At 46.0% G+C, this 69,844-nt stretch overlaps 3 protein-coding genes across 6 annotated transcripts in view; 1 reads left to right on the forward strand and 2 right to left on the reverse strand.

The window, feature by feature from the left end:
• Positions 1–2,930: 2,930 nt before the first annotated feature.
• Positions 2,931–12,587, forward strand: AQP11 (aquaporin 11). The gene is made up of 4 exons (XM_087722066.1): positions 2,931–3,140; positions 3,651–4,247; positions 10,323–10,439; positions 12,355–12,587. The coding sequence occupies exons 2-4, from the start codon at positions 3,653–3,655 to the stop codon at positions 12,414–12,416; spliced, it is 774 nt and encodes a 257-aa protein (XP_087578192.1). The 5' UTR covers positions 2,931–3,140; positions 3,651–3,652; the 3' UTR covers positions 12,417–12,587.
• Positions 12,588–16,832: 4,245 nt separating this feature from the next.
• On the reverse strand, positions 16,833–34,062 carry CLNS1A (chloride nucleotide-sensitive channel 1A). 3 transcript variants are annotated; one of them, XM_087720994.1, is made up of 7 exons: positions 33,894–34,060; positions 30,575–30,711; positions 28,442–28,546; positions 26,903–27,013; positions 22,583–22,756; positions 19,792–19,865; positions 16,833–17,902 (listed from the first exon to the last, which is right to left on the reverse strand). In XM_087720994.1, exons 1-6 carry the CDS (start codon positions 34,010–34,012, stop codon positions 19,798–19,800), a joined length of 714 nt encoding a protein of 237 aa, XP_087577120.1. In that variant the 5' UTR covers positions 34,013–34,060; the 3' UTR covers positions 16,833–17,902; positions 19,792–19,797. The 3 variants fall into 3 exon arrangements, with proteins under 3 accessions (XP_087577120.1, XP_087577119.1, XP_087577121.1); XM_087720993.1 differs by having other exon boundaries at positions 28,442–28,549; positions 33,894–34,059; XM_087720995.1 differs by lacking the exon at positions 22,583–22,756 and having other exon boundaries at positions 33,894–34,062.
• Positions 34,063–42,657: 8,595 nt separating this feature from the next.
• Positions 42,658–69,844, reverse strand: part of RSF1 (remodeling and spacing factor 1) — a 61,372-nt gene continuing 34,185 nt past the window's right edge. The window contains exons 5-16 of one of the 2 annotated variants that reach the window (XM_087720999.1): positions 66,498–66,643; positions 62,475–64,156; positions 59,108–59,326; positions 57,751–57,855; positions 56,197–56,276; positions 53,489–53,543; positions 52,861–52,970; positions 52,132–52,199; positions 51,439–51,646; positions 50,065–50,288; positions 46,268–46,459; positions 42,658–44,196 (exon numbers count right to left, since the gene is read on the reverse strand). In XM_087720999.1, coding sequence (XP_087577125.1) covers positions 43,619–44,196; positions 46,268–46,459; positions 50,065–50,288; positions 51,439–51,646; positions 52,132–52,199; positions 52,861–52,970; positions 53,489–53,543; positions 56,197–56,276; positions 57,751–57,855; positions 59,108–59,326; positions 62,475–64,156; positions 66,498–66,643 — 3,667 coding nt within the window. In that variant the 3' untranslated portion in view covers positions 42,658–43,618. Of the gene's footprint in view, positions 44,197–46,267; positions 46,460–50,064; positions 50,289–51,438; positions 51,647–52,131; positions 52,200–52,860; positions 52,971–53,488; positions 53,544–56,196; positions 56,277–57,750; positions 57,856–59,107; positions 59,327–62,474; positions 64,160–66,497; positions 66,644–69,844 lie in introns of both variants that reach the window. The other variant, XM_087720998.1, reaches the window with a different exon arrangement.

Consider the following 69,844-nt stretch of genomic DNA (forward strand, 5'->3'; position numbering starts at 1 on the left):
AGAATAACAATTAATAGAATAGAATAACAATTAATAGAATAGAATAATTAATAGAATAAAAATTAACAGAATACAAAAGAATAATTAATGGAATAGGATAGGATAGAACAATAATTAATAGAATAGAATAACAATTAATAGAATAGAATAATTAATAGAATAAAAATTAACAGAATGCAAAAGAATAATTAATAGGATAGGATTGGGTAGAAGAATAATTAATAGAATAACAATAGAATAGAATAACAATTAATAGAATAGAATAATTAATAGAATAAAAATTAACAGAATACCAAAGAATAATTAATGGGATAGGATAGAACAATAATTAATAGAATAGAATAACAATTAATAGAATAGAATAATTAATAGAATAAAAATTAACAGAATGCAAAAGAATAATTAATAGGATAGGATAGAATAATAATATAATAGAAAAATAATTAATAGAATAGAATGAAATCAGAACAGAACTGAATAACTTTATTCTCACTTTGAAGGCCCCCTAATCGGCATACATGAAAGTGAAATTTCGGGGTGTGTGTGTGTGTCCAGCTCTCCAAGGGTCACAACCTCTCATGCACACACCACTACACGAAGACCACAAAAGTCAGCAAAGAAACCAACACCCCCCCCACTCGCCCCCCCCCCCCAGGGAAACAAATCCCATGCCCGGGTCTTTTATTCCGCGTGTCTGCGCGCGTGCAAGAGACTTTTTGCAAGGGCAAAGTCCCCGTCCCCCACGTGTTCCGGACCGTCTCGGAGCCGGCGGGAGCCAAAACAGGTACTACGCCTCCTCCTCCTCCTCCTCCTCCTCCTCTTCCTCCTCGCCACCGCCGCTTGCAAAGGCGACCGGGGCCAGATTGGCAGCTCCAGCCGCCCGGGGGGCGGGTAGGTGCAAGCAAGGGAAGGTTTCCCCAGATCCCCCCCGATCTACAAGATCCCCCAGGATCTGGATCCCGAAGCCAGGCCGGCTTGCTTCTTGCTTGCACCAAACCCCAAACAACCGCAGCCTTGCAACGAGAGCCGGGCTTGCGGGATCGCGCGAGCCGTTCCGCGGGCGGGCAGGAGGTGGGTTGGTGGGTGGTGGATCGAGCGGCCGTTTGAGATCGATCGCTCGATCGAACGAAGCCCGAGCAACGGCCGAGCCCGGAGCGGCCGCCCCGAAGAAGCGGGAGCAGCCTCTCGGTCAGCCGCTGCGGTCCCATCGCCCCGAGAAAGGGGTTTATTTCCCCCTTTTTTCCCCTGCCTCCCCCGCGGCTTCTGCAGAGCTGAGCCTCTCCTTGTGGTCTCCTTTCCTTTGGTGTGGATTGGTGGTGGGGGGGGCAGAGGAAGGAGGAAAGAGAGAGGGGGTGCTGCTTCCCACCCTGGCAGAGCGGGATTTGAACTCGGTCCCCGGAAGGCTGAGCCCGAGCCTGCTGCTTCAGAGGACCCGCCGGGAAGAGGATTGAACCCCCCTGAACCCCCCACCCACCCACCCCCGCACAGCAAGATTTGGTTTCAAGGATAAAGAGAGTCCTCGCTTTATGACCATAATGGAGCTCCACTTTTTGGGGGGCTAAGCGAGACATTTTTATTTTTTTTTAAAAAAGTGACTTTGGCCCGTCTTTCTTGGGACCGTTGTTAAACGAATCGCGGCGTCAGTTAAGGTAACTTGTTAAATGAATCTGGCTTCTGACCTTGGAGGGTCTCAGACGGTCGCAAAAGCAGGTGACTCCGGGACACCGCCACCGTCGTATGTATGAATCGATGGCGAAGGGACTGAATTGTGATCCCGTGACCATAGGGAATACTGCCACGGGTGTGAGAAAGGGTCATAAGTCACCTTTTTTTTTTTAGTAGTGACGTTTTGTCCCATTTTATGACCTTTCTGGCCGCGCGTTGTTCAGCGAATTACTGCAGTGGTTAAGTTAGTTATATGGTTGTTAAGTGAATCCAGCAAGGGGTGCCAATAATGGTCGGTTTTTTGGGACTTCTGATCACAATTGAGCCAAGGTTTTTGTTGCTAAGCAAGACAGTCAAGTGAGTTCTGCCCTGTTTTACGACCTTTTCCCATTCCAGTCACTAAGCGAATCGCTGCGGGTGTTAAGTGAGTCACACGGTTGTTAAGCGAATCTGGCTTCCCCGCGGACTTTGCTTGCCAGACGGTCGCAAAAGGGATATCGCAGGTCTCCCCCAGGGCCGGATTTAGGCTATTCCACTTATGGAATAAGTTTGTAAATTACATGAGAGACAATAAAATACATCATTACTGTGATATATATCAATATATATCAATATATATAGCTGGCCTCCCGACGGAGGGCGGCTCTGCTCTGCGGCAAAGGCAGCGAGGCCAGCCGCCTCCCCTGCTGCGCTCAGCTGCCCGGCTCGGCCCCCTCGCCCCCCCCCGCCTGGCCGCTGGTGGGCTCCGCGTCGACGGGGCGGCTACTACTGGGAGCGGCCGCGCCTCTCACCCGACCGCCGGTGCCGGGAACGTGGACGGGCTCCCCAACTGCCACGGCGCTGGAACGATCTTAACCAATACATTTTTATGTTTGTTTATTAGTTATATGCGTAGAATTTCTCCTTATTTTCGGTTCAGTGTTTTAGTGTTCACTGTTTTTAGAATAGCGTAATTTTAATTTTGCTAACAATTTGACTGTCGGCCCCTCTTGATTTTGAGGCCCTAGGATGAAGCCTAGTTAGCCTATAGGAAAATCCGGCCCTGGTCTCTCCCCGGACACTGCAACTGTCATAACACTAGTCAGTTGCCATTTCTTTTCCATATCAAATTGTCTTTATTTTATCAAAATACAAGATACAGAATCCAAAGTGAAGGAAAAAAAGGGGAAAGAGAAAACGTGGGATGGAAAGAGAAAAAGAATAACAGACAAGGACTTTCCACTCTCTTTGGCAAAGTTAAAGATAATGATAACATCGCAACATCCATTTTTTTAATTAAATCTAAATTTTGTTCACAGGGAGTCTGCAAACGGTCGTAAGTTTGAATCAACGGTTCTAAGTCACCCTTGTCGGTGCTGTTGTCACTAAATGAACGGTCGCTAGGCTGAGGATTCTCCGTACGGGTGAGATCCTCGAGTTGGGACCGCAACCTAGGAGCCTGAAATTTACGTTGCTGAGTGAAAACGTTTCCTTAAGTGAGTTTGCCCCCCCCCTTTTACGACTTCTCTCGCCACGGTTGTTAAGCGAATCATTGCATTTGTTAAGTTAGCCAGACGGTTGTTAAGTGAATCTGGCTCCCCCCTTGACTTTGCTCGTCAGAAGACCGCCAAAAGGGTGGGGCCGTCATAAAAACGAGCCAGTTGCTAAGCGTCGGAATTCGGATCGCACGATCATGGGGATGCTGCAACGGTCGTAAGTGTGGGGGGAAAAAAGGCCCCAAGTCCCTTTTTTCCAGTGCCGGCGTAATTCGGAGCGGTCCCTAAACAGACCGTCGTAAGCCGAGGACTACTTGTAACATGGCTCTTAAGTGAATCCGGCTTCCCTGTTGACTCCGCTTGTCAGAAGGCCGCCAAGGGGGGGGGGATATCGCAGTGACTCCCGGAGACACTGCAACCGTCACTAAACGGAAGGTTGTAACCCGAGGACTTCCCGTATCAGCGCTCCTCTTTTTCCCCCCCCTTCCTTCCTTCTTTTTCCCCCTGCAGCCATGAATACCGACGAAGCCTTGATTTCCCTGCTCGTGATGGCGGGCATCATCCTCCTGGTGGGCATCTTCAGACAGCAGGCCCACCGGGTGATACGGCGGGCTTCCGATTGGTTCACTTTCGCCCAGGAGCTGGCCGCCACTTTCCAGATCTGCGCTGTCACCCACGAACTCTGCCTGCTGGGCGGCCTGCTGCCCCGCCCGGAGATCGCCCTGTGGCTCACCTACATTTTCACCGTCCTCCACGGCTGGACGTTAACGGGCAGCGTGGGCAACCCGGCCAGCAGCATCCAACAGCTTTACAAGGGGCAGCTGAGGTCCCACGGGTGGTGCCTGCAGACGGCGGGGCAGTTCACAGCGGCCGTCTTGGCTCACCTGGGCATGAAATCCCTCTGGATGCTGGGCCTGACCTCCGGCCACCAGAGAGCCCAGCCGGACGTCTGCAGCAACCCCATTCAAACCACCATCCCCAATGCCTTCGGCCTGGAGTTCCTCTTCTCCTTCCTGCTACACCTGACCTTACTCCAGTTTGAGTCCACGAGCCCCACCATGAAAGTCCACCTGATCGCTCTGTTGATCACCTCCTTTGTCTACACAGGTTGGTGGGTTTATCCCTCGTTTGCTCCCACGGCTTAAAACTCGGATCGGGTAGTAGTAGTAGTTGTTGTTCTTCTTCTTCTTCTCCTCGTCCTCCTCCTCCTCCTCATTCTTTTATCTTCTTCTCCTTCTTCTATATCTTCTCCTCCTCCTCCTCCTCCTTCTATCTTCTTCTCTCCTCCTCCTCCTCCTATATCTTCTTTTCCTCCTCCTCCTTCTCCTCCTCCTCCTTCTACCTTCTTCTCCTCCTATCTTCTTCTCCTCCTCCTCCTTCTATCTCTTTCTTCTATATCTTCTCTCTATATCTTCTCCTCCTCCTTCTATCTTCTTCTCTTCTCCTCCTACTTCTATATCTTCTTTTCCTCCTCCTCCTACTTCTATCTTCTTCTCTTCTCCTCTTCCTCCTCCTATATCTTCTTTTCCTCCTCCTCCTCCTTCTACCTTCTTCTCCTATATCTCCTCCTCCTCCTCCTCCTCCTCCTCCTCCTCCTCCTCCTCCTCCTCCTCCTATCTTCTTCTCCTCCTCCTTCTATCTCTTTCTTCTATATCTTCTCTCTATATCTTCTCCTCCTCCTTCTATCTTCTTCTCCTCCTACTTCTATATCTTCTTTTCCTCCTCCTTCTTCGTCTCCTCCTCCTTCTACCTTCTTCTCCTTCTATATCTCCTCCTCCTCCTCCTCCTATCTTCTCCTTCTATATCTTCTCCTCCTCCTCCTCCTCCTCCTTCTCCTTCTTTCCTCTATATCTTCTCTCTATAGCTTCTTCTCCTTCTATCTTCTTCTCTTCTTCACCTCCTTCTATATCTTCTTTTACTCCTCCTCCTCCTCCTTCTACCTTCTCCTTCTATATCTCCTCCTTTTCCTTCTATCTTCTTCTCCTTCTATATCTTCTCCTCCTTCTATATCTTCTCCTCCTTCTATATCTTCTTCTTCTTCTCCTTCTCCTTCTATCTTCTTCTACCATCTTCTCCTTCTTCTATCTCCTCCTCCTCCTCCTATATCTTCTATCGTGTGTGTCTGTGTGTGTGTGTGTTCCAGCATAACTCTGGAATGCCTCGAGCAATTTCAACCAAACTTGGTACACAGATGACTTAGTCTCTGGAAACAAATACTGTGGGGGGTAAGACACTCCTAAAACCCCTCGTAATGTGTGTTCTGTTAAGATACAGCCTATCGTGCCTTAAAATGGCTTCTACTGTACTCCCGTAAAATGGCTTCTACTGTACAGCACAGTGGAGTTACTGTGGTAACGGTTTCACAGTCCTCCACAAGGGTGGGGGGGCTCCCTCTGGTAAGAGAAATAATCCAACATTAGAAATTACGCTTGGTCCAGACATTTCCCCCCCCTATAAATAAAAACCCTATAAATAAATACCTGGGCAACGTCGAGTTATCAGCTAGTTTGGAATACAGACAGTCCTCGACATACGACCACAATTAAGCCCAACATTTCTGTGGCTAAGCAGGGCAACTGTGAATGTCGCTTAGACCCATGATGGCGCTAGTAGTTAGAATGCAGTCTTGGGGGGGGAAAGCATCCGCTAGCAAGTTACGAAAACAGAAAGGGAAATTCGCAGTAAGGCTTAACTTGGAAAGGTAGTCCTCGCTTAGTGACTGCCGTGTTTATTGAGCCTTTGCGGTCACCCCAGGGATGAAAAAGTGTAGAGTATAGAACAACAGAGTTGGAAGGGGCCTGGGAGGTCTTCTAGTCCAACCCCCTGCTCGGGCAGGAAACCCTACCCTGCTTCCCGCTACACAATTGGTTGCCCAATTCTCTTCTTAAAAACATCCAGTGCTGGAGCATTTACAATTTCTGGAGGCAACGTTGTTCCTTCGCTCCTTGTAAGTTGACGCCTCGACGTTGGCGACCTCGGCGGGTCTTGCAAAGGGAAGGAAAGCTGGAGTAAGATTGTGAGCGCAGTCACGGTTTCACGTGACGATCTTGTGGCTGAAGAGCCTCCCGAAAGAGCCTCTCGTAAGAAGAAGAAGGCATTGTCTTCTGCAAATCCTCCCATCTGCCAACCGCGTTGCCTCTTCCATTAAGAGTCTTTCGGCCAGCCGCTCCTGCCGAATCACAATTGCGGTTTTTACTGCTCGGTTCCAGCATTCGCTGGGCTGACTCAAAAGCCTTGGGAACAATATCCCGTGCTGTGTGTAATCGACGGAAAGAAAGAAAGAAAGAAAGAAAGAAAGAAGGAAAGAAAAAGAAGGAAAGAAAGAAAAGAAAGAAGGAAAGAAGGAAAGAAAGAAAGAAGAAAAGAAAGGAAAGAAGGAAAGAAAGAAAAGAAAGAAAGAAGGAAAGAAAAAAGAAAGAAAGAAAGAAAAGGAAAGAAAGAAAGAAGAAAAGAGAGAAAAGAAAGAAGGAAAGAAAGAAAAGAAAGAAAGAAAGAAGGAAAGAAAGAAAGAAGAAAAGAAAGAAAAGAAAGAAGGAAAGAAAGAAAAGAAAGAAGGAAAGAAAAGAAAGAAGGAAAGAAAGAAAGAAAGAAAGAAAGAAAGAAGAAAAGAAAGAAGGAAAGAAAGAAAAGAAAGAAAGAAAGAAGGAAAGAAAAAGAAGGAAAGAAAGAAAAGAAAGAAGGAAAGAAGGAAAGAAAGAAAGAAGAAAAGAAAGGAAAGAAGGAAAGAAAGAAAAGAAAGAAAGAAGGAAAGAAAAAAGAAAGAAAGAAAGAAGGAAAGAAAGAAAGAAGAAAAGAGAGAAAAGAAAGAAGGAAAGAAAGAAAAGAAAGAAAGAAAGAAGGAAAGAAAGAAGAAAAGAAAGAAAAGAAAGAAGGAAAGAAAGAAAAGAAAGGAAAGAAAAGAAAGAAGGAAAGAAAGAAAGAAAGAAGAAAAGAAGGAAAGAAAGAAAAGAAAGAAAGAAAGAAAGAAAGAAGAAAAGAAGGAAAGAAAGAAGGAAAGAAAAGAAAGAAAGAAGGAAAGAAAAGAAAGAAAGAGAAAGAAAGAAAGCCGCTTCCAATTCTAATGTAAAGCGAAAGTTAGAAGTTGTTGAGGCCTTTCATGTGCTTGGACTGTGATATTCTTACCGTATTAAGGGTTTCCACAAAGGAGAATATTTGTTAGTCAGGGTTGAAATGAGAGGGTTTCTAGATCTCTCTTGAGCTTGGATGTTTTCTTGCAGACGTTTCATTACCCAACTAGGTAATGTCATCAGTGTTAGAAGGGAGTGGGGTGTGAGGAGGAGGAGGAGAACTGTGGAGGAGGAGGAGAACTGTGACATTTCATTACCCAACTAGATAATGTCTTCAGTCCTAGAAGGGAGTGGATTTGAGGAGGAGGAGGAGGAGGAGGAGGAGGAGGAGGAGGAGGAGGAGGAGGAGGAAGGAGGAGGAGGAAAACTGTGGGGTCCTTGGTGCTCTCTGAGCTTGGATGTTTTCTTGCAGACGTTTTATTACCCAACTAGGTAATGTCATCAGTGTTAGAAGGGAGTGGGGTTTGAGGAGGAGGAGGAGAACTATGGAGGAGGAGGAGGAGAACTGTGACATTTCATTACCCAACTAGATAATGTCATCAGTGTTTAAAGGGACTGGGTTTGAGGAGGAGGAGGAGGAGGAGAAGGAGGAGGATTGTGGGGTCCTTGGTGTTCTCTGAGCTTGGTAGTTTTCTTACAGACGTTTCATTACCCAATTAGGTAACATCATCAGTGTTAGAAGGGAGTGGGGTTTGCAGAGTGGAAGAGGAGGAACAGGAAGAGGAAAAGGGCTGTTGGGTCCTTGCAGCTCTCTGAGCTTGGTGGTTTTCTGGTGGACGTTTCATTACCAAACTAGATAACATCATCAGTGCTAGGAGGGAGAGGGGTTGTGGAGGAGGAGGAAGGGAGGAGGAGGAGGAGGAGGGCTGTGGGGTCCTTGGTGCTCTCTGAGGTTGGTGATTTCCTTGCAGACATTTCATTAGAAAACCACCAAGCTCAGAGAGCACCAAGGACCCCACAGTCTTCCTCCTTACCGCAACCCCCACTCTACTAATGCGCTAGCCAGCAAAAGAAACCCCTGAGACATTTCCCCCCCTCCTCCAGGGTATGAAGATAGTCCTCAACTTGCAACACTTCATTTAGTGACCGCTCAAAGTTGCAACCACATCTCGAAAAGTGACTCATGACTGCTTTTCGGAGTTAAAACCCTTTGCCGCTTCCCCTTGATCACATGATCACGTGATTCCCTTTGGCGACCTTCTGACCAACAAAATCAATGGGGAAGCCGGATTCCCTTAACCACCATGTCCCTGCCTTAACAGCTGGAGTGTTTCACTTCACAGTGGTCGTAAAATGGGACCCAAACTCACTTAGCGAAGGTCTCGCTTATCAGCAGAAATTTTGAGCTCAACTGTGGTCGTACGTCAAGGACTAACTGAGCTAAAAAGTTATGTAGGTACAGAAGCGGAAAAGCCCGCTCTAGCATTTCGCGCGCAAAAAGCATACGATAAATTCCCCCGCTTTTCCCCTCTCCCTGTCCTCCTATGGTCCTTCGTTTCCTCCTGGGTTGTTTTGAGAAGAATCTGTTTGCCTCAGACATTCTCAGAGTTGGTGACCTTGGAACCAGAGTTTCCCCCTCCCAAACCACCCTCACATCTCAAGGCCTTCTCTCCACCCTCCCGATAGTTGTCTGTTGGCGAGCAGGCTGGTTAGCGTGTCACCCACGACGCCTTCCCTCGCCAGACTATCCTAAGGATTCCTGAAAAGATCTGAAGAACCTATACCGCCTACCACCTACGCCGACCATCATCGATCATTAACCTTCCTCTGAAGAGTTCGGCAAACCCCCAAATGCAAACATCAACAATCCCTGAACTTTGGAATCTGTTCGATTTGGGACTCGCTCCAAAATCTCCAGATCAGCACCTACTGGAATTGGCGGTTAAATCCAAGCGCCGCGTCCATTAGTGAAAAAGCGCCTTCTTGCAGGATTTCAAGATGGGGCTTTTGTGTCGCCATGCCTGGTCCAATATTCCCTCCTTCTCCTCCTCCTCATGTCTATTTGAGATGCAGAAATTGAGAGCAAGAGATGGTTTGGGTGGTCCGTGGAATAGACACGTTCCATGGTCTAGTGTAGGAGTGTCAAACTGAACTTCTTTGAGGGGGCGGATTAGCATTGTAGTTCTTCTCTGTGGGCCGGGGGGGGGGGGGAGAGAAGGAGAGAGACAAGATGGATGCCTCCTCCAGCACCCTTCCAGCCAAAACTGGGTCTAGTATTTGGTAGAACTCTAGAGATATCACTCTCTGATAGGAATGTACTAGCTGGATACCCGTGCTTCGCGATGAAACTATGTGATCAGGCAATGCAGGAGAAATCCGGTTCACTACGGTTCAATCTATTGGCTTAGTGGTGGTTGGTGATTGAAACACCTGAGGGAATATCGCTCCCGCCGCCTTGAGTCCGGAATCAGTTCCGTAGGTGGAGAGCGTAGACATTTTTGTGAGGTACCAACGTTTAGTACTGTAGGGAGTCTCAGGCTGCTCCTGGGTGAAGGAGTGGACCGTCTGCCAGTTTGAACTGAGGTAACGGAATGTGAGGCAAGTGGCAGTTGGAACAGAGTTATTTTCAGGTGGGGAGGGGGAGTAGAACTCCGTAGCATCAGAGCGTGTTAATTACTGTATAATACTAATGATCTGATGACCATTTCGAAAAATCCTTTCTTAGCGAGCACCTAGAAGCCAAGAGGAAAATCCGTGTCAAATTTCAAGTTTGTAGGCTTTACGGTTCTGGAGATTTTGTGACGAGTGAATGGTACTTGGGTTTTATATATATATATATATATATATATATATATATATATATATATATATATATATATATATATATATATATATATATATAAACCCAAGTACCATTCACTCGTCACAAATATATATATATATATATATATATATATATATATATATATATATATATATATATATATATATATATATATATATATATATATATATATGATCAATGGTCAATCAAAGATCAATATACATATATATATATATATATAGAAGATCAATGGTTCTGAACTACCTGATTCTTATGCCAGCGAGCTAATTTGATTGCCTCTTAAAAGTTGCATGAGGTCTTAAAAGAGAAATGTTTTCTGTTCTCTCCTAGGAGGACACCTCACTGGTGCGATATTTAACCCAGCCCTGGCATTTTCTCTGCATGGAAACTGCTTCATAGACCAGTTCTGGAATTACCTGGCGGTGTATTGCATCGCACCATGCGCCGGTGAGCAGTTTTGTATTTTTATTTCTTGGGCAGACAAGGATCCCTAAATTGTAGGAAGCAAGGGGTCTAAAACAGTGGTGATAAAATCTTTTTGGCACTCAGTGCCCGAACGAAAACCCAAAAGACCAGCTGGCTTCCCCCTTTCACTTTTGCTTGTCAGAAGATTGCAAAAGGTCATCCCTTCACCCTGGGATGCTGCAACCGGCATAAGTACATGCCAGTTGCCAAGTGTTTGAATTTTGATCACGTGTATTATGCTGCAATAGTCACATGAAAAACAGTCTAGAATAGAAAATATAGAAAATAGAACAGAGAAAATAGAAAATAGAATAAGAATATGAATAGAATAAGAATAGAATAGAAAATATAGAAAATAGAACATAGAAAATAGAATAAGAATATGAATAGAGTAAGAATAGAATAGAAAATAGAATGGAACAGAATAAGAATAGAAAGTATAGAAAATAGAATGGAATAGAATAAGAATTGAATAGAAAATAGAATAGAATAGAAAAATAATAGAATAAGAATAGAATAGAAAGTATAGAAAATAGAATAGAGAAAATAGAAAATTAGAATAAGAATAGAATAGAAAATAAAATGGAATAGAATAAGAATAGAATAGAAAATATAGAAAATATAAAAAGAATTTGAATAGAATAAGAATAGAATAGAAAATAGAATGGAATAGAATAAGAATAGAAAGTATAGAAAATAGAATGGAATAGAATAAGAATTGAATAGAAAATAGAATAGAATAGAAAAAGAATAGAATAGAATAAGAATAGAATAGAAAATAGAGAAAATAGAATAGAGAAAATAGAAAATAGAAAAAGAATATGAATAGAATAAGAATAGAACATAAAATTTAGAAAATAGAATGGAATAGAATAAGAATAGAATAGAAAATAGAATAGAATAAGAATAGAATAGAAAATAGAATAGAATAAGAATAGAATAGAAAATAGAATACAATAGAATAAGAATAGAATAGAAAATATAGAAAGTAGAATAGAGAAAATAGAAAATAGACTTAGAATATGAATAGAATAAGTAGAGAATAGAAAATAGAATGGAATAGAATAAGAATTGAATAGAAAATAGAATAGAATAAGAATAGAATAAGGATTGAATAGAAAATAGAATAGAGAAAATAGAATAGAATAATAGAATAGAAAATAGAATATAATAGAAAAAATAGGAGGAAGAGAATGGAAAAGAGTTTAAACGGACCTTGGAGGTCTTCTAGTCCAGCCCCCTTGCTCAGCAGGAAACCAATACCATTTCAGACGTCTCCAAAATCTGAATTCAGAAATCAAATTTTTTTCACTGCCTTGTAACTTTGGTCACCAAATGGATGTTTGTAAGTCAAGAATCACTTTTACAGATAGTTCACACTCTTTGAAAGGTTCCCCCACAAAACCGCGGACGACAAAATCACGATCGACGAAAGAGTGCATTTGACGTCATCACAGCGCGACGAAAACATCGCGCTGTTATCGAAAAATGTAAAAATAAAGCGAAAACCTTATCCTAACCCCCCCAAACCTAACCCTAAATCTAACCCTAAACCTAACCCTTAACCTAACGCTAAACCTAACGCTAACCCTTAACCTAACGCTAAACGTAACCCTAACGCTCTAACCCTAACCCTTAACCTAACCCTAACCCTAACCCTTACCTTTATGTGAATCGGCTTGCTTTAATTTTAATTTTATTTCAATTTTTAATTTTTTTCGTCGCGCTGTGATGACGCCAAATGCGCGCTTTAGTCGATCGCGCTTTTGTGGACCGCGGTTTTGACGGGTCACGCTTTGAAAATCGTTCAACCCAAGGGGCATCCACTGCTATTTTAATCTGGTTTTTTTTTCTTCCCTTTTCAAATAGCTCAAAAAATCTTATTGGTCTCTTTCAGGATCCTTGTTTGTCTCTGTTATATGGGATGACGTTCTCCCTGGGATGCACAGACATGCTTAAGGCCCGAGACGACAAGAGGTTCAAGCATCCCATTACAAAAACAGATGCAATTTTCCTCCCCTTTTCCTGGAGACCGACGTCAAAAGTATTCTTAACATCTTCCAGAGGTTGATTTTGAGCACGTCTCGTGCTTTAAAAATTTCCTGCGCTAAGACACGGGGGGGAAAAAATCACCGGGGTGTGTTTTTCAGATCCTTGAAAACTTGAAAAGCCAAACACCTGTACACCTTTTTTACAAGGGAAGTTATTTCCCTTTTATGCCCATTTCATCCCTTTTTCAGGAAACAAGTTACCGTTTTAAGCGAAAACAAACAATTCATTTTTAAAAAAATGTAACCACAAAAAAAAGCGTCGTAGAAAAAAAAAGACTTTTTCATTAAAAAAAAGTGTAGCTGGGCAATAGGACGGCAGCTAAAATGGTCCCAATGAAAAGATTATTGGGACCGTTTTGCTGGATGTTTAGATCAGTGTTTCTCAACCTTAGCAACTTGAAGATGTCCGGACTTCAACTCCCAGAATTCCCCAGCCAGCATTCGCTGGCTGGGGAATTCTAGGAGTTGAAGTCCGGACATCTTCAAGTTGCCAAGGTTGAGAAACACTGGTTTAGATCACCGTTTTTTTTTTAAAAAAAAAACCTCAACCATTTTGCATGCGTGGACTTCAACTCCCAGAATTCCTCAGCCCAGCCTTGACTGGGGGATTCTGGGACTTGTAGTTCCATCCATTCTTAAAACAGCTAAGTTTGAGAAACACTGGGCTTGAAAACCATTCAGTAAGCTACATCCTAAACTAGGTCTTAATTCTGAAACTCTGAGATTCTTTGGTGGGTTATCCAAATCATTTCAATTTCTGCAGAATATTGTTTCTACCAGCTCCTATAAGGCGAGGCAGCCTCAAACCCCTTTAAAAACATGTATACTATTTGATACTATTTTTTTAAAAAAAGTGTGAGCCACCTTTGTAATAAATGATAGTTTATAAAGCACGGTTTCATGCATATAACTTTATGCATATAAAAAGCACAAAACCCAGCAGGTATATCGTTAACTAAGGGCTGAAACATTTACCTTTTTAAAAGCAGCTCTTTATTGCTAAAGCGGCCCAAAAAAGAGAAACAATAGAATAGTTATGACAATCGCATGGTTTCACATATGCTTCAAGATTTTAGGCATCCATACAAGAGTTCCCTCAATTATTTGCACAATCTGGAAATTCAGCAGCTTACGAAATAAAACAAGTGTGTGTGCCATAATTTTTCTGAGAGCATCTTTGCGAACGTGGTCCTTCTAGAATTTCTATTTTGTTCTGTTAATACGAAACGGTTTCTATTTTGTTCTGTTAAGCTCATTCTCCCTCCCCGAATCTTAAGAAAGAAAGCGAAGGTTTTGTTTCAGGAAAGCGTGAAATTTCCCACCCGTTTAAATGTTGGAAGCACTTTTAAAGGAGTCTTTTGGACTTTTAAAAATGCCTTAATGCGAACTAGAGTTGACAGGATGGAGCCTGGAAGTACCTCCAATTTTTTTTTTTTAAAAAAAAGAACATATCTTTAATATTTTGGGTGGATGAAAGAGTTAGTTGCGGTTTGTTTTTTGCACGGTTTATATTTAAAGAACCCTGAAGCGATCACCAATGGCCATCAGCTGTCCTTGAATTCCAGCTAAAGGATTTCTGTTAATGTTAAGGGTTGTCTCCTTCGCAACAACAGTGAAGTTCGCGCTGTAATCGTTTATATTCCACGCCTTTGATATGTTGTCATTGTGGCGCTGCTGCAGAAAAGGAGGCATCGAAATATTCCTGCAGCAAAGCACGGGGGGGGATATGGAGTTCTCATCTTGGCGCTAATTGAATTAGAAAAATCGTCTCCAATTTCCCTTCCCCTGTGAAACTTGAACGTGGCACGTCCAGTCATGGAAAATGAAGCGAGCGCCTGCACAAAATACCCACAACTTTGCATAAGGGGTTAAATATTGTCTTAAAAGAGTAGATTATTTTCTTAATAAAGAAGAGTTTACTTTTACAACTCTGTGATGGTTTTTTTTTCCTCCCCAAAACTTTGCTGTTGTTATTTAGTTGCGTAGTTGTGTTCTGACCCATTGCAACCCCATGGACAACGTTCCTCCAGGCCTTCCTGTCCTCTACCATCCTCTGGAGTCCATTGAAGCTCACACCTGCTGTTTCAGTGACTCCATCCAGCCACCTCCTTCTCTGCCGTCCCCTTCTTCTTCTTTTGCCCTCCGTCATTCCCAGCATGAGGCTCTTCTCCAGGGAGTCCTTCTTCCTTCTCATTAGGTGGCCAAAGCATTTGAGTTTCCTCTTCAGGATCTGGCCTTCGAAAGAGCAGCCAGGGTTGATCTCCTCTAGGACTGACCGGTTGGATGGCCTTGCAGTCCAAGGGACTCAATGCAGGAGTCTCCCCCAGCACCAGAGTTCAAAGGTCTCCATTCTTTGGTGCTCAGCCTTCCTTATGGCCCAATATCAGGGAATGTCGGCCACTGGCCCCTCCAGCAGCTGAATCAGAGAAGGAGGAGGTGTGGGAATCAGGGCCAGCATCAAGGTAATCTGAGAGCTCCAAGGGAGAAGAGGGAATGGAGCTGGCAGAGTGAGAGAGACAGAGAGACAGAGCCTGGGCTGTCCATCAGCCCTCAGATGGAGAGTCAACACCCCCAGGTCTGGAGGTGGCTGATAAGGAAGAGGAGGAACAGTTAAGTCCAGTGCCTGCCGCATGAATGCCCAGAAGGCAGAGGAGAGGAGAACAATGGAAATCTATGGGCCGGTCCTTGGGACGGAAGAACCACCGCTGCTAGCAAAACCCCACTCTAGCTCTGGGGATAAAAGGCAGGGGGCGTAGATGAATAGATGTGGCAGAGGAGAGGAGAGCAGTGGAAATCTATGGGCCGGTTCTCGGGACAGAAGAGCCACTGCTGCTAGTGAAGTCCAACCCTAGCTCTGGGGATCAAAGGCAGGGGGCGGAGATGAATAGATGTGGCAGAGGAGAGGAGAGCAGTGGAAATCTATGGGCCGGTCCTCGGGACAGAAGAGCCACTGCTGCTAGCGAAGCCCCACCCTAGCTCTGGGGATAAAAGGCGGGGGGCGGAGATGAATAGAGGTGGCAGACAACTACTCATCTGCCCTCTGGCCGGATTTGTCAGCCTGGGAAACTTTTTGCCGGCGCTCCTAAGAAAGGAATCTTTTGAGTTCACGTCAGAGGGTTGGTTGTGTTCGGGGATCTGGGTCAGAACAGGGAGACTTGCTACATTTCTCATGATCAGATGGCAGTAGAGATAGTCCTCGGCTTACAACCGTTCGTTCGGCGACCGTTCAGAGTCACTCAATGAAGTTTACCAAGACAGAACAACAGCAGTTTTAAAAAAAGGGACTTACGGCCGTTTCCCACACTTACGAACCTTTGCAGCAGCCACGTGGTCACGAGATCAAAATTCAGGCACCTGGCAACTGACTCGTATTTATGGCGGCCGCAGTCTCCCGGGGTCATGTGATTCCCCTTTTGTGACCTTCTGATAAGCCAAGTCAATGGGGAAGCCAAATTCACTTAACAACGGTGTTGCTAACTACATACTGAGCTGAGCTGCACATACAGTTAAGATCACAGCTTACAACTGGTTGCTGAAATGACCAAAGTTACAACAGATCATACAACCCCCGAGACCCCCCCCCAAGGTACTTATGCTCCGTTTCTGAAGGCCTCACAACCACATTCCAGATGGCATTTATTGCTCTTTGCAGCCTCCTGCAATCATCTAACCACAATTGATAACATTTCTGCTGAAAACCAGTGTTTATTTCTGAGTTTGGCCAAAATCGCCCCATCGTGAAGGTGGGGCTCGCTTAATGACCGAGTTTGCTTGATTAGGGACGCGATGGCTCAGCGGCTAAGACGCGGAGCCTGTTGATCAGAAAGCTTCGTGGTTCGAATCCATAATGCTGCTTAACGGAGGGAGCTCCCGTGACTCGTCCCAGCTTCTGCCAAGCGAAGAGTTCGAAAAATGCAAGTAGAAAAATAGGGACCACCTTTGGTGGGAAGGGAACAGCGTTCCGTGCGCCTTCAGCGTTGAGTCATGCCGGCCACATGACCACAGAGATGTCTTCGGACAGCGATGGCTCTTCGGCTTTGAAACGGAGATGAGCAGCGTCCCCTAGAGTCGGGAACGACTAGCGCATATGTGCGAGGGGAACCTTCCCCTTTGCTTTATGAAAACAAGGCCATAAAAACAGATCTAATTACCTGTTGACCCACCTTATGACCATCATGACTTATGACCGTAAGCCGAGGACTTCCTGTACCGTGGTTACTATAGGTGTCCCACTTTGAATACCGAGGTAAACACCAGTCGCTTTTAGCCCGAGCAGAAAGGTGAAAATATTAAGTTTCCCGGCAATAAGCAAGCTAATAAGCTGTAAGATACAAAAATCATCTTTATTGAACCACTTCATTGTCATTTTATAGCGGAAATAACAAAAAAAGATTTATCTGGAGCTCAGAACCATTTGCCTGGGTGCCAAAAGGGGCCCCTGGAAACATCAGACAAGATTCTCGGAGAGACGGAGTCAAATTCTTTGCAGGGTATCCACAATTTCCTTAACTTTGTATCTCTGTCGTAAACTCTAGTCACCTTAGATAATAGCATAATAATCCCTGTTGTGCGAACCTGGCTGTAGACAAACAAGCATTAAAACCTACGGGAAAGATCCTGGAAACATCTAAAATCCTAAGTTACAATTTTATTCCTTACTCTCTAATACAGTGTTTCTCAACCTTGGCAACTTGAAGATGTCCGGATTTCAACTCCCAGAATCCCCCAGCCAGCGAATGCTGGCTGGGGGATTCTGGGAGTTGAAGTCCGGACATCTTCAAGTTGAAAAAGGTTGAGAAACACTGCTCTAATACAAGGGTGTGTCCAATCTTGGCAACCTTTTAAGATTTGCGGACTTTTTAACTCCCAGAACTTAAGATTTTGGGACTTTCAACTCAGCATGGCTGGCTGGGGAATTCTGGGAGTTGAAGTCCGGACATCTTCAAGTTGAAAAAGGTTGAGAAACACTGCTCTAATACAAGGGTGTGTCCAATCTTGGCAACCTTTTAAGATTTGCGGACTTTTAACTCCCAGAACTTAAGATTTTGGGACTTTCAACTCAGCATGGCTGGCTGGGGAATTCTGGGAGTTGAAGTTCACTAGTCTTAAAAACTTGTGGAAGTTGGATTTCCATGCTCTAGTATTTCATGTAAAGGCTCTCCTAATTGCAAGCCATAATTAAGTCTCCGATCAGAGCCAAGATATAACTTCCCCTCTGTGTGTTTGTTGCATTCTATGTGTATGAAAAAAGGTCAAATCGTGTTTTATAAGCGCAGCTACAAAACCATTTGCAGAGTCTCCATGTTTGGGTCTAATTAGAGGTTGTTGAACTGTGTTTATTCTTGTAACCTTCTCAATCTTGGGGAAATCCTGCTTTGAAGACGTCAATAGAATCTGAAAGACACAAGAAGTTGCATTTCAGAAAAAAGAAAGAAAGAGGGAGGGAGGGAAGGGACAGAGGGAGGAAGAAAAGAGAAAATGAAATAATGAAAGGAAAAAAGAAAAGAAAGAGAAAAAGAAGAAAGAAAAAGGGAGGGAGGGAAGGAAGGAAAGAAAGAAGAAAGGGGAAAGAAAGGAAGGAAGAAAAATAAAGAGAATAAATGAATGAAAGAGAAAAAGAAAGGAAGGGAAAAAGTAAGAAAGAAAAAAGAAAAAGGGAGGGAAGGAAGGAATGAAAGAAAAGAAAGGAAGGGAAAGAGGAAGGGAGGGAGGATGAAAGAAAGAGAAAAAATACATGAATGAAAGAAAAAGAAAGGAGAAAGAAAGAAAAAAGGAGGGAGGGAAAGAAAGAAAAAGAAAGGAGAAAGAAAAAAAGGAGGGAGGGAAAGAAAGAAAAAGAAAGAACGAAAAGGAAGGGAAAGAGGAAGGGAGGGAGGATGAAAGAAAGAAAGAGAAAAAATACATGAATGAAAGAAAAAGAAAGGAGAAAGAAAGAAAAAGGGAGGGAGGGAGGGAAAGAAAGAAAAAGAAAGAACGAAAATAAAGGAAGGGAAAGAGGAAGGGAGAGGATGAAAGAAAAAGAGAAAAAATACATGAATGAAAGAAAAAGAAAGGGGAAAAGTAAAAAAGAAAGAAAGAAAAAGAAAAAAGGAGGGAGGGAAAGAAACAATAAGAAAAGAAAGGAAAGGAAAGAGGAAGGGAGGGAGGATGAAAGAAAGAAAAAATAAATGAATGAAAGAAAAAGAAAGGAGAAAGAAAGAAAAAGGGAGGGAGGATGAAAGAAAGAAAAAAAATAAATGAATGAAAGAAAAAGAAAGGGGAAAAGTAAAAAAGAAAGAAAGAAAAAGGGAGGGAGGGAAAGAAAGAATAAGAAAAGAAAGGAAGGAAAGAGGAAGGGAGGAAGAAAGAGAAAAAGAAAGAGAAAGAAGGACAGAAAGAAAGAAAGAATCTCCTGACAGAGTTTCACATTAGTTTTCTTTTCAAGTAAGCTTTGAAAAGCTCACAGTTTAAACCTACCAGTTTAGAAAAGCTGTAAATGTGAGTAGATGAATAGGTACCACCCGTGGGAAGGCAACAGGTTTTCCATGGGCCTTTGGCATACAGGTATTCCTCAACTTACAACAGTTCATTTAGTGATCGTTTGAAGTTACAACGGCATCGAAAAAAGGGACATGACTCATTTTCACACTTACGACCACTGCAGTATCCCTTGTGGTCATGTGATCAAATTTCGGACGCTTGGCAACTGACTCATATTTAGGACGACTGCAGGGTCCCATGATCCCCTTTTGTGACCTTCTGACAAGCAAAGTCAACAGGGAAGCCAGAGTCACTTTACAACCGTGTTGTTAAATTATCGACTGTGGCGATTCACTTAACAACGGGGGCCACAAAAGTTGTAAAAGGGGGCAAAACTCCCTTAACAAATGTCTCATTCAACATCATCATGTGGACATAAGTTGAGGGCTTGTCATTTGCTTATTGACCGTTCCAGGTTGCAACGGCGCTGAAAAAAAATGGCTTACAAAAGTGACTGATACTTATGACCGTCACGGATCCTTCACAATGAGGCGAACAAATTTCGGGCACTTGGTTCGTAGGACGGAGCAGTGTCCCGGAGCGAATGGGATTACCATTTTGCAAACTTCTGACGAACAAAATCAATGGAGGGGAAGCTGGATTCACTTAACAACCAAAGGATTCACTTAACAAACCGCAGAGCAGAGGGTTCGGGTTTTTAACAAACTGGATTATTGGTCTGAGCTAAAGCAAGGAAAGGAAGCCATAGGGTCAACGCATTGAAGAGAGATAATTAGGAGGGCCAACCTGGCCATCGTTCCTACCTTCCTTTAATGCTCAACATCGGCATCTTCAAATTGTCCCGTAACCACTGGGGCCGCATCGACTTCCATTCCATCTGAAAGCAAAAACAGCCACGGAATGAAGATGGCAACAGCACTTAAGACTTATATACCGCTTCACAGGGCTTTCACAGCCTTCTCAAAGCGGTTTACGGAGTCAGCCTCTTGCCCCCAACAATGTGGGCTCCTCATTTGACCCACCTCAGAAGGAACGGAAGGCTGAGTCAACCTGGAGCCTGGTGAGATTCGAACTGCCAAATGGCAGGCAGGCAGCAGGCAGCAGAAGCAGCCTGCAGTACTGCACTCTAACCACTGCGCCACCATGGCTCATATGATAGATGATAGATGATGGATGGTTGGATGAAGATAGATAGATAGATAGATAGATAGATAGATAGATAGATAGATAGATAGATAGATAGATAGATAGACAGACAGACAGACAGACAGACAGACAAATACTAGCAATAGCTCTTAGACTTATATACCGCTTCGCAGCCTTCTCAAAGCGGTTTACTCTTGCCCCCAACAATGTTGCTCCTTGTTTGAGTCACCTCGGAAGGATGGAAGGCTGGAGCTTGGTGAGATTCTAATTCCTGGCTGTGGGCAGAGTTTGCAATACCGTGTTTCCCCCCGAAAATAAGACAGGTTGTTATTTTCTTTCGACTCCCGAAATAAGCGCTTGGCCTTATTTTCGGGGAGGTCTTGTTATTTTTGAGGGGTAGGAGGCGGAGAGCGTGGTCACCTCAGGGCTGCTGCAGCGAAGGGCATCGCTTGGCCTGCCGCTCTTTTTGCGGCGGCCGTTGGCGTGACAGAAGAGGCACGATGGTGAGGGTTGTGGGGAGTGGCTGTTGGTAAGGGCGTGTGGGATGCATAGGCCATGTCCCCCTTCCCCCCCTTTGCCTCCTCACCTCAAGTTGTTTGCGTGGCAAGTAACCAGAGGAAATCGCGGGGACTGGCTGCACATGCGCTTAAATATTCTCGGGGAGGGCTTATTTTCGGGGGAGGGCTCATTTTAGTGCATGCTCTCAAAAGCTCAATTGGGCTTATTATCCAGGGAGGTCTTATTTCCGGGGAAACAGGATGCTGCATTCGAAACACTGCAATATTATGGCTTGCTCCTTCCTTCCTTCCTCCTCCTTCCTTTCTTCCCTTCCTTCCCTCCCTCCTTCCTCCTCCTTCCTTCCCTCCTTCCTCCTCCTCCTCCTTCCTTCCCTCCCTCCTTCCTCCTCCTTCCTTCCCTCTCTCCTTCCTCCTCCTTCCTTCCTTCCTTCCTCCCTTCCCTCCCTCCTTCCTCTTCACAGTGCTTTCCAGCCCTCTCCAAGTGGTTTTACAGAACCAGCCTCTCACCCCCAACTGGGTCCTCATTTTACCGACCTCAGAAGGACGGAAGGCTGAGTCAACCTTGAGCTGGTCAGGATCAAACTGCCGAACTGCTGGCAGTCAGCAAATGTAGCCTGCAGTACTGCATTCTAACCACTGCGCCGCCACGGCTACTGCAGGTGGTCCTCAACTTACGACCATTCATTTAAATGACCGCTCGAAGGGACACCGGCACCGAAAAAAAGTGAATTATGACCGTTTTTCACACCTACAAAAATGTCGCAACATCCCCATGGTCACGGGATCAAAATTCAGACGCTTGGCAGCTGGTTCACATTTACGACGGTCACAGTGTTCGAGTGTGTGTGTCTGTGTGACTTGATCCCTTTATGACCTTCTGACAAGCCGAAATCCATGGGGAAATCAGATTCACTTAACAACCGTGTTATAAACTGCAGTGATTCACTTAACGACTGCGGCATCCAAATCTCTTTGTCATTAGATGGAAGGAAAGTTTGTTGAAAATGATTGGGTGGGTTTCAGCCGGTACAGCCATACCGGTAGTAATCAGGAGCAGCAGCCACCGTACCAGTACAGTGGCTCAATTTGGCCCACCTGCCCTCGTTCCTTACCTGTTTTTAAGGTAACCGGGGCAATTGTGCATGCCCGCATGGCGCCTGTGCGGCCTCCGACAAGCAGCTGGGTATCGCAGGATCGGTAAAGTGTGCATGTGTGGGCAGCGCATATCAGCAGAGCACACGTCCTGCGTGTGCACGAATGGGCCCCGAGCAGCGTCCTGGTACCGAAGATAAGAGCAACCCACCACTGGCGGATTTCTCTACTCTTCGACACAGGAAGAGAGCTGCGTCGAGCAACAAAACTCTTTTGCAGAGCTTGGAGGTGCCTGCCTTAAATCCTAACCAGAGACCGTGACCCGTCAAAACCGCGCTCGACTAAACCGCGCCCGATTAAACCGCGTCGCTGACGTCATCAACAGGGCGACAACAGCCAGCGCGGAGAAAGAAGGGCGCTTTAAATAGCGCTTTGAAAGCAAGCCGATTCAACTTAAGGTAAGGGTTAGGTTTAGGGTTAGGTTAAGGGTTAGGGTTAGGTTTCGGGTTAGGTTAAGGGTTAGGGTTAGGTTTCGGGTTAGGATTAGGTTTCGGGTTAGGTTAAGGGTTAGGTTAAGGGTTAGGTTTAGGGTTAGGTTTAGGTTAAGGGTTAGGTTTAGGGTTAGGTTTAGGATTAGGTTTAGGGGGGTTAGGTTTAGGTTTAGGGGTTAAATTTAGGTTTAGGGTTTACAGCGTGCTTCTGTCTCCGCGTTGTTGTCGCCCTGTTGATGACGTCAGCGACGCGGTTTAGTCGGGCGCGGTTTTGTGGGTGAACCACCAGAGACGGCCCCTCAAACATTCCAAGGTGTCTCAAGAAAAGCTGCCCGCCGAATCCGTACCTTCAAAATCCCTCAGAGTCTCTTCCGTTCTCACCCCGGCCATGTGGTACTGAGTGCTTACGGACTGGGCCAGCATGCCCTCCAGCCTCTCCAAGGTCGCCTGACCCTCGGCTGTTAAACGCGACAAGCCTTCCTCGTACGTGTAGAAGGACGGGATATCGCCTTGACCGATTTCTGTGCCAAGAACAAAACCCAAAACGCAGGTTAGCCTTTAAAGCAGGGGTCCCAAATGTCTGGGGGGGCGCGGCTTAATTACCGCTGAGCCACAGGAGTGGCCGGCCAGAGTGCGCGCGTCCATGCGGCCTCACTTGTGCGAGCTGTTGTAGCCTGTTGGCCACTGGGCAGAAGAATCAGAGAAGGAGAGGGAAGAGTGGGAGTCAGGGCAATATGAGAGCTCCAAGGGGGAAGAGGGAATGGAGCTGGCAGAGAGAGAGAGACAGAGGCAGAGCCTGGGCCACCGTCAGCCCTCAGATGGAGCGTCAACAGCCCCCAGGTCTGGAGGTGGCCTATGAGGAAGAGGAGAACAGCTGGGTCCAGTGCCTGATGCGCGGATGCACAGAATGCAGAGGAGAGGAGAGCAGTGGAAATCTATGGGCCGGTCCCTGGGACAGAAGAGCCACCGCTGCTAGCGAAGCCCCACCCTAACTCTGGGGATAAAAGGCAGGGAGCGGAGATGAATAGATGTGGCAGAGGAGAGGAGAGCAGTGGAAATCTATGGGCCGGTCCCTGGGACAGAAGAGCCACCGCTGCTAGCGAAGCCCCACCTTAGCTCTGGGTATAAAAGGCAGGGGGCGTAGATGAATGGATGTGGCAGAGGAGAGGAGAGCAGTGGAAATCTATGGGCCGGTCCCTGGGACGGAAGAGCCACCGCTGCTAGCGAAGCCCCACCCTAGTTCTGGGGATAAAAGGCAGGGGGTAGAGATGAATAGATGTGGCAGAGGAGAGGAGAGCATTGGAAATCTATGGGCCGGTCCTTGGGACAGAAGAGCCAAAGCTGCTAGAAAAGCCCCACCTTAGTTCTGGGGATAGAAGGCAGGGGACGGTGATGAATAGGTGTGGCAGTCAACTATTCATCTCCCAGCCGGACAGACTTGTTAGACGGCGGTGCGAGAAATTTTTTGCCGGGGCTGACGGTGCTCCTAATAAAGGAATCTGTTGAGTTCACGTCAGAGGGCTGGTCGTGTTTGGGGAGCTAGGTCAGAACACGAGCATTGCCATAGGCGCTCGTGGTCCCACTCACACGAGCCTCATTACTTGCAGCCGTTTCGCACAACTGGCTGTGAATGTTGTGGGCGCTCGTGCAGGCCAATAAAACCACCCCATCTTTCCCCCGTCCCACTGCTCTGGCCTGCCAACCCAAAAAGTTTGGGGAACTCTGCCTTAAAAGAGAACACAACAGGGTCTGCTCACGTGATCAAAATTCAGATGCCGGGCAACTGACTCGTATTTATGACGGTCACAGCCTCCCGGAGTCAGGTGATCCCATTTTGCGACCTTCGGATGAGCAGAGTCAATGGGGAAGCTGCATCCACTCCGCCACCATGTCATTCACCTCACTGCCGCGATTCGCTTAACAACGGTGGCGAGAAAGGTCGCAAAACGGGGCAAAGCTCACTTAACAAATGTCCCGCTTAGCGACAGAAATTTTAGGCTCGATTGTGGCCGTAAATCCAGGACTACCTGTGTTACTTTCCAGGAATTATTTCAATAAGTAACCTGATTCTATTACCTATATTTGTGGAGCTAATGGCGCAGTCATTAAGCAGAAAGCACAGTCATTAAGTGAACACTGCAGTCGTTAAGAAAGCCTGTTTTTCCCAATGAACCTTGTTTGGCAGAAATTGGAAGGAAAGACCAGAAACCAGTAGAAGAGTAAAACAGTCACATGACTTTAGAGCATGACGGACAGCCATAAATGCAAGCCAAGCGCCCACAATACGATCACATCGCCCCCCTCCCCCCTGTAACAAGGGGGTGTTCAGAAACATACAGGCATGTCATAAGTAACTCTGGGAAAGCCTGTAACTTCAAGCAGTGAGTAAGCGGCCAGTCGTTAGGTGAGGACTACGTTACAGATTAAAACGATGATTAATCAAGGAATGTCTCTGGAGGTTCTCCGCCATCCAAGTCACAATTGTCCCAAAGGTGCTTTTTTTTTTCCAGGAGGGAAATGGACTTTCTTGCTTTTTCCTTTTGAAGACATTTCACTTCTCATCCAAGAAGCTTCTTCTGCTCTGACTTGGATGGTGGGGAATGGAAGGATTGATACTCCTTGCAGGCAGCTGGTCATTTGCATCCTTTTTAGAGGGTCGTTGAGGCCACTTGGAGGTTTTATCTGTGTCCTCAGAATCACCTGAGGGGTGCAAATGGTTCCTGTAGTCTGCAACTTATAAAGCCCTTCATGGTATTGGATCTGGGTACTTGAGAGACCGCCTGCTGCCAATTACCTCCCACAGACCCATTACATCTCACAGGGTTGGCCTCCTCCGGGTTCCGTCTACCAGCCAATGCCATCTGGCTATTACCCGGGGGAGGGCCTTCTCTCCGGCCCTCTGGAATGAACTCCCCACAGGGATTCGGACCCTCACCTCTCTCCAGGCCTTCCGAAAAGCCGTCAAAACCTGGCTTTGCCGGCAGGCCTGGGGGTGATGAGTTCCCTCCCCTCTCAACATGTATGGTTGTGCGGCTGTTGCCTATTTTTATTATTTGTATTTCGTTTTTATGTTCCCCTTTTTCCCCTTTTGAATTGTTCGCCGCCCTGAGTCCTCCCGGAGAAGGGCGGCATATAAATAATAAAATTCCATTCCATTCCATTCCAATTTTTCCCTCTGGAAATCCATTCCTTCTCTCACCCCATTCCAAGGGTCTTCACCCCAAATTGTATAGCTAAAAAGTCAGTAGAGATTCTCCATCATCCAGGTCAGGGTTGTCTCAAAGATGCTTTTTTCAGGAGGCAACTGGACTTTCTGTTTTTTTCTTAGAAGACGTTTCGCTTCTCAGCCAAGAAGCTTCTTCAGTTCTGACCGGATGGTGGGGAAGGGAAGGATTGATCCTCCTTGCAGGCAGCTGGTGATTTGCATCCTTTTAGAGGGTCGTTGAGGCCACTTGGAGGTTTTATCTGTGTCCTCAGGATCACCCGAGTGGTGCAAATGGATGTGGAGCCTTCTTGGGGCTCCTGAAAGGATTGTGTTGTGGAGCTGTGCTTTCTGCAGGATGTTTCAGCAGTTCCAAGATGCCTCCACACCCATTTGCACTACTTAGGTGACCTTAAGGAAACAGACAAACCTCCAGGTGGCCTCAGCGACCCTTTAAAAGGATGCAAATGACCAGCTGCCTGCAAGGAGTATCAATCCTTCCATTCCCCCACCATCCAGCAACAACTGAAGAAGCTTCTTGGAGGAGAAGTGAAACATCCTCAAAAGAAAAAAAACCAGAAAGTCCAGTTGCTTCCTGAAAAAAGCACTTTTGGGACAACCGTGACCTGGATGGCGGAGAATCTCTACGGACTTTTAGCTATACAATTTGGGATGAAGACCCCTTGGAATGGGGTGGGAGTAGGGATGGATTTCCAGAGGGAAAAATTGCAGACTACAGGAACCATTTGCACCACTCAGGTGACTCTGAGGACCACAGATAAGCTTCCAAGTAGCCTCAATGCCCTCTCAAAGGATGCAAATGACCAGCTGCCTGCAAGGAGTATCAATCCTTCCCTTCCCCACCATCCGGTCAGAGCTGAAGAAACTTCTTGGATGAGAAGAGAAATATCTTCAAAAGGAAAAAAACCAAGACAGTCCAGTTGCCTCCTGAAAAAAGCACCTTTGAGACAACCGTGACTGGATGACGGAGAATCTCTTTTAGCTATACAATTTGGGGTGAAGACCCTTGGAATGGGGTGGGAGTAGGGATGGATTTCCAGAGGGAAGAATTGCAGACTACAGGAACCATTTGCACCTATTTGCACCACTCAGGTTACAGACAAACCTCCAAGTGGCCTCAATGACCCTCTAAAAGGATGCAAACGACCAGCTGTCTGCAAGGAGAATCAATCCTTCCATTCCCCCACCATCCAGTCAGAGCTGAAGAAGCTTCTTGGGTGAGAAGAGAAACATCTTCAAAAGAAAAAAACAGAAAGTCCAGTGGCCTCTTGAAAAAAAAAAAAAGCCCATTTGGGACATTAATCAATAAACTTTTTTTCCTTTTTCATTTTGGCCTCTTGGCACAGATGCAAAACTGCCAGTTAATGGGGCCTAACCTGGGTCAAAGTCAATTTTTGGGGGGGGGGGGAGGATGGCGCATCAGGGGAATCCAAGCCCCACTCACCGTGAGCCTCGACATCATATTCCTCCCCATCGTAATTGCCATCGGAGTCTTCGTCCTCCGGGTCGGGGTGCAGGGCCTGGCATTCACACATGGCGGTGAACATGGCTTCCACTAGGTTCAAACACAAGGGCAAAAAACGACTTCAATCAGTAATTAAGCTCCATGAAGGTATTTTGACAGGCACTTGGCAATTGGGGTGTGGCGATGACGGTGGCTGCGCCCCAGGGTCATGTGATCACCTTTTGGGACCTTCCCACCTCGTTTCCGACAAGCAAAGCCAATGAGGGAAGCCAGATTCGCTTAATGACCAAATGATTCACTGAAAAACGGCAACGGTGTGCTTAACAATTGTGGCAAGAAAGAGTGTAAATTTGGGGGTGGCTATTCACTGAACTACTCTCTTGCTTAGCAGTGGAAATTTGGTTGTAAGTCAAGGGCTACTGGTGTTTGCCCCACGGACTGAAAATCTACGGAGGAGGAGGGTATATCAGAATTATAGTGTTTGCTTGCCAGGTAAATGGGTGCCAGCATTATTCTGAAAAAACAACTGGGTCTGAGGCAGTGGTTAAGGCACTAGGCTAGAAAACAAGAGACGGCGAGTTCTAGTCCCGCCTTAGTTATAAAAACCGGCTGGGTGACTTTGGGCCAATCACCAGGCGACGGAGAGTTCTAGTCCCGCCCTAGGCATGAAAGCCGGCTGGGTGACTTTGGGCCAATCACCAGGAGACTGAGAGTTCTAGTCTTGCCCTAGGCATGAAAGCTGGCTAGGTGACTGGGCCAATCACCAGGAGACTGAGAGTTCTAGTCCCACCCTAGGCATGAAAGCCGGCTGGGTGACTTTGGGCCAATCACCAGGAGACGAGAGTGCTAGTCTTGCCCTAGGCATGAAAGCTGGCTAGGTGACTGGGCCAATCACCAGGAGACTGAGAGTTCTAGTTCCGCCTTAGGCTTGAAAGCCAGCTGGGTGACTTTGGGCCAATCACCAGGAGACTGAGAGTTCTAGTCCCGCCCTAGGCATGAAAGCCGGCTGGGTGACTTTGGGCCAATCACCAGGAGACTGAGAGTTCTAGTCCCGCCCTAGGCATGAAAGCCGGCTGGGTGACTTTGGGCCAATCACCAGGAGACTGAGAGTTCTAGTCCTGCATTAGGCTTGAAAGCCAGCTGGGTGACTTTGGGCCAATCACCAGGAGACTGAGAGTTCTAGTCCCGCCCTAGGCATGAAAGCCGGCTGGGTGACTTTGGGCCAATCACCAGGAGACTGAGAGTTCTAGTCCCGCCCTAGGCATGAAAGCCGGCTGGGTGACTTTGGGCCAATCACCAGGAGACTGAGAGTTCTAGTCCCGCCCTAGGCATGAAAGCCGGCTGGGTGACTTTGGGCCAATCACCAGGAGACTGAGAGTTCTAGTCCCGCCTTAGGCTTGAAAGCCAGCTGGGTGACTTTGGGCCAATCACCAGGAGACGGTGAGTTCTAGTCTCTATTCTAGAGAATAGGATATATTCCCCATGTCAAAACTTGTGTGATCTTTTTCCCCTACTTACACGCTGATTTGTCGCTGGGAACAAATCGGAATTCTGAGATGGGTTCAAACTCATCGTCGCTCTCCTCCTCTTCCTCCTCCGGAATGGGACTTTCTCTGGATTCTTCTACTAAGAAATCAAAAATGAAGATGCCCGTCAAGGAACCTGGCGTTCCTGCCTCACTTCTCCAAAGAAGTAGAGCCACTGGGAGCTCCTGCCGTCATTTCCAGCAAAGATAGCTAATGGCCAGGGATAATCACTAAAACCCAATAACTGGGTGTAGCTTACACAATTTTGGTTTCTGGTATAAGAAATGAAAGAAAAAAGGGGGGGAAGGGAGAAAAGGAGAGCAAGGGAAAAGGGGAGAGAGAGGGAGAATGAAATAGAGAGAAGAGAGAGAAAGAGGGTGAGGAAGATAAAAGGGGAGGGAGGGAAAGAGAAATTCAAGACAATAAAGGGCTAGAAAAAAAGAGAGAGAAAAAGAGGGAGGGAGGCAAAAACCCAAAGTCACTATTTCAGGAGGCAACTGGCCTTTCTTGTTTTTCTTTGAAGACATTTAGCTTTTCATTCGAGAGGCTTCTTCAGTTCTGACTAGATGGTGGGAGCTGAAGAAGCTTCTTGGATAAGAAGTGAAATACCTTCAAAGAAAAACAAGAAAGTCCATTTGCTTCTTGAAAAAGCACCTTTGGGACAACCACGCCCTGGATGAAGGAGAATCTCCACAGACATGGAGGGAGGCAAAAAGAAGACTCAAGAGAATAAAGGATTGGAATAAAGAGGTTGACTCGGCCTTCCATCCTTCAGAGGTGGGTAAAATGGGGACCCAGATTGCTGGGGAGAAGATGCTGACTCTATAAAACTACTTAGAGAGGGATGTAAAGCACTGTGAAGCGGTATATGTCTAAATGCTATTGTGAAGGAAGGAAGAAAGGAAGGAGGGAGGGAGGAGAGAAAGAAAGAAAGAAAGAAAGAAAGATGGAAGGAAGGATGGAAGGAAGGAAGGAAGGAAGGAAGGAAGGAAGGAAGGAAGGAAGGAAGGAAGGAAGGAAGGAAGGTGTGGGGATAGTTGCTTTCTCAGTCGCTGGCCAATCACGCTAAGGAATGCAACGTCAGCACAATGATCCTTCCTTAATAATACTTTGATCAATGAATCAGCTTCTGCCAAAGAGACTGTGTATGACAATAAAAAGGAGCTCCCACAAGCTGTTCGGTGTGCCTTCCCATTAACCTTCTTCCTGCCTGTGCGTTTTTCTTCACCACAACAACAGGAAGGAAGGAAGGAAGGAAGGAAGGAAGGAAGGAAGGAAGGAAGGAAGGAAGGAAGGAAGGAAGAAGAAAAGCGGCGTGGTAATGCAGTGGTTAAAATACAGCATTGCAGGCTGACACTCTCTCAACTGCCAGCAGTTTGATTCTCTGCTCAAAGTTGACTCAGTCTCCCATCCTTCCGAGGTCGGTAAAACAAGGAGCCAGATTGTTGGGGGCAATTGTTCTGACCAAGGCTTCCCAAGAGCATGAAACAAACTCCTTGTCCCAGCAAAAAAACCTTTTATTGTGAATTCTGCTCATTCACATCCAAGTCTTTTGAGGGAGGATTTACAGTCACAGACCTTCTCTGGCTTGGAGAGCTGCCAGGCCAATCTCTGCAAAACCTGGCAAGGAATCTCGGAGAGTCACGAACCAATGAAGTGAACTAATTGTCTCCTGCAAACTCCACTCCCCTTTTGCTCCTCTTTGATTTCCTCTGGGAGGGGCCGTTCACCGTCCACCTGTGGCCTTCCTCCCAAGTCGACCCCTGTTCCTTAGCTGTTCCCTTCTCCTGGCAGCTCTGCACATGCGCACACTGGGAACAGGCTCCAGCTGTTCTTCTGCCTCACTGATGTCTGACTCTGAAGGCAGCTGATAACTGGCATACGACCCTGGCCTCTTCTCTGCCTCCGACACAGAGCCCTCATCAGAGCCTTCCCCAGACTCCAGGACTGGCCCATCTTCCTCCCCAACCTCCTCACTGTCCGAATCTGCTGCCAGCTCTGCTGACCGCTGGCGGCCCACAACAGCAAAAGGCTGACTCTGTAACCTGCTTAGAGAGGGCTGTACTGTAAAGCATTGTAAAGTGGTATATAAATCTAAGGGCCGTTGCTAACTAGTCCAACTTACCTTCAAACTTTGCATTCACCATGACATACAAATGTTCCCACGGGTAAGTATTCAAATCCCTGGAGATGGCATGTAAACTTATGATGGGATAATCCAATGAGAATCCAAGGCCCGAATCTGCTATCCATGACAGACGACTAAGAATACAAAGCAACACACAAAAAAAGTTATAACCGAGTTGATAAGAGCAGAATTTTACAGCAACCTACTCATAAATCACAGTTAACATTGATCTGAGCCATAAGAATGACGTACTTGATTATTTTTTAAAGCTGCTACAGAATAAAACCTGGATCCAAGACACAGATTGCTAATGGATATAGGAGGTGGGAGTATTACTCACGCCCTTGTCACCTCGAGGCTGGATTATTGCAATGCACTCTACATGGGGCTACCCTTGAAAAGCGTTCGGAGACTGCCACTAGGCCAGAATGCGGCCGCGCGAGCGATATTGGGTGTACCAAGTTACACCCACGTTACACCTGTCCTCCGCGAGCTGCACTGGCTACCAATTGGTCTCTGGACGCAATTCAAGGTGTTGCTAATTACCTTTAAAGCCCTACATGGCTTAGGGCCAGCGTACCTGCGAGACTGCCTACTGCCACATACCTCCCAGCAGCCGGTAAGATCCCACAGATTGGGCCTCCTTCGGATGCCCTCAGCCAGACAATGTCGGCTGGCGAGTCCCCGGAGGAGAGCCTTCTCTGTGGCTGCTCCGACCTTTTGGAATGAGCTACTCCCAGAGATCCGGACCTTACCCACTCTCATGGCCTTCAGGAAAGCTGTTAAAACCTGGCTATTCCGGCAGGCCTGGGGCTGTTGACCTCACTGTTGAGGTCCAGCCCCGATCAAAACGAATGCATGTATTGTGATTTTAAATCTGTCCTTTTCTCATTTTTTTTCCTTCCTCTTCTTTTTTGTAAGCCGTCCGGAGTCCTTCGGGATTGGGCGGCATATAAATTTTAATAATAAATAAAATAAATAAATATTAATTGGGATTATACAGAAAAGGGATTCAGTGCTGGGCCAGTCACCCTTTCTTGGGTAACAACCCCACCTCACAGGGTTGTTGTTGCGGAGAAAATAGGAGGAAGAAATTGTGTGGTATACGTTCTTTCCCTTGAGTTATTTATAAAATAATAAAGGCTGGATACAAATAAATAAAAATTAGAAAGATTTATTCGCCACTTTTGAGTTCAAAAACATACCATCAAACCAATATAAAATAAAGTTATCCAAACCATAGACTGTAGCCATCTAAAACAGAATCAGCCATAACAATGGTGGGCTCGGCCGTTTTTGCTATTGTTGTGACCCGACAGCTAGGATCTCAGGCAAACATTTTTAAGGGTTTACACATTTTGCCACATATATCCCAAGATCACCTATGGCCATCATAGGCTACTGTAGCTTGAAGGCAGAAGCCAGCTGTGTCTCAATGACATTTACAGGTGGACACCGACCTTCCAAGTCCAAAAAATCCCCAGCCAGTACAGCAGATTCTGGGAATTGAAGTCTCATACTTTTTCCAAGTTTGAACAATACTGGGTTAAACTGTAAGGATGCCACATGCTTGGACATTTGAGCCTTAAATACAGTATCTGTCTGTCTGTCTGTGTAGTATGTATCTCATCTGTCTGTCTGTCTATCTCCTATCTATCTATCTATCTATCTATCTATCTATCTATCTATCTATCTATCTATCTATCTGCTTTCTATATCTATATCCTTTCTATCACTCTTGCTCTATTGATCCATCCATATCCCATCTAACTATATATCCTAACTATATCTATATCCTGTTTATATCATATCCATCCATCCATCTATTCTGTCTATTCTATCATCTATCTCATCTGTCTATCTCCCATCTATCTATCTATATCCTTTCTATCACTCTTGCTTCATCCATCCATCCATCCATATCCCATCTAACTATATATCCTAACTATATCTATATCCTATCTATCTGTTTATATCCTATCCTATCCATCCATCCATCCGTATCTATCTATCTATCTATCTATCTATCTATCTATCATCTATCTATCTATCCTATCATCTATCTCATGTCTGTCTATCTCCCATCTGTCTATTTATATCCTCTCTCTGTCTATATCCTTTCTATCACTCTTGCTTTCTCCATCCATCCATCCATATCCCATCTAACTATATATCCTAACTATATATATATCCTATCTGTTTATATCCTATCCATCCATCCATCCATCCATCCGTATCTATGTATGTATGTATGTATGTATGTATGTATGTATGTATCTATCTATCTATCTATCTATCTATCTATCTATCTATCTCTCTATCATCTATCTCATGTCTGTGTATCTCCCATCTGTCTATTTATATCCTCTCTATATCCTTTATATCACTCTTACTTTCTCCATCCATCCATCTCCCATCTAACTATATATCCTAACTATATCATATCTATACCGTCTCTGTCCTATCTATCCTATATTGTCTGTCTGTCTGTCCATCCATCTATCTCGTCTGTCTGTCTCCCATCTTATAATCTATCACTCTCTCTTCATCCAGCCAAGAGCCAAGGTGGCGCAGTGGTTAAATGCAGCACTGCAGTCTACTGCTAGATCAGCAGGTCAGCGGTTCAAATCTCACCGGCTCAGGGTTGACTCAGCCTTCCATCCTTCCGAGGTGGGTAAAATGAGGACCCAGATTGTTGGGGGCAATATGCTGACTCTCTGTAAACCGCTTAGAGAGGCCTGAAAGGCCTATGAAGCGGTATATAAGTCTACTGCTATCCATATCCCATCTATCTATATATCCTAACTATATCTATAGCCTATCTGTAGCCTATCTGTCCATCCATCCATCTCTACCCTATCTGCTTGCCTGTCTCTTTATTTTTTACAAATCAACCCAAGGCGAGCAGAGAAGATACTCAACGTGCTTTCTCCCTCCCATTTCCCCAACAACCACAACCACCCAATGAGTCGGGTGGCGCTGACAGGCACAGAGAGGGGCTGACCCAAAGTCTCCCCATTGCTAAAATTATGATTCGATGAAGGGCAACCAGCCGTCCAACAGTAGCCGGGGACCCCTTAGAAACCAGGCATCCAGGAGGGTCCATGATCCCTCATGGAAACTGCCACTGTATTGTGGCAGGACGAGGTTCCTGAGCTGCAGGCTGGAAAAACCTGACCACGGATGAAATCCACGGGCCGGCTCTCCTCTTCCTCCTCCGAAAGAAAAGGCCGATTTGCAGCATTATTCCTCCGCCCTTCCAGTGGCAGGGAGTTCCGCAGCTCTCCTCGGGTATGTATAGGTACGCCCTCCTCACCTCTCCGCGATGTAGAGGCTGCCGGTGCCCAGGCCGCGTCCCGCGAGCACGGCCTCCGTATCGGGTTGCCTCAGCCGGATCCCCTCGTTCGGCTCCGGGATGCGCTTCAAGAAGCTCATAGCGAGCGCCAGGCCTGTCCCGAGACACAGGAAGGACAACCCGCCCAAGGCTGACCCCGAAACGCCCCGCCGCTTCCTTTCGCCGTCACCATAGAGTGGAGAGAGAGAGAGAGAGAGTGAACGCCCCGCGCGCCTATGGCCGTCACCATAGAGATGAGAAGACGGCGCTTCCCAGCACCGATTGTGGCGGTGTCACGTGACTTTCTCCCCGCCTGCGCGCGCACGCTCTCTCTCTCCCTCCATCTATCCATCCATCCTTGCCTCCTTCCTTCCATTATCTATCTGTCTGCCCATCCTTCTTCCCTCCCTCCTCCTTCTTTCTGTCATCTCTCCCTCCCTTCTTCCTTCCTTCCTTCCTTCCTCTGCATGTCTGTCTATCTATCTACCTTCCTACCATCCTTCCTTGCCTCCTTCCTTCAATTATGTATCTGTCTGTCCATCCTTCCTTCCTCCCTCCTCCTTCCGTCATCTCTCCCTCCCTTCTTCCTTCCTTCCTCTGTCTGTCTATCTATCTACCTACCATCCTTCCTTGCCCCCTTCCTTCCATTATGTCGGTCTGTCTGTCCATCCATCCTTCCTTTCTCCATCCATCTACCCTCCTTCCTTCTGTCATCTTTCCCTCCTTCCTTCCTTCCTTCCTTTGCCTGTCTGTCTGTCTGTCTGTCTGTCTTTCTTACCTACCTACCTACCTACCTACCTACCTACCTACCTACCTACATACATACATACATACATACATACCTGGGATGGTAAACAAACCAACCCAGAATGTATATTTTATATGGAAAACTAAATGTATAAAAGTGATAAATATAAATAAGAATAAATAACTATGTGAATGTATACCTGTAATTGTATGTAAGAGATTAAAAGTTAAAAAAAAACCTTTTTGATTAAAAAAAGATACTTTTATGTCTCTTCTGATAGGTACTCAGTGCACCAGCTTATTTAAATGGGTTTTTTATTATGACAATTTACATGTCATATTTATATGAAAGAAAGGACATCAGATATTATAAACAAAATGTTATGAAAAAAAAAGTTACACAATCAGGCCTCTGAGCTTTTTTCTTTTTCTTTTTTAAAGGCCGCAGGCCCAGCTTACACACTAAAGGTTCTGACCAGACCATAGTGACAAAACACTGAACATTTTGTTAATAAAAATATTGGCACCCGCCATAACATTTTTCTTAAAAAAAAACCTTCAATTTACAAGGAATACAGTATTTAAACAGTCATGTACTTCAAAGCTAAAAACACCAGCTGTTAGTCAACAGCAGTTCACCAGTTTTGTGGGCTGAGAGAATTCGAACACTCTAGATCAAGCGAAAAAAGGATCCATGCAAATGAATGGACTGGGTTGAGGGGGAGGGAAGAAAAATCAAAATATGGCAATAAAGCAAGCTCAGAATTTTGTACAATATTAAATGAAAAAGGGGGGGAGAGGGGGAAAACAAAAAAGAAAATATTAAATATACAAGTATATATTCAAGAGTGATATATAGAAGGGGGGAGGAACACAGTTTGGATAGATTAGCGAAGGAAAGGGAATAAGAAATGATGCTAAATTATATTTGGGTTCGCAGAAATGCCATCCCAAGAAAACGTAAACTGAGATTTGAAAGAGACACCTATAACAACAGAAAAAGAAAGGGAGAGAGGAGGAGAGAACAAGAGGAAGAGGAGGGAAGGAAGAAAGAGGTAGGGAGAGGAGGGACAAGGGAGAGAAAGAGAAGGAGAGAGGGTAGGAAGGGGAAGAGGAAGAGCAGGAGTAGGGGAGAGGTAAGGGAAGAAGGAAAGGGAAGGAAAGGAGGAAGGAAGTAGAGAAGGGAGGGAGAGAGAAAAGAGAAAACAAGGAGGTGTTACAAAAGAAGGAAGGGATGGGAAATAAAGCAACCCAAACTGTATATTATAACCTATTAAATGGAATAACAAATGTATAAGAATGACAAACGTAAAGAAGAATAACAATTATGTGAATGTATACTTAAAATGGTATGGAAGAGGGGAAAAAAACATTGGCAAAAAAAAGAATTTTGCACAATATGAAGAAACATCATCTATTTCTCACTCCAAACCTCCAGTTCGAATACATTATTTCCCCCCCAAAAAGAGGAAAAAAGCAACGTGAAACATCCATATAAGAGGGCAGTATAGGAAAAATTTGTAGGATGAGGTAGGCACACAACTCAGATGAAAAACTGCACATTGTTTCCTAATTCGTCTCAACCAGCTTGGGACCGAGACACCCAATCCTGGGGTGGGTTGTGTATTTACAGATTCTTGTGCACCCTGAAAGGCGTACACCCCATGCGTAAAACCCAGAATTTATTGCCCTACAAACCGATTCATATTTTTATTGAAAAGGAAAATCAGGTTGTGAGTTTTAAACAGGGCTTAGTAAATATTCTTAAGAGATGAGAATGTTAACTTGCAACTCTCGGACTCAATGGAGAAGAAGGTTCAAAAAAATATTAAATACGCTATTCTTATTCAGACAGGTGTGCTACCCAGATGTTTTCCTTGCCTTGCCTCCTGTGCTGCTGTTAGTTCTTAGTAATGGGTGTACAGTTAGTCCTTGACTAATGACCACAATTGAGCCCAATGTTTCTGTTGTTAAAGTGAGACATGTTCCGGCCTAGGCTTCCCATACTCCTTGTCCCGACAAAAACTTTTATTCATTTTCTGTGAATTCTGCTCAGTCACATCCAGCAAAGTCTTTCGAGAGAGGATTTACAGTCACAGACCTTATCTGGCTTGGAGAGCTGCCAGGCCGATATTTGCAAAACTTGGCAAGGAATCTCGGAGAGTCACGAACCAATTAAGCGAACTAATGGTCTCCTGCAAGCTCTACTCCCCTTTCGTTCCTCTTTTATTCCCTCTAGGAGGGGCCATTCATCGTCCATCTGTAGCCTTCCTCCCAAGTCGACCCCTGTTCTTTAGCTCTTCCCTTCATCTGGCAACTCTGCGCATGCACACACTGGGAACAGGCTCCAGCTGTTCTTCTGCCTCACTGATGTCTGACTCTGAAGGCAGCTGATAACTGGCATACGGCCCAGGCCCGCACTCTGCCTCCGACATGGAGCCCTCATCAGAGCCTTCCCCAGACTCCAGGACTGGCCTATCTTCCTCCCCAACCTCCTCACTGTCTGAATCTGCTGCCAGCTGTGCTGGCCACTGGTGGGCCACAATGACATTTGTTAAGTAAATTTGGCCCATCTTCCTTGCTACAGTTGTTCAATGAATCACTGCAGTTGTTAACGTAATTGTTACATGAATCTGGTTTTCTCGTGCTGAGCTGTTTGTTTGTCAGAAGGTCGCAAAAGGTGACTCCGGAACATGGCAAACCATCATAAATACGAATTGGTCGCTAAGTGTCTGGATTTTGAACACGTGACTATGGGGAATACTGCAACGGTGTGAAGAATGGCCGTTAAGTCACTTTTTTCAGTGCTGTTGTAACTTCGAGCGGACTGTTGTAAGTCGAAGGCTACCTGTAATGACAAATCCAGCAGTTTGCAGGAGGGTGGACTTGATGATCTCCAAGCTCTCGTCTATGATTTTAAAGACTGAACTGCCCTGGTGGGACGGAAATCCAGACTTAAGAACACTTCGAAAGGAGAGTATCTTTGCAAATGGGAAAAACTCCAATAAATAAAATATTTAAATACAGAAATGTCGAGGTAGTACCGTATTTACCCAAAAATAAGACAGTGTCTTATTTTCTTTCGGCCCTCGAAATAGGTGCTTGGCAGAGGTGGGTTCCTACCAGTTTGCACCTATTCGGTAGAACTGATTCGTCAAATCTACCGAACGGGTTAGAAGAGATTCCACCAGTGGACCCGGAAAGCAGGCCACACCTACAGAAGAGCTTCCAAAAATTTTTGAAACCCACCACTGGTCCTTGGATATGATTATTCTACACTATCATGCTCCTATTTATAAAACTCAGGGCCTCTGTGAAAGGTAAGGATGACTACTACGTTTGTTGTGCAATCAGAACATGACGTGTGTTGAAGTTGTTTTAACGCAAACCAAAGATGCCTTTTAAAAAACAAGTTGACATCCTATTCTTATGCATGCCAGTGCTGTGTGGGAGGTAATTTAAGGTGGTTCTGACAAGTGTCGTCGGCATCTTCATATCCGGTCACATGGGCGGCAAGCCACTCCCATCCGGTCACATGGGCGGCAAGCCACTCCCATCCAGTCACATGGGTAGCAAGCCACTCCCACAAAGGAGGCCACACCCACAGAGTAGGTTCGAACAATTTTTGAAACCCACCACTGGTGCTTGGCCTTATTTTTGGAGAGGTTTATTATTTTTGAGGTGCAGGAGGCTCCTTAACCTTGGCCTGCGGCCCGCAGATCAACTGATCAGAGGGGGACAGAAGTTCTGTCTCTGTTTCTGGCACACTCTCGCCAGCCCTAGCGTCGCTCGGCCTGCCGCTCTTATTGCAGCCGCCACTAAGAGAAGCGGCACGATAGCTAGCGTTTGCGGGAGTGGCATCCAGCTTGCGCGTGGATGGCAGGTGCATATGGGGTGCAAGGGGCATCTTCCCCCTTCCTCCCCCTCAGGAAATGGCGGGAACCAACTGTGCATGCAGTTAAATATTTTCAGGGAGAGCTTATATTAGCGCATGCGCTCAAAAGCCCGATTGGGCTTATTATATAGCAGTTAGATTTATATACTGCTTCATAGGGCTTTCAGCCCTCTCTAAGCGGTTTACAGAGTCAGCATATTGCCCCCAACAACAATCCGGGTCCTCATTTTACCTACCTCGGAAGGATGGAAGGCTGAGTCAACTTTGAGCCTGGTGGGATTTGAACAGCCAAACTGCTGAACTGCAGTCAGCTGAAGTAGCCTGCAGTGCTGCATTTAACCACTGCGCCACCTTGGCTCTATTATCCGGGGAGGTCTTATTTTTGGGGAAACAGGGTAAGAGTGGTATTAGTACGCCCCTTGATCTCGATTGTATCCCTCTGTTAATGCAATTTAGGATTGCATTGGCTTTTTTGGCTGATGCTGCATACGGCTGGCTCCTGTTTAGCTGGTTATTCACCAAGACTCCAAGATCCCTCTTACGGTGACTGATATTAAGCCTGGTTTCACCCAGTTTATATGTGTCCTTTTGATGTTTCTTGCCTAAGTGTAAGACTTCACTGTTCTCTGTGTTGAATTTCATTTTGTTAAATAGGGCCCAGAGTTCAAGTCTGCCGAGATCCATCTGGATCTTGAGCCTATCTTCTATCTAGGATGTTAGCCGGAGTGGGTTCCAGCTAATGCTATATTTATCCTGCCTTCAAGCATCACCCATATGAAAGGAAAAATTAACATTTAAAAGAACGAGTTAATCATTTCTGTGGATGCTGTCAGAAGTGGTGCATTCGAAGAAAATTTACGTCGCACAGCCCAATGCCTCGGCTTCATTTGACTACAGAAATACCGTTCCAGGAAAGCCAATTCCCTCCCCACCCCTTAAAAAAAGAACTTTAGGATTTTAAAAGAGGAAGGCAGAATGAAACTTTGCTGGAATATTATGTGTGAAGTTGGGAAAGAAGAGAAGGGAAAAGAGGAGAGAGCCAAAGTTTCAAGCAATAGCAATAGCAGTTAGACTTATATACCGCTTCATAGGGCTTCCAGCCCACTCTAAGCGGTTTACAAAGTCAGCATATTGCCCCCAACAACAATCCGGGTCCTCATTTTACCCACCTCGGAAGGATGGAAGGCTGAGTCAACCCTGAGCCGGTGAGATTTGAACAACCGAACTGCAGAACTGCAGTCAGCTGAAGTAGCCTGCAGTGCTGCATCCTAACCACTGCGCCACCTCGGCTCTTCAAGATCGGGAAGATTAGGGGTTCTGGGTATTTTTGAGGAGGTATTTCCTGAGATCAGGTGCTGGGTTTAAAAGCAATAAAAATCAGTTAGCAAGCAGGCTAAACATCTCTAAAATGCAACTTGGTGTTAACATAACAGGACAGTCCAGGTAAGGACAATTCTCACTTCTCAATGCAAAGTAAGAAAAGCAGCAATTCACACGAAATCCTTCAGTTAGCAGTGAGACAGACTAATTGAATGCTTTTTGTTAAAGACCCCACAGTGCACGCATGCGCGCGCACACACACATCCAAAAGGAAACACAACAGCACCTCTAGGGAAGTGGGAGACAAGACCACAAAGGTTTGAATGTCCATTAATTGGCAGATCAACATTTCTGGTCCCAGGGATGGGATTCAGCCGGCTCGAGCAAACCGGATGTTAATTTTAATCTGGTTCGTCGAACCGGTGGTTACAAAGATTGGCTGACCCCAGCCACCCCATGCCTCCCTTCCCAGGTGTCTTTACACAGCCCATTCATCATGCCAGGTAAGTGCAGGGTCCGTGCGGAGGCTTTGGAAGGGCGAAAAACGGGTCCACCGGCCCGTTTCCAGCCTCCGGAGCCAGGGAAGGCCTTTTTTGCCCTCCCAGAGACTCGAGGAAAGCCTCCGGAGCCTGGGGAGGGTGAAAACGCTCCCGACTGCCGCGGTACAGGAAGCTGACTAGGCCACACCCCCACAGCCACGCCCACCCAGCAACTGGGCAGAGAACCGGTTGCTAACGTTTTTCAATCCCACCCCCGACTTATCCCAAAGGTGTTTTTTCCAAGAGGCAACTGGACTTTCTTGGGGGGTGGGTGGGTGGGGGGTTTGAAGACGTTTTGCTTCTCATCAGAGCTGAAGAAGATTCTTGGATGAGAAGCGTAGCGTCTTCAAAAAGCAAAACCAGAAAGCACTTTTGGGGACAACCATGATCTAGATCAGTGTTTCTCAACCTTGGTAACTTGAAGATGTCCGGATTTCAACTCCCAGAATTCCCCAGCCAGCATTCGCTGGCTGGGGAATTCTGGGAGTTGAAGTCCGGACATCTTCAAGTTGCCAAGGTTGAGAAACACTGATCTAGATGACGGAGAATCTCCCTAGACATTCTGGTCAATTTATTTTCCGGAGCACCCGAGGGCAGGACAAGAAGCAATGGGTGGAAACTAATCAAGGAGAGAAGCAACTCTGGAACTAAGGAAGAATTTCCTGATAGTGAGAACAATTAATCAGTGGAACAACGTTGCCTCCAGAAGTTGTGAATGCTTCAACACCGGATGTTTTTAAGAAGAGATTGGACAACCATTTGTCTGGAATGGTACAGGGTCTCCTGCTTGAGCAAAGAGTTGGACTAGAAGACCTCCAAGGTCCCTTCCAGCTCTATTCTGATTGACCTCCATACTTTCACTCGCATCTTAAACCTGAAGACTTGCAACACTATCTCCCAGGAAAATCTTAATTTTAAAAAGCACTTGGAAAGCAATAGCAATAGCTAGACTTATATACCGCTTCATAGGGCTTTCAGCCCTCTCTAAGCGGTTTTACAGAGTCAGCATATCGTCCCCCACAATCTGGGTCCTCATTTTACCCACCTCGGAAGGATGGAAGGCTGAGTCAACCTTGAGCCTAGTGGGATTTGAACAGCCGAACTGCTGAACTGCAGTCAGCTGAAGTAGCCTGCAGTGCTGCATTTAACCACTGCGCCACCTCGGCTCCTCAATACCTATGAAATGCCTTTTTTAAAAAAAACGAAACCCTAAGATGCCAACAGCGGTTAAAATCTGCTAGGGCATCTAGAGAGAAGTAAAACTACAACACGCACTCAAGCACGCAAACACACGTTTTCCAAAGAGAAAAAAAAAAAATCTCCCAGGAAAAACAAAAGCGTTAAATCCTGCTCTATTTCCGTACTTCAATTTGAAGCAGATATTGAAAATGCTGTGAGGGTTTTGAAAGCAGCGGAGACTTTCCTTTGCTGTGGCTAAAAACGGTCGCAAATTCTGGGCTGCAGACAGGGATAGTTTTCACTTACCTTCCCTACCGGTTCGCAAATGTATGCGCCTGGCCCACGCATACCCCTGGCCTTCCACACATGTGCTTCTCTCATGCGTGTGCCGTCCCCACATGCGTCCGGTCACCAAAATGTGCCTAAATAGGATGACATAAGAACCGAGGCGGGTGGACAGGCCCACCTGTGGTTTCCGCTACCGGCTGAACGCCACCTCTGGCTACGAAATCTCTCCCAGGATTACCGTATTTTTCGGAGTATAAGACGCACCTTTTCCCCTAAAAAAAAGGGCTGAAAATCCTGGTGCATCTTATACACGGAATACAGCATTTTTTGGCCTCCTGAAACTCCGCCCCCTTCACCAAAATGGTAGTGCAGAGCCTTTAGGCTTATAGGAGGCCATTTTTTGCCCCCTCCAGCCCCCAGGAGCCTAAAGGCTATGTATCCCCTTTTTTTTGGACAAAAAACAGGGCATTTTTTGCTCATTTTTGCCCCTCCTGCCCCCCAGAGCACTCTATAAGCCTCCTAAAGGCTATTCATGCCCTTTTTTGGACAAAAAATGGGCCCGTTTTTGTGAAAAATGGGCCGTTTTGCAGAGGTCTGCAGAGTGCAAACACTTTTTAAATTTGCCTCTTCAAAATCTTGGTGCTTCTTATACTTGAAAAATAGGGCAGTTTGTTGTACGCAAGAGACCAGCCGAGGAGCAAAATTCATAAAAAGCAAACTTGTGCCCTTCCCATCCGTGCCGTTTCAAACTCCGGAAAGCTCATGAGAGTTTACACGGTTTACTGTATGAAACACCTTTAAAATATGTTTATTGGGGGGGTGGGGGGAAGAAAGGGGGAGACCATGAATTAAAAGACGATGCCAAGAAAAACGTCTCGTGTTTTGTTTTGTTTCTGTGAAATTTCCTCCAAATCTGTCCACTCTGCTAAATAATATTCCGGATCTTGTCAAACAGTTGCTTTTCTTTCTTTCTTTTTCTTTCTTTCTTTTTCTTTTCTCCAGGAAGGCAATTTACTAAAATCAACTAAGGTTAAGTTAGCCTACAAGTTCACAAAAATGCAACAGTTAAAGATAATTGGTTTCTTCGTTTCCCCTTTAAAATGGCAATGTTAAATTGTCGTCTAAGTTGTGAACATTTAAATAGAATATATATCTCCTATGAAAAAAAAAAGTTGGGAGCACAAGTGTTTCTGTCCTCGCGCCCCACTCCTTTTGTTTTTCCCCCCCTCCTGCCCGCCCACCCCCTTTTCCCTTCCAAAGTTTATTTTTTGGGCCCTGGCCAAATTGGAATGCTTTTGTTACGTACAACCATAACGACTTTGTGCGCCCCCCTCAGGAAATATAGAGTCAAAAATATACAATTCTCTCCTTTTTTTTACTACAAGCTCTGCATCTGGACGATTGTTCTTTTTGTTTTGTCAGGATTATGGAACTGGAGGAGGAGGAGGAGGTGAGGGAAAGCGATGGGTCAAAAGAAAAATAGTTGTAGGGAAAAAAAGCGAAGAAAATCTAGTCGCTCGGGTTGGAGGGGGGGGGGAGAGGAGACAGGGAGAGGCTCCAAAAAAAAAAAAAAAGGGGGGAGGTACCCCAAAATTGCAGGGCTGGTGAAATTTTCAACTGCTTAAAAATTGATACTGTAGTGGAGTTTCCTAGGAAAAATAAAACACCTTTTTTTTTTTAATAACTGGCCCGCTGGTATGAGCTACCATGGAATAAATTAGCACAAAAAACGGGAGTTCTTATAACTGTTCGCTGTTACAGACGTAATCCACAAGGTCAGTCACCCGCAATAGTTCGTCCTCGTCTTCCTCTGGTCCGCCGGCCTCCAGGCCGCCCCCCGTCCCGTTGGGTGCCAAAGTGGCATTGGCTGTGCTGTCCTTGGTCGAGGGGGCTTTCTCGGCGGGCTTACCAATCAAGTTCTCGATGGCTTTCCCGGGGCTCTGTCCGTTGGTGGAGGGCAAATCCACCAAGCTGTAGTCCAAGGGGCTTTCCACCTTACTCACATTGTCAAAGTCATCTTCCTCGTCGCTTTCTATCCGGTAGCTGGGTTTCTTGACGGGGTCCTGCGGGGCGGGAGGGGACAAGGGTTTCTCGGCGGGTGGTGATGACGACGGCGGCAGCTTGCCGGCGTCGGGGATGTTGTCTTCCTCGTCCGTTTCGATGCGGTTCACGCGCTTGCGAACGGGACGGCCTCCTTCATCCTCCGGGTCGTCCTCGCCTTCCGAGAACTCGTCGGTGGTGTGGCTCCGTTTGCGGACCGACCGTTTTGACAACCTGGCCGGCTGGTCGTCCTCCGAATGTTTAGACAGGTAGCTCTCTGCAAGAAGGATCAGACTTAAAAGAGCGAAATGTGGAAAGGTTTCACAGAGAAGGGGAGTGGGTGGGGGAATTACAGGTTGTCCTCAACGTACGACCACAACGGAGCCCAACATTTGCATTGCTGAGCAAGACAGTTGTTAAGTGAGCCTGGCCTCAGCTTTCTTGCCACAGCTGTTAAGCAAATCACTGAGGTATAACAATAGCACTTAGACTTATATACCGCTTCACAGTGCTTTTACAACCCTCTCTAAGCAGTTTACATACAGAGTCATCCTCTTGCCCCCATCAATCTGGGTCCTCATTTTACCCATCTCGGAAGGATGGAAGGATGGGTCAACCTTGAGCTAGTCAGAATGAACTCCTGGATTCTAACCACTGTGCCACCATACCTCGCTCCCTCCCTTCCCTCCTTCCTTCCCTTTTTCCTTCCTTCCTTCCTTCCTTCCCTCCCTCCTTCCTTCCTTCTTTTGACATATATCACTCCACACTGCTTTCTAGCCCTAAGTGGTTTACAGAGTCAGCCTCTTGCCCCCAACAATCTGGGTCCTCATTTTACCCACCTCGGAAGGATGGAGGCTGTCAACCTTGAGCCGGTCAGGATCGAACTCCTGGCAGTAGGCAGAGTCAGCCTGCAATAGTCATTCAAACCACTATGCCACCATAGCTCCTTCCTTCCTTCCCTCCATCCCAAGAGCACTTAGACTTATATGCTGCTTCACAGTCCTTTCCAACCCTCTCTACACAGTTTACAGCCTCTTGTCCTCAACAGTCTGGGTCCTCATTTTACCCACCTCGGAAGGATGGAAGGCTGAGTCAACTTTGAGCTGGTCAGAATCGAACTGCTGGCAGTGACCAGTGAGTTAGCCTGCAGTACTGCATTCTAACCACTGCGCCACCATGCTATCATGGTTGTTAAGTGAAACTGGCTTACGCATTGACTTTGCTTGTCAGAAGGTCGCAAAAGGGGACGCCACAACTGTCATAAATATGAACTCACGGCTAAGCATCCAAATGTAAATCATGTGACCGCGGGGGATGCTGCAATGGTCGTTAAGTGTGAAAAACAGTCATAAGTCGCTTTTTTCACTGTCACTATGCTGCAACAGTCGTGAGAACTGGTCATAAAGCCCGGGTTCATTCCATGCTGCTGTTGTGTTCAAATAGTCACTAAACGAATGGCCGTAAGTCGAGAACTACCTGTATTGTATGAAATTGTCTGAGTGACCTTGGGCTACTTCTCAATCTAAATGACCATGCGGGGTTATGATGATAAAACAAGAAAAAGAATGAATCCTTTGAACATCTGGAAAAAATATCATAAATAAATACAAATTTCACACTAAAAATTGAATTAGTTACCTTAGGAAATAGATCAGCAAGGCTGTTTTGGGCTTATCTGGACCCACATTCCCCCCAACCTGTGTTCCGTAGTGAGGAGAGTCCTCCATGATTGTAATGGCTTTTAAATGTTGACGGATAATAATAATAATATATCTATATAAAAAAAGGCCATATGTATGTATGTTCCAGCATAACTCTGGAGCGCCTTGAACAATTTCAACCAAACTTGGTACACAGATGACTTACCTTCTGGAAACAAATACCTGGGGGAAGGGGGGAGACAACCCTGGTGTGTGTCTGTGTTCCACCATAACTCTGGAATGCCTGGCCCGTTAAGGAGAGCAAGTGTGGTGTCCTAGAGTGTTGTTCGTGATATCATGGGAGGGAGAAGGGAGAGCCTGGGCCATTAAGAAGAACGATGCGGTGTCCTAGAGCGGCAATTGTTTGTGATGTCAGTTCCTTTCCAGCTTCCTTTGGAAAGCCAGCCATGATGGACCAATGGGGAAGCGCTGGATGGATTTGGGGCAAAGTGCCAAGATCGTAGACAGGGCAGGAAAGAGGAGCGCATGGGAGTGGGGAAGGGAGAGGGCAGGGATGATGGGCATAGGAAGAGGGGGAAGAAAGGCCCCTCTCAATGGCTTCCTGTCAGACAAACGCTTCGACATCTATAAATACCCGGGCAACGCCAGGTTATCAGCTAGTAGGAAATAAATAAGTGCGTGTCCTACCTTCACTGTCTGAACTAGAAAGCCTCCGCTTGTGTATTCTCCTCATCTCTTTCCCGTATCGGAAGCTTTTTTGAGACCCCTCGCTTTCCGAATCTTCCTTGTAGTTCACTTGCCGCTTCTGATTCCGCCGAGATCTTCGTCGTCTCGTTTCCAAATAATCTTCATCGCTGTATTCGGAAGAAGCGTCATTTTCTGCACGAGGCCACAAGCCAGGAGTTGAGAAAGGAAGGAAAAATGTCTACATCAGTTGATCGAGGGTTGTGTTTGCCAATCTCAGCCGTATTGAGAGGTGTGGACTTCAACTCCCAGAATTCCCTTGTTAGCAAGTCTACTGCTGAGACTTCTGGGAGTTGAAGTCCACACACTGTCATGGTTGAGAAACACTGAACCACCATAACATTTTCTTACCCAAAGAACTGTATGTGACCCTCATTTCCCACAATTCCCTTGTCTATTGCTGAGAATTCTGGGAGTTGAAGTCCACACATCTTACCATCATCATGTTGGAAAAACACCGATCAAGCAAACTGAATACCTGTAACTTTACAGATATGATTGTCATCCTGGCCATTTCACCCACTCTGAGGTAAAACTTGGTTTGAAAGAACCAGTTTGGTCTAGTGGTGAAGGTACCAGGCTTGAAACCAGGAGACAGTGAGTTCTAGTCTCGCCTCAGCATGAAAGCCTGCAGGTGACTTTGGGCCAATCACCAGGAGACGGTGAGTTCTAGTCCTGCTTAGGCATGAAAGCCAGCTGGGTGACTTTGGGCCAATCGCCAGGAGACAGTGAGTTCTAGTCCCGCCTTAGGCCTGAAAGCCAGCTGGGTGACTTTGGGCCAATCGCCAGGAGATGGTGAGTTCTAGTCCCGCCTTAGGCCTGAAAGCCAGCTGGGTGACTTTGGGCCAATCACCAGGAGACGGTGAGTTCTAGTTCCGCCCTAGGCCTGAAAGCCAGCTGGGTGACTTTGGGCCAATCACCAGGAGACGGTGAGTTCTAGTCCCATCTTAGGCCTGAAAGCCAGCTGAGTGACTTTGGGCCAATCACCAGGAGACGGTGAGTTCTAGTCCTGCCCTAGGCCTGAAAGCCAGCTGAGTGACTTTGGGCCAATCACCAGGAGACAGTGAGTTCTAGTCCCACCTTAGGCATGAAAGCCAGCTGGATGACTTTGGGCCAATCACCAGGAAACAGTGAGTTCTAGTCCCGCCTTAGGCATGAAAGCCAGCTGGGTGACTTTGGGCCAATCACCAGGAGACGGTGAGTTCTAGTCCCGCCTTAGGCATGAAAGCCACCTGGGTGACTTTGGGCCAATCACCAGGAGACTGAGAGTTCTAGTCCCGCCCTTGGCATGAAAGCCAGCTGGGTGACTTTGGGCCAATCACCAGGAGACAGGGAGTTCTAGTCCCGCCTTAGGCCTGAAAGCCAGCTGGGTGACTTTGGGCCAATCACCAGGAGACAGGGAGTTCTAGTCCCGCCTTAGGCCTGAAAGCCAGCTGGGTGACTTTGGGCCAATCACCAGGAGACGGTGAGTTCTAGTCCCGCCTTAGGCCTGAAAGCCAGCTGGGTGACTTTGGGCCAATCACCAGGAGACAGGGAGTTCCAGTCCCGCCTTAGGCCTGAAAGCCAGCTGGGTGACTTTGGGCCAATCACCAGGAGACAGGGAGTTCTAGTCCCGCCTTAGGCCTGAAAGCCAGCTGGGTGACTTTGGGCCAATCACCAGGAGACGGTGAGTTCTAGTCCCGCCTTAGGCCTGAAAGCCAGCTGGGTGACTTTGGGCCAATCACCAGGAGACTGAGAGTTCTAGTCCCGCCTTAGGCCTGAAAGCCAGCTGGGTGACTTTGGGCCAATCACCAGGAAACAGTGAGTTCTAGTCCCGCCTTAGGCATGAAAGCCAGCTGGGTGACTTTGGGCCAATCGCCAGGAGATGGTGAGTTCTAGTCCCGCCTTAGGCCTGAAAGCCAGCTGGGTGACTTTGGGCCAATCACCAGGAGACGGTGAGTTCTAGTCCTGCTTAGGCCTGAAAGCCAGCTGGGTGACTTTGGGCCAATCACCAGGAGACTGAGAGTTCTAGTCCCGGCTTAGGCCTGAAAGCCGGCTGGGTGACTTTGGACCAGCTCCTCCCTCTCAGCCCAACCCACCTCACAGGATTGTTGTGGCGGGAAAAATGGGAGAAGGAAGATAGGCTATATACTAAATTGCCTGACCACAAAACAGGACCATTCCAAATATTTCAGTCCATTTCCAGGCCGGAGCCTATTAGGTGGAACGAGCACGGAGGCATCTATGCAACATGTTTCAGAACAGCTCAATCTTTGTTTTTCCTGTCTGAAAACGCACGAATTCAACAGGGCTGGCTGGGGAATTCTGGGAGTTGGGAGTCCACGTGTCTTGAAGCTGCCAAAGTTGGACACCCATCATCTTCTTTCTTTTAACAACCCCCATAATCCCTTGCAGGGTGGAGTCTGGGCAACTGGAGCCGAGTGCTGACTGGCCGGATGCCCTTCCTGTCACCAATACGGAGTTATATTCAGCAGATATAATTATAACATGCCCAGAGAGAGAAATATCTGCCTCTACCTAGGATTGAACTCTCAGCCTCCTGATTGTGAGGCGAGAGCGCCGCCTCTAGGCCACCGCACCACTCTTAAGGTTGGACACCCATGCTGTACAGAAAGCCAAAATACTATCTCTTCAACTGTAAGAAGATGGTGGATCCTTTGGGAAAACACATATTGGTCAGAACCACTCGATATTTGGACAGCTGTCACTGTCAGGCCTGCAGCCATCTTTTCTTTTGGGGTCTTTGGCCTGCCACACTGTCTTATCTTGTGGGTAAACGGGAGGGGGGATTGTACGGAGTTAGATGATATGTAGCCATAACAACATTCTTTCTAGAAAGCCAAGGTCATCCTTTGTCTCTGCATCTGACTGGAATTGGATGGGATGGGTGGAACTGGATTACTGTAACGCGCTCTACATGGGGCTGCCCTTGAAGAGTGTTCGAAGACTTCAGCTTGTCCAGAATGCAGCCGCGCGAGCGATTGTGGGTGCACCCCGGTACACTCACATCACACCTATCCTCCGCGAGCTGCACTGGCTGCCCATTGGTCACCGGACACGCTTCAAGGTGCTAGTCGTCACTTATAAAGCCCTTCATGGTATCGGACCTGGGTACTTGAGAGACCGCCTCCTGCCAATTACCTCCCTAAGACCTATTAGATCCCACAGACTAGGCCTCCTCCGGATTCCATCTGCTGGTCAATGTCGGCTGGCGACTCCCCGGGGGAGGGCCTTCTCTGTAGCTGCTCCAGCCCTATGGAACGATCTCCCCGTTAAGATCCGGACCCTTACCACCCTCCCGGCCTTCCGCAAAGCAGCTAAGACCTGGCTGTTCTGGCAGGCCTGGGGCTGAATTTTCCAGCCCCATCCGAGGTTACGACTGTTGCTCTATTTTAAATTGTTTGTCTTTTATTTTTATTTTGTACCCCCCTCCCCTCCAGATTGTTAGCCACCCAGAGTCTCTCGGGAATAGGGCGGCATACGAATTAAATAAAACCGCAAACCTCAAACTGCCAGCATGGCAGTTGGAGATTGGACCATGTGATGGACTTGGGGGTGTGGAGGCAAGATCCTGAACTTTCAACTGGGTGGGGGAAAACCGGGAAGCTTTCACAGATTTGGGTTTTCCCAGATGTGCCAACATGTCTCTCTTCATAAATTGGAACTTTTGAGCAATCCTTTGCCTCGGACTCTGATTTACTTTTGGATGCTATTTGGAACCCTTGACAGTCATGACTTACCGGAGTCGCCACTTATGTTATCCTCAGAGTCTTCGTCTTCATCATCTTCCGAGTACCTTTTTCTGACCGTTTTCCTCTGGAGACGTCTGCTTTGCCTCATTGGCCGAGGATGGTGCCGTCTCGGCCGACGCCTGGAGAACCCCACGTCGCTGTCGTCGTTTGACGGCTGATCCTCTTCACTTTCGTCTACGTTTTCATCCGATATCACAAACTCATCCTGAGATCTGATGGGGACAGGGATCAACGGGGGAGGGGATTTAAAATGAAGGTATTTTGACTGAAAAATAAACTTTGGTGATGAAGGAGTTGGATTTTGAGTAGGAAAAAGCCCGGGGCTTTGGGGGTTTCCTCCTTTGAGGGCAATGACTCACTCACTGAATTAATCGTTTCAAATAATAACACGTCTTTTCACTAACAGGAACTTGGACCCTATTAAACAAAAAAAAGAAAAAAAACCTTACCTGTGGCTTCTAAAGTGACTGACAAGAAAGTGCAGGTAGTCCTTGACTAACAACAGTTCATTTAGTGATGTTTTTCACACTTACGACTGTTGCAACATCCCCACGGTCATGTGATTTACATTTGGATGCTTGGGAAAGAAAGAAAGAAAGAAAGAAAGAAAGAAAGAAAGAAAGAAAGAAAGAAAGAAAGAAAGAAAGAAAGAAAGGAAGGAAGGAAGGAGGAAAGACAGAAAGAAAGAGGAAGGGAGGGAGGAAGAAAAAAAGAAAGAAGAAATAAATAGGAAGGGAAGGAGGAAGGAGGGAGAAAGAAAGAAAGAAAGAGAAAGGGAAGGAGAGAGGGAGGGAGAGAGAAAGGAGGGAGAGAGAGAGAAAGAAAGGAAGGAAGAAGAAAAGAAGGAGAGAGACAGAAAGAAAGAGGAAGGGAAGGAGGCAGGGAGGAAGAAAGAAAGAAATAGGAAGGGAAGGAGGGAGAAAGAAAGAAAGGAGGAAAGAAAGAAAGAGAAAGGGAAGGAGGGAGGGAGAAAGAAGGAGGGAGAGAGAGAGAAAGAAAGGAAGGAAGGAAGAAGAAAGGAAGGAGAGAAAGACAGAAAGAAAGAGGAAGGGAAAGAGGCAGGGAGGAAGAAAGAAAGAAAGAAATAGGAAAGGAAGGAGGAAGGAGGGAGAAAGAAAGGAGGAAAGAAAGAAAGAGAAAGGGAAGGAGGGAGGGAGAGAGAAAGAAGGAGGGAGGGAGAGAAAGAAAGGAAGGAAGAAGAAAGGAAGGAGAGAAAGACAGAAAGAAAGAGGAAGGGAAGGAGGCAGGGAGGAAGAAAGAAAGAAATAGGAAAGGAAGGAGGAAAGGAGTGAGAAAGAAAGAAAGAAAAAGAAAGAGGGAGGAAGGGAGGGAGGAAGTATAAGAGATTATAAAATGCCTCACCCTTCACTGATTCTGAATTCATCCTCACTCTCTTCTTCATCCAGGTTGCTGTCACTATCCAGGTCATTCAGTCGCCGCCGTTTCTTGCGTCGGAGGGCAGCGGCTCTGGGGGGCCGTTTGCTTTCCTTCCTTTCTTCCTCCAGAATGGTGGAGATATCCTTGCCTCGATGCCCCGTGATGTTAGAGATGTCCTTCCCTCTCCCTACACCTAGGTTGGGGGGGGGGGGAGGGAGTGTCAAGAGGATGGCAACAATGAACCACCGTAGGCCTTCTTACACCCTACGCTTCTCTTCCATGATCTCCCTTCCATATGGAAGGGAAGGCTGAGTCAAATTTGAGCTGGTCAGGATCGAACTCTTGGCTGTGGGGCAGAGTTAGCCTGAAATACTGCGTTCTAACCGCTGCACCCCCATGGCTCCTCCCTCCCTCCCTCCCTCGCAATAGCACTTAGACTTATATGTCACTTCACAGTGCCTTAAGGCCCCCTCTAAGCTGTCTACAGAGTCAGCCTTTTGCCCCCCAACAATCTGTGTCCTCATTTTACCCACCTTGGAAGGATGGAAGGAATCCTTGAGCCGGTCAGGGTCATACTGCTGGCAGTGAGCAGTGAGTTAGCCTGCCGTACTGCATTCCAACCACTGTGCCACCATGGCTTCCCCCAAGGGGATAGCCCCCCCCCCCCGCAAAGCTCACCTCCTCCATCAGCCTCCTTGATGTCATCTTCTATGGCTTCATCGATGGCCTCATCAAACTCATCAAACCTGCAGAAATGGGAATTCAGAACGATGAGGACGACGGCGACTATGCGTCAACCGATAGCAACTTGGTTTAGCAGTCGCACAGGATCTCCTTTATGAAACCAGGATATCGCTCGCGTTTACTTATTTGATTTCTATCCTGTCTTTAGTTCGTGCAACTCAGGATGATGTATCCTAGGTGGGTCACGAAATGTCTGCAAGCTCAGAGATCACCAAGGACTCCCACTGAGTTACAAATGTTCTCTTTTATTAGTAACTAGCTGACAACCCGATACGTCTTTATCCCAATCCTGTATTAGAGGGAGCCCCCTTGTGGAGTACTGGGAAGCCGTTACCATGGCAACTCCACTGGGCTGCACAGTAGAAGCCATTTTAAGGCACAACAGGCTGTATCTTAACAGAGCTTGAATACAAAATGCACACTATCGCTGTCAAAAGTACAGTGACGACACTATAGATATAATTCAGTCCTTTTTATTTCAGCGGGCCAGGCGTTCCAGAGTTATGCTGGAACACACACACACGGGGACGCACGCGGACATACTCTAAGGGCTGTTAGGGGTGTCTTACCCCCCACAGTATTTTTTGTTTTCAAGAGAGTAAGTCATCTGTGTACCAAGTTTGGTTGAAATTGCTCGAGGCGCACAGGCGCATATAGATTTACCTGTAGCTGATACACTTCCGCTGTCTGGTAGACCTCCTTTCGAGCAGCTTCGTCTTTGATTTTTTGGACTCTTTCTTCTTTTCATCGACAGGCTCTGGAATTTCCGGCTCCTATTGAAAAACACGAACGCCTTTCAGATACACGACATCCGTTGCAGCCAAGGTCACAACTTCCTTCTACTCTGCAGCCATTTATGCTCCGCCTCAATCCTGCCTTGTGTTAATGGGAATACCAGGGAGTCCTCGCTTTACAACCACAACTATTGCTAAGTGGGATGGTTGTTAAGTGAGTCGAGCCCCATTTTACGACTTTTCTGGTCACATTTCTTACGTGAATCGCTGCAACTGTTTTAAGTTAGTAGTAACCCGGTTGTTAAGTGAATCTGGCTTCCCAATTGACTTTGCTTGTCGGAAGGTCGCAAAAGGGGATCCCATCTCCCCCACCCCAAACCCAAATAGCACAAACCAAATATTTCAGAAGAAAAAAATAAATAAAAAACAAGGAGGCAAATACCTACAACTAATACCAACGTTGCCAATTCTGCTTTTTCCCGGATAGAATTTTTTTATGCTTTTCAGCAGTATAGGTCGTAAACTCAATAAGAAATCAGGAGATATGTTTCACTTACCTGCGGAGGAATGATGTTCTCGATGCTAATGCCCACGTAGACGAGGCGTTCCTTCCTTGGAGAGAAAAAAAAACATATTAAAGAAATGCTATTATTGTCCAGGTGAGATTTAGCATGGTCAAATATGGAAAAGCAATATTCTGCAGTTCTTTGGAGCAGTAACAAAATATATTTCTCTCTGGGCACAATGAGAATATATCTGCTGGGGAAAAAAACTCGGCATTGGCAATAGGAAGGGCATCCGGCCAATAAATAGTCAGATCCATTCAGTTACAATACAATACAATACAATACAATACAATACAATACAATACAATAGCAGAGTTGAAAGGGACCTTGGAGGTCTTCTAGTCCAACCCCCTGCCTAGGCAGGAAAAACTATACCGTTTCAGACAAATGGCTATCCAACATCTTCTTAAAGACTTCCAGTGTTGGAGCATTCACAACTTCTGGAGGCAAGTTGTTCCATTGATTGATTGTCAGGAACTGTCAGGAAATTCCTCCTCAGTTCTAAGTTGCTTCTCTCCTTGATTAGTTTCCACCCATTGCTTCTTGTCCTACCCTCAGGTGCCTTGGAGAATAGTTTGACTCCCTCTTCTTTCAGATATTGGAAGACTGCTATCATGTCTCCCCTAGTCCTTCTTTCTATTAAACTAGACATACTCAGTTCCTGCAACCGTTCTTCATATGTTTTAGCCTCCAGTCCTTTAATCCTCTTTGTTGCTCTTCTCTGCACTCTTTCTAGAGTCTCCACATCTTTTCTACATCGTGGCGACCAAAACTGAATGCCGTATTCCAAGTGTGGCCTTACCAAGGCCTTATAAAGTGGTATTAACTGTAGTAAGTATGAGTCAATTGACCCACATCCGAATATAAATCACATGACCACAGAGATGCTACAACGGTTGTAAGTTTGAAAAATGGTCATGTCATTTTTTTCAGTGCCGTTGTAACTTTGAATGGTCCCTAAACGAACTGTTGTAAGTTGAGGACTACCTGTATAAGGTTTCTTGCTTAGGCAGGGGGTTGGACTAGAGGACCTCCAAGGTCCCTTCCAACTCTGTATTCTGTACATAGCAGTGTTAAAAGCAGAGTAGAGCGAACATGGACACCCTTTTCAGCCACGCTCAGGTGTAAAGGAGAAAAAGGCTTCAGGTGAGGTTAATTTAACAGGCCAGAAGCAGGTAAAGAATAGAGGAAGTGGATTAATAGAAGATCCAACTGTTGACACGGTTTCCTTAGAGGAAAAGGAGGTCAATCTGTCCTGCTCATAAATGGACCGTGAATTTAAAAAAAGCTTGTTTGCAAGTAGATTTTTCACCTCTGCAAATCTCCAAAAGTTATCCATTGACCAATCCGGAAGCGTCAAACAAACCGAAGGGCATATCTTGCTTTTTGGCTCAGCACGTAAGCATTTCCTAATGATTGGGACTTATGTCAGGGAAGCAGGGTGGATAAAAATGAAGGGTTTATGTATGTATGTATGTATGTATGTATGTATGTATGTATGTATGTATGTATGTATATATATATGTATGTATGTATGTATGTATATATAAATCAGATTTTTAAAAAACTTAAATTGGGTTTTTTTCATTTAAATCAGATTTTTAAATTTTTTTAATCACATTTATTTTAATAAAATGCTTTTGGAATAAAAAAAATTATCTGAAAATCGTTTTCTATTTAAGATGCATTCATAATTCAGTTTATTCAGCATGAAATGGAGCTTGGAGATATAGCATGAGGCTGTGTATTCTGCAATAATTGCATATTTGGTCAACTCATTCAATGAATCCAAGCACTGCAAGCTGAGATGACATGGACTGCATTGATGCATCCACACAATTTCACGGTAACCATGAAGTGCAGATACAAATGAACGGAGTTGGAAGGGACCTTGGAGGCCTTCTAGTCCAACCCCCTGCCTAGGCAGGAAGCCCTATACCGTTTCAGACAAATGGCTATCCAACATCTTCTTAAAGACTTCCAGTATTGGGGCATTCACAACTTCTGGAGGCAGTTCTAAGTTGCTTCTCTGTTTGATTAGTTTCCACCCATTGCTTCTTGTCCTGCCTTCAGGTACTTTGGAGAATAGCTTGACTCCCTCTTCTTTGTGGCAACCCCTGAGATATTGGAACACTGCTATCATGTCTCCCCTAGTCCTTCTTTTCATTAGATTAGACATACCCAGTTCCTGCAACCCTTCCTCATATGTTTTAGCCTCCAGTCCCCTAATCATCTTTGTTGCTCTTCTCTGCACCCTTTTCAGAGTCTCCACATCTTTTCTACATCGTGGTGACCAAACCTGGATGCAGTATTCTAAGTGTGGCCTTACCAAGGCATTATAAAGTGGTATTAACCCTTCACGTGATCTTGATTCTATCCCTCTGTTGATGCAGCCTAGAACTATGTTGGCTTTTTTGGCAGCTGCTGCACACGGCTGGCTCCTATTTAAATGGTTGTCCACTAGGACTCCAAGATCCCTCTCACAGTTACTACTATTGAGCAAGCTACCACCTATAATGTACCTGTGCATTTGGTTTTCCTTGCCTAAATGTAGAACCTTTTACTCTCTTCACCATTGAATTTCATTTTGTTAGCTAGTGCCCAATGTTCAAGTTTGTCAAGATCCTTCTGTACCCGAACTCCACCCCGCGAGGGATTATGGGGGTCATTAAAAGATGATACAATTAATATTATGATACCTCCGTTCTGCACGCTCCTTCTTTTTCAAGACCACGTCCAGGTCCTGCAGCTGTTCCTCTAACTTCTCGCAGAGCAATTTCTGTGGGATCAAAGCAAAACAATGCGACGGCATTAGCGTAATTCAAAAATATCTTTATGTAGTCAGTTTCTTAGTGGGCCCATTCCCAAACACTGTTCCACGTAACAGCTACTAATGATAGTCCTCGATCTACAACCATTTGTTTAGTGACAGTTTGAAGTTACAGTGGCATTGAAAAAAGTTGACTTATGACAGTTTTTCACACTTACGACCATTGCAGCATCCCCCAGGGTCACATGATCAAAGTTCAGACGCTTGGCAATTGACTCCTACTTACGACGGTCACAGTGTTCTAGGGTCACGTGTTATCCTTTTGCAACCTTCAGACAAGTAAGGTCAGTGGGGAAGCCGGAGTCACGTAACAACCGTGTGACGAATTGTACTGTATCAGCTGTAATATCTGGATAAGAGCCAAGGTGGCGCAGTGGTTAAAATGCAGCACTGCAGGCTACTGCTAGATCAGCAGGTCAGCGGTTCAAATCTCACCGGCTCAGGGTTGACTCAGCCTTCCATCCTTCCGAGGTGGGTAAAATGAGGACCCAGATTGTTGGGGGCAATATGCTGACTCTCTGTAAACCGCTTAGAGAGGCCTGAAAGGCCTATGAAGCGGTATATAAGTCTACTGCTATTGCTATTGCTATAATTTGAGAACCGCAGCAAGAAAGGTCATAAAATGGGGCAAAAGCTAACTGAACAACTGCCTCACTTAGGGACAGAAAACCTGGGCTCCACTGTGACTGTAAGTCGAGGACTGCTTGTATTAAAAATTGCCAATAGTTTGAAGTGAGGCCAAATGGATATGTTGTGGCTTGCCAGGGGACAACGGAGCTGGTGGCAGAGTTGGACAGTGAGGAGATTGGGGAGGAAGATGGGCCAGTCCTGGAGTCTGGGGAAGGCTCTGACGAGGGCTCTGCGTTGAAGGCAGAGAGGGGGGTAGGGCTGTCTGACAGTTATTAGCTGCCTTCAGAGTCGGACATCAATGGGGCAGAAGAACAGTTGGAGCCTGTTCCCAGTGGGCGCATGCGCAGATCTGCAAGAGGGAACAGCTAAGGAACAAGGGTTGACTCAGGAGTAAAGGCACAGGTAGACGGTGAATGGCCCCTCCCGTAGGGAATGAAGAGGAGCGAAAGGGGAGTGGAGTTTGCAGGAGGCAATCAGTTAAATTCATGAGGGTGAAGATCTGTTCCTGAATTCTTGCCAAGTAATTGCTGCTACAGCTTGGCATTTAGAAGATATCGGCCTGGCAGCTTTCCAAGCCTGATAAAGGTCTGTAGTTGTGAAATCGCGTGAAAGACTGTTTGCCGGGACTTTGCTGGAGAGGAATTTCCTTTAACCGAAATAAAAGGGGTTTTATCAGGATGAGGAGTCGGCTTCGTGCTTTTGGGAAGCCTAGGTTAGAACAGGACGAACCATCCCATCACTTCTAAAAGGAAAAGGAGTAGGATAAGGAAAATAAATCCAAACGAAAACTCACGTGTTGACAAGGGGGGCAGAACCACTCGCCATCTGGAATGATCATCAGCGGAGGCCGGAGACACGCCGTGTGGTAGCCGCTGTCGCAGGAATCGCACAAAAGAATCTGGGGAAGAAATCAAACCGTCAGCCTGACCTCTGGTTCCAACATGGATTTTTCTGTCTTTTTAAAAAATAAATAAATAAATAAATAAATAAATAAATAAATAAATAAATAAATAAATAAATAAATAAATCCAAAAACGCATCTTGTTCTCTTAGGTTTCAAAACCAGATCCCGTGATAAAATCCTGATGTTCCTTTGGCTCACAAAAAAGGCAGTGTGACAATGCAGATAAGTCCACAAATTAGGACAAGGCAGCACTAAACTTTTGTCATTAAGTGAGATGTTTGTTCAGGAAGTTTTGCCCCATTTTACGAACATTCCTTGCCACCGTTTAAGGGAATCACGGCAAAACGGGGCCTCGTTTTGGCCGAGAGGGTTCGGCAGGCTGTCCAGGCTGAAAACGGGGCATGGGGGGAGGGGGTGTTCACACCCGCTTCCCCGTGCCATTTTGCCCAGTCGGGTGCTGCAGGAGGCATCTGTCCCGTCTCTCCCTCCTGCTCCCTCCCCGGAGAACAACAATGCTGCTCCGGCCCTTGAATAAATCCATGTTGACCCCCCTGATCTAGGCAGTATATGGGCCACTCTGGAATTGATTGGTTGGTTTGATTTCTCTAATGACCCCCTTGCCACAAATGACAGATGCTTCTGTCCCACCCAGCATGATCAAACTAATTCCGATGCCGGCTGGGGAATTCTGGGAGTTGAAGTCCACAAGTCTTAAAAGATTGGATGCTCCTGGACGAAAGCATAGCATGGGCCTACTGCCAATTACCTCCACTAGACCGATACGATCGCATAGATTAGGCCTCCTCCGAATTCCATCATCCAGCCAGTGTAAACTGGCAACTACCCGGAGGAGAGCCTTCTTGGTGGCTGCTCCGACCCTCTGGAACGAACTCCCCGTGGAGATCCGGACCCTCACCACCCTCCAGGCCTTCCGCATAGCCCTTAAAACCTGGCTATTCCGACAGGGCTGGAGTTAAGATTCTAACCCCACTCGTATTGTGTGACTGTTGTGTTTTCTTTTTAATATGTTGTATTGTCTTCATGTCAGAAAATTGTTTGTCCTTCCCCCCCCCTTTTTTTTGAACTGTGAGCCGCCCTGAGTCCCCCCAGGGAAAAGGGCGGCATACAAATAAAGGGAAAATGAAAAAATGAAATGAAAAAAATAGCAAACCAGCAATAACACCACACTGTATTTCTCTGGAGGCCTTTGTGAATCTGATTTTCTAACTTTGATCGAAGAACCTACCAGCTCTGGGTGGTTAGGAAGGCCACACTTCTTGCACGGTTCGTCATCGTCCGCAGGAGCTGGTTCTTCCTCCTCCTCTTCCTCCTCCTCCTCTTCCTCCTCCTTCTCTTCCTCGGAGTCACCTTCACGCTCAGAACCTTCGCTGTCGTCGTTGCTCGAGTACCTCCATCGGCCACGCGTTCGGGTGCCGGCCCATCGGACTTTACTTCTCCGGGAAGCCTGGGGATTCAGCAATAAGAAAAAAAATCCCTCAGCTCTTAAGACATTCCGTATGTCCATGAATGACAGCCGCGGCAACGGCTACAGATGTTTTCCAGGTCATGGAGCACATACCCCTCCTTTGCAGCTGTCTGAAAATCTCAGGGGGTCATAAGCACACTCTTTAACATCTCAAAGGAAAAGCAAAAAAGCCAGCATGCGCCATAAATCAAGGTGTAAGTAAAATCACAACGGCTCAGTGGGCTGTGCGACAACACAAACAAGAAAATTGCTCTGTCTAGCTAAACCAAGGTGGCGCAGTGGTTAAATGCAGCACTGCAGGCTACTGCTAGATCAGCAGGTCAGCGGTTCAAATCTCACCGGCTCAGAGTTGACTCAGCCTTCCATCCTTCCGAGGTGGGTAAAATGAGGACCCAGATTGTTGGGGGCAATATGCTGACTCTCTGTAAACCGCTTAGAGAGGCCTGAAAGGCCTATGAAGCAGTATATAAGTCTACTGCTATTGCTATTGCTATTGCTAAACCTAGTTAAATTTAGTGACAATAGGTAATAAAAATTGATAATGATAGTAATGTATACAATGTGTAGTGTTATGATAAGCAATAATTGGATATGAATATTGAATGATACCCGAGAAGGGAAGGCTAGAAATCCTTTTGGACTATATATAAAGGTATAATAATAATAATAATAACAATAAAAAAGAACTAAATTAGACAGAGTTAAGTTTTGATTATTAGGGGGGGAAATGTTATGATATGGGATATAGTCAAAGAAAGAAAGGATAATGATAATAATTTATATATATATGTATGGGTATAATATAAGGGAACTGGATGTAAATTGTAAACAGGGATTTGGAACGGAGGATTAGAAAATTTTGTTATTAAATATTATGGATGTTCAGCTAGAATAGGATATGAGGATTTAGTGTTAATGGAGGATTTTATAAATAAGTCAATGAAATGCCAGTATGTGGTTATGTATTAAATCTTGGTATATTTTATGATGAAGGACGTTTAAACAATCATAGTCAAATAAAACTGGAGGTATGATGATGGTAATATAATAAACATCTGAGTTAAGATACTAGAGTTAATATGAATTATATTTGATGACGGTGGAAGAGATGCACAAAAGCCTTTTGTAACCAACTGATACACTTTCTACAGTATGTAAAGGAGGATTTGTATGTTTGTTTTGAAAATAAAAATATATTTTTTTTAAAAAAAGAAAACTCCTCTGTCTCCTAGTGCTACGTGAAGCTGCATGATTGGTCTTTTTAATGTATTGAGTTATTTCTACTATATCCTGCCTTTATTATTATTATTATCATCATCAATAACTTAAGGTGGTGACCATACTGAAGACTCCTTCCTCTTCCTATTTTCCTGACAACAACAACAACAACAACCCTGTGAGGTAAGTTGGACTAAGACTGGCCCAAAGTCACCAGTCAGCTTTCATACCTAAAACGGGATTAGAAGTCACAGCCTACCGGTGATTGGCCAAGAGTCACCCAGTTTGCTGTCAGTCGGGTCTAGAACTTACTGTCTCCTGGTGATTGGCCCAAAGTCTCCCACCTGGCTTTTATGCCTAAGGCCCCCTCTCTGCCTCCAACATAGAGCCTGCCCCTGGCCTCCACAATGCAACGGTCACTGCCTTATGGACGTTGACATTTAAGAAGATTAAGTCCAAGTTAAGTCCAACATAGAGCCCTCATCAGAGCTTTCCCCAGACTCCAGGACTGGCCCATATTCCTCCCCAACCTCCTCACTGTCTGACTCTGCTGCCAGCTCCACTGGCGGGCCACAATAGTCAGAACATCCCAAAAGGGGATCACCTGACCTTGGGACACAGCAACGGTCATAAATACGAACCAGTTGCCAGGTGTCTGAATTTTGCTCATGTGCCAAGGGAATGCTGTAACTGTTGTAACTGTGAAAAATGGTTGTAAGTGACTTTTTTTTGGTGCCGTTGTTAACTTTGAATGGCCACTAAGCAAAATGTTGGAGGTCGAGGACTACCCACATTGCTAACAGAGAAAACCCATTTACCGTATTTTTCAGAGTATAAGATGCATCTTAGTTTTTGGGGAGGAAAATAATAATAAGAAAAATCTGCCTCTGCCTCCTGGCATCCATGGTATTCATCCGGCTAGCGTCCTGTCAGTGTGTGAGAGAGTTGAGGGCTGTTTGGAAACAATTGTGTGAGTAACAAGGAGACAGCAAGGAGCCTGAGCGTGGCTTCTTCTGTACTAAAGCTGCCTGCTGTGCTGATATCTGATACTAAAACTGAAAGTAAGACTTCTCTCCTCTGCTGAACTACCACGTTGGAAAACCTGCTTTTGGTATTGCATATTTTACTTCATGTGTTATGTTAGATATAAAGAGAAGTTATTGAATCCTGCTGAATCAGTGACTTGTGTGTGCTTTCTGAATGTGATTGCTGCTGCAAACTCTGACACCTCCTTGCAGCCGTGACCCGTCAAAATCGCACTTGACTAAACCGCGCCCGATTAAACTGAGTCGCTGACGTCATCAACAGGGCGACAACAGCCAGCGCGGAGAAAGAAGGGCGCTTTAAATAGTGCTTTGAAAGCAAGCCGATTCAACTTAAGGTAAGGGTTAGGTTTAGGTTTAGGTTTAGGTTTAGGGTTAGGGTTAGGTTTAGGGTTAGGTTTAGGATTAGGTTTAGGGGGGTTAGGTTTAGGGGTTAATTTTAGGTTTAGGGTTTACAGTGTGCTTCTGTCTCCGCGCTGTTGTCGCCCTGTTGATGACGTCAGCGACGCGGTTTAGTCGGGCGCGGTTTTGTGGTGGAACCCCTTGCAGCAAATAGCAAACCCCCAGGTCACTATTTTACTGCAGCCTGATTCAGCATGAACAGCTGATTGGCGGGTGAATCAGCCTCCCGGAATACCCCCAATCAGCTGTTCCGGGCTGCAGGGATTGCCAGAAACCATCGCCTCCTCCATGCCTCGTGTTTTCGGCTACATTCCGTATTTTGGGGTGGGGAGTGCGTCTTATACTCCGAAAAATACAGTAAAACAATTACCCTGATATGCATAGTTTAGAATGAGGGCCTGCTTTCCTCTCCAGGTTTTTAACCGCCATCCCCAAAACGGCCGCAATCCCTTCTGAAATTTCACCTTGTGGGCTTTAGAGTTCGTCTCCTTCTCTTGCTTTTTCGAGTCTTCTTTCTTCTCCTGCTTTTGCACGGAGGCCACTTTTTCGTCCTCTTCCTCGCTTCGTTTCTTCTCGGATTTCTGATCGCGAGTCTCTACGACCTTGGGAGTCGGTTTCGATATCCGGGGGGACCGTCTTAAAATGCGTCCAACGCTGACCACCTCCTCTTCCTTCCCGGCGGCCGCGTTCAAAGGCTTGGCCGGGAGCGGGTCGTTTTTTTTCCGGCTGGAGATTCGGATCGTTAGCTTAATCCCGTCTTTCTGCCTCTCAGAGGTTAATTCCCTGTTCTCGGTGAGAGAACTTTCTTCTTCGGAAATCAGCTTGTATTTACACTTGGTTTTTACAGATTCTTTCTTCGTCTCGGATGGAAGTTCCTTGACGGAGGTTGGAAGGGCATCCGTGGTCGGCCGCTCTCCTTCTTGAGATTCGGAGTCCTTGGGCGTTTCCGCCGCCTGCTCCTGACTCGCTTGCCTTTGATCGGCGAAAGCGATTTGGGAATCGGAGTCTTCTTTTTCCACCACGGGTTTCTTAAACGAAAGGACTGAAACAGAAGATGGAGTGGCATCCGAACTGGCCAAGGTTGCTGTTTTCTTGTCCGAAGGACCAGTTTTTTTCAAATCGTCGGCGTCGGTAACCAGAACCGACTCTTTAGGAGAGGGTAGCTTGGTGGGCTTTTCCAAGCTGTCTTTGGAAAGTATCACACTGTCCTTTACTCTAAGAGAGTCTTCAATCTTGGGAGGATCTCCCGCCTTGGAAAGATTCTCGGCCACCCCGTCCGACTTCTTCGCCTCCAGCTGTTTTTCGCTCCCTTTGGGGCCCGTCTCCTCCCTTAAAGGCACGATCACTCCCACGGCCTCCTTCGTGGGATGCAAAATGCATCTCTCGACATCGCTGGTCCTGACGATGGTGCTGATACCCTCTTGGACCCGTTCCTCTCCGAGCCCGTTTTTCTCCTTCGGCAGAACGGCAGCCTCTTCCTTCAGGCAAGGCGAACGCTCCAATCGGTTATTCGCCACGAGTTTCTCGCAACCCAATTCCCCGTTGACCAGGAACTTCCCGTCGGTGATGGTGGGGACCCTCTTAAAGGTCTCCTCCTCGGGTTTGCCTCCGTCCTCTTTCGAAACGTCTTTTGTCGGCGTGATGCATTTCCGCAAGGGCGCTTTCAGCGGGCTGTCGAAATCATCCGTCAGCTTGATTTCTCGTTTTTTCAGGGGGATCTTGGCCTGCTGGTCGTTCTTAAGTTTCTCGTTCTCCTCCGCTGTTCTCTCCGTCACGTCTTGCGGGGTTTTGACGCTGACGCAGAACTCGATCCTCTCGGGTTCGAGGGCTGTTCTCTCCGCGTTGCTGTTCACCTCTCGGGAGTCTTTTGGCTCCGGCTTCTTCTCCTTCGCTTCCGCTTTAGCCGGCTTCACGTTCTCTTTGAAAGAGTCGTTTTCGTCTTTGGTAGCTTGCACTTCCCCGCGGTTCTCCGGAGGCTTTTCGAGTTTTACAATAACGGGGAGCTTTATGATGTCTCTCTCTTCCACTTTCTCTACTTTGATCTTCTTTTCCTCTGCCGGGGCAGCAGGAGGTGGAAGGTTTTCACAGGGCTGTGGCGGTCCCTCTGTTGGCTCCTTTTTTTCTTCCTTCACCTTCAATTCGCCTTCTGCTTATAATAAAAAAAAGAGACAGAATAAATTTAGAACAAGGATCAACATTAATTATATCCAGCTCAGATCACAGACATGCATGCTACCAGGGTGGTGCAGTGATTTGGACAATATTCAGAAACAATACTTAGAATGTGTACAGGGCTTCAGCCACGACATCCATCTGCATCTCGTTAAAGCTGCTACTTTTCCCAGGGAGGCAAGGCTGTCCCCTGCAGCTATGATATGATTTTGGAAAAAGATGCGTCTGCTTTAAGAAGTTCCAAATAAGTGCTACACCTATGCCCCCATATATAATCCAGGGGAAAATGCAGCTGTTTTAAAAAGCAGCACATAGGTGCTGCATCTGTGTCCCCATATGATATCAAATAATCCAGGGGAAAGACACAGCTGCTTTAAAGAATTGCAGATAGCGGTACATCTGTGTCCCCTTATATCATATAATTGAAGGAAAAGACACAGCTGCTTTAAAGAGTCACGGATAGATGCTATATTTGTGTCCCATATTTTTCAAAGCTCCTTTTGGGAAGTGAATTCAAATGACAACAAGATTATGACTTAGAATAGCAAATCATATCCATACAAATGTCATCGCTTCCCCTATGAGAATCCTAGGAATGATATTTTGATATGTTATGCTTTTTCTTCTACACATTTCGTCGTTGATCCCACCTCATCTTCCTCCAAGCTGCACACTCCATTCTGAGGTTCTACAAGAAGGAAAAATTCTGGGATCTCAACTCCGCACATTGTAAAGTTAGCAAAATTGAAAAACACAGCTCTAGGCAACAGAAGTAAAAAGATTAGCCGGGCAATTTTTGTGTACGTCTATCGTAAAGGGTAAGGGATATGATGGCTCAGTGGCTAAGACACTGAGCTTGTCAATCAGAAAGATTGGCAGTTCGGCAGTTCTTATCCCTAGCACCGCGTAAGGAAGTGAGTTCCCATGACTTCTCCCAGCTTCTGCCAACCTAGCAGTTCGAAAGCACGTAAAAAATGCAAGTAGAAAAATAGGAACCACCTTTGGTGGGAAGGGGACAGCGTTCCTTGCGTCTTGGGTATTGAGTCATGCCAGCCACATGACCACAGAGACGTTTTTGGACAGCGTTGGCTCTTTGGTTTTGAAACGGAGATGAGCACCGCCCCCTAGAGTCGGGAACGACTAGCACATACGTGTTAGGGGAACCTTTACCTTATCATAAGGGCTGGGCAGCTTGCTAAACCTTCATGGGCATGAACAAATGAGGCTATCTGGTGGCTTCTGTCTTTTGCAATAGTGGTGACATGCAGACAACACCACATATGTATACCTGCCATTTGTGTCCTGACCAGGGCACACTTGAAGACCTCCTGGAAGGTGTGACAGAACACAATTTTGGGCAAGATCTGTTTCAGTTGTACATATCTTAATCTTGTACTTTAGATTTTATCTTGCATGGTATGCCTTATTTTGATTGTGATGCTTCTGACACGGGTAAACAAACAAAACACGGGTATGCCAACAGCGTGACCCAGAATGGCTTATCCTGCACCTGTCTCTGGAGCAAGGCCCTTCAGAATTGTATTCCTCTTGGGAGAAGTTTAGTTTAGCTTACTTTATTGACACTGCACCTTGTACAACGAAATTAAATGCCATCTTCAGTGTACATCATACATAAGAAAACTATAAAAAATAGAAACAAAAACACACATCCTTCGCATTCTATACAATTGAATTGAACACCCCTGGTATTGCATTAATACTGCACTATGCGGTAGAATTCAATATAGTTACTGCCCTGGGATAGAAGTTGGTTTTTTCAGCCTATTATTCCTGGTTTTTATTGTCCTGAACCAGCTGCCAGATGGTAATAGTTTAAAAAAAAAGGGGAGCTCAGGATGAGATGGATCTTTAAGAATGTTTTGAACTTTCTTAAGGCAGCGGGAACTATAAAGCTCTTCCAAAGAGGGGAGGGGGTGACCCATGATCCTTTGGGCCATGACGTCAACCCTCTGGAGTGCTGTCCTATCTGCCACTGTGCAATTGGCAAAACCATACACAGGGACAGTAAATTAAAATACTGGTGTTTGTCCACATCAGAAGAAAAGGCCCAGTTAGGTTTCTGTGAGCCGAATTCAACTTCCAAATGCTTTGGCTCCGCAACAATTAAAAGTCAAATTAGCCGAGCTTTTTGAAACTTTAAGACGTTAAGAAGAATCAACAATAGGCCCTCTTGAAGGACACTTATTATGGGACTTCACTAACCCACAGTGGTGGCTCGAGTGCCAATTCTCAAGAGGAGTAAACAGAAACACAGACTGCCCACCGGGGCAGGATAAGAAGAATTCAATTCCAACCTTGCGTTGCCGTCCCTTCCCTCTTTTTGGCCTCTTCATCTTCAGTGCTAGGACTCTCTTGCAAAGAGTTATCCTGGGTTTTCAACAGGGCAGGATCAATTTGTGCTTTCAGGAGCTCCAGAGTTTCGGCCAGCTCATTTCGGCTTCTGGATGAAAAATATAAGACATGCACCAAACCTCAGAAAAATACTGTATATACTCAAGTATAAGCCTAGTTTTTCAGCCCACTTTTTGAGCTGAAAAAAGCCGCCTCGGCTTATACTCGAGTCAGTGAAAAATTTGCCCGAAATGGAGGAGAAAAGGGGGCGGGGCCATGCCGCTGGGTGACGCTCGTGAATGGCCCAGCGCCCCTGAGTTTCCCCTCCCTCTGTGTCAGTTTGCTGCGCAGCGCGCACCGCACCATTCCCCCTCCTCACGTTCTAATGTAATGCAGGGCTGTCTTACGATTCCCCTTCCTCCCCCTCCTGCCGCTCTGCAACGATGTCCCACCTCCTCCTTGTTATGGCAAGCAGCCACATAGCGATGTCCCACCTCCTCTGGTACAGTGATCCAATGATAGGAATCACTGTGCCGTGTGTCATAGGAGGCGGGACATCATCATCACAGCGGGACATCAGCATCATGAGGTGAGTGAAGTCTTTCATTGAATACACCGGTATTGTGTGATAATAATTTGTTATGCAGAGCAAATTTTTACAATGGCTACTGTATATTTAATGGGCACAGGCAGGCTGTATATGTTATTCAATGGGCAATGGCATTATTGGTATCTATTTTTATTTTTGAAATTTATCGGTAGCTGCTGCATTTCCCACCCTAGGCTTATACTCGAGTCAATAACTTTTCCAGGTTTTTTTTGTGGTAAAATTAGGTGCCTCGGCTTATATTCGGGTCGGCCTATACTCGAGTATATACGGTAGCAGCCTTACATAATGTGCCACTCACTCCTGCCCAAATCTGCCTGGCTGCAGTTCCTTGCCAACCTTTGCAAGCAAGGGGGAGACGAAGGGAAAATATCTGGCCTGGGAAACACAACGGACTATCTCAGGTTTTTTTTTTTAAAAAAAATCTAGATCTGTGTTTCCCAACTGGAATAAATTCTCCACCTCAGCTGAGTGGGGAATTCTGGGATCTGAAGACCACATGTGTTAAAAATTGTTAAGTTTTAGAAAACCCTGATCCGGAACGATTATTAAGAGTTGCGTCAATCGGAATCTTTTTCTCAGATCTTTTTAATTTTTAACTTTTCAGTTTTTGTGAGTTTACAATATAAAGTACAAAAATATAAAAGCAAACAGTAGGAAAAAGAGGGGATGCAGAGGGGAAGGGAGAAATGTAGAAAAGGAAGGGGAAGAGAAAAAAAAGGTGTTGGCTTCCGACCGCCTTTGGTGCAGTATAATAAAATAATAACATCAAACCTCAACTTTTTACTTTTACAAAATATTAGAAACTAGATGTTTCTATAACAACAAAATCTATCAAATCGGTAAAGCCCAAAGCCAAAGTTTCATTTGTTTTCTACCTCAAGCACAAAGTCCAGAAGTGGTTTCCAAGTAGAAACAGACCAATTTCTCAGATATATTTGCGGGGCTTAGCAGGATCCAATATTTTGAACCCCAAACATTTAATCGGAGCAAGAATCGGAATTCACTTTCCAGCTGATGGGAAAAGCCCAAATCCCTGGCTATATTTTTAACCCTTAGTAAGGGTTAAATTCTTTATTTTTTTTTCCATGTAAAAGGAGTATATCATGTTGCAGGCCCCAAGAGGCAGCTGTTAAGAATCTTTAACCATGCTGCAGGCAGAGTTTGGAAACTCATAGCTATTTTCTTTGGAAAAAGTATCTGAGTATGGCCTAACTTGCTGGTAGTCTGTTGTTTTTTTAAAAAAACAGCAGCAACACCAGTCCATTCCTTCCTCAACCTAATGCCCTCCAAATACACTACATTTACCGTATTTTTCAGAGTATAAGACGCACCTTTTTCCCTCAAAAAAGAAGCTGAAAATCTGGGTGCGTCTTATACACTGAATACAGCATTTTTGGCCTCATGAAACTCCATCCCCTTCACCAAAATGGCCGTGCTTGCTTGTAGGAAGCTTTCAGAGTCCTCCTGGGGGCTGGGGAGGGCAGAAATGAGTGAAAAACGGGCCATTCTTTGCTCAATTCCCCGCCCTCCAGCCCCCAGGAGCATTCTATAAGCCTCCTAAAGGCTATGCATGCCCTTTTTTTGACAAAAAAACAGGCCCGTTTTTGCGAAAAAGGGCCGTTTTTTGCTCGTTTTTGCCCCCCCCCCCAACTCCCAGACGCACTCTACAAGCTCCCTAAAGGTTATTCATGCCCTTTTTGGGGAAGAAAAAAAAACCTGGGCTCGTTTTTGTGAAAAACGGGCCATTTTGGGGAGGTTTGCAGAATGCAAAAACTTTGTTTAAAAAATTTGCCTCTTCAAACCTTGGTGCGTCTGATACTCCCAGCCTTCTACAGTCAGCAAGCTTGAGTGATATCTATGGAGATTCGGAGTCATCCAAGCCATGATTGTCCCAAAGGTGCCTTTCAAAAGGCAACTGGACTTTTGTTTCTTTCCTTTGTTTGTTTGTTTGTTTCTTTATTATATTTATATGCCGCCCTTTTCCCCCCCGAAGGGGACTCAGGGCGGCTCACAACTCAAACCAGGGAAGGGGGATACAGACAAAGATTAAAAACGACACATAACAATGCATAATTTAAAACACGCGACAGTCATACCATTCGAGACGGGGGGGGGAACAGCTCTTTAGCCCCAGGCCTGTCAGAACAGCCAAGTTTTAAGGGCTTTGCGGAAGGCCTGGAGGGTGGTGAGGGTTCGAATCTCCATGGGGAGTTCGTTCCAGAGGGTCAGAGCAGCCACAGAGAAGGCTCTCCTCCGGGTAGTCGCCAGTCGACACTGGCCGGCGGATGGGATTCGGAGGAGGCCTAGTCTGTGCGATCTAATCGGTCTAGTGGAGGTAATTGGCAGCAGGCGATCTCTCAAGTACCCAGGTCCAATACCATGAAGGGCTTTCTAAGTGACGACTAGCGCCTTGAAGCGTATCCGGAGACCAATAGGCAGCCAGTGCAGCTCGCGGAGGATAGGTGTTACGTGGGTGAACCGAGGTGCACCCACGATCGCTCGCGCGGCTGCATTCTGGACAAGCTGGAATCTCCGAATGCTCCGAAGGCCTCCGAAGGACCAATTTTCCTTGCTGTCGACCAATAGACTGCAAGGAATATAAATCCTCCCATCCTCCACCATTCAGCCAGAACTGAAGAAGCTTCTTGAATAAGAAGCGAAACGTCTTCAAGGGGAAACGGTCCAGTTGCCTCTTGGGAA

This window comes from Thamnophis sirtalis, unplaced genomic scaffold, assembly GCF_051295495.1.
Source record: "Thamnophis sirtalis isolate CommonGarterSnake01/CBP01778 unplaced genomic scaffold, rThaSir2_p1.2 scaffold_8, whole genome shotgun sequence".
NCBI classification, from domain to species: Eukaryota; Metazoa; Chordata; class Lepidosauria; order Squamata; family Natricidae; genus Thamnophis; species Thamnophis sirtalis.

Coding starts and splice junctions, on each gene's coding strand:
- AQP11 (XM_087722066.1), top strand. CDS start 3,653: ATGAATACCGACGAAGCCTTGATTTCCCTGCTCGTGATGGCGGGCATC. Junction 4,248..10,322: donor CACCTCCTTTGTCTACACAG/GTTGGTGGGTTT, acceptor GTTCTCTCCTAG/GAGGACACCTCACTGGTGCG. Junction 10,440..12,354: donor TTGCATCGCACCATGCGCCG/GTGAGCAGTTTT, acceptor GGTCTCTTTCAG/GATCCTTGTTTGTCTCTGTT.
- CLNS1A (XM_087720993.1), bottom strand. CDS start 34,012: ATGAGCTTCTTGAAGCGCATCCCGGAGCCGAACGAGGGGATCCGGCTG. Junction 30,712..33,893: donor AGCCTCTACATCGCGGAGAG/GTGAGGAGGGCG, acceptor TTGTATTCTTAG/TCGTCTGTCATGGATAGCAG. Junction 28,550..30,574: donor GGTGAATGCAAAGTTTGAAG/GTAAGTTGGACT, acceptor TTGATTTCTTAG/TAGAAGAATCCAGAGAAAGT.